We start from the raw sequence: 67621 nt of genomic DNA on the forward strand, positions 1-67621 counted from the left end.
TCAGTGCCCACCCTGCAGCCCACAGAGGAGGAAGTGGGCAGCCCCCTCCCACAGTGCAGCACTGGCAGGAAAAGGCAGGCTCCCAGCGGTCCCGGAGGCCGGCTCCGGAGGGCAGGGGGCTAACACGAGGGATGGAGAGAGAAGGAGGTATTGGTGGCGCAAGACCTCTCTGAGAGTGTGACACGTGCAGATGGGACCGTGGGGTAGTTAGACATTAGCCGCAGGGAGGTGACAGGCGAAAAGACAAGAGGGAGTGGATCAAGCTAAGCCCCAACCATCTGAGGACCACCCCTCGACCTCACCCAGAATGGGCAAAACTATGATCTGGCAGTGGGCAGTTTACCCTGATAGAGAGACAGCACAGAGACACAAGAGAATGACCACGGCTGCCATGGCTGCCTGCGCCCAGACTAGACAGGCATACAACCTCTAGTAAACCCAGCTCATTATACCAACATTAATAAAGTCTACAGGTGGTTTCGTGCTCCACTGGGTGGACTGTTCTTAGCAAATCTAGGGCAAGGGCGTGTGCCATAATGAACTTGTTAGAGAACTCGCGACAGGCAAGCCAAGAGCCATCAGCCTGTCACTCACCCACGATCGCACCGCCTCCTCCCCCATCACTCCCTAACCCTAAGGCCTGCCTCCTCAGCCAACAACTCCGTATCAACACCCTGAAGCCAGTGCAGAAGGGGCTGGTTTCTCCTCACAGAAACAGACAGCTCTTCCTCTGAGAGTGTTTATCAATCCTTTATCTTCCTGTACTTAAGCAGGAAGCAGTAGTTTGCAAATATGTGCTTGCTATCACAAGGACTCAGATGTCTGGTCCGGTCTCCCGTTGACCTCCTGGGTTGAAGCTCTCTGTCTGACACAGGGCATGCCACCCCGGGGCAGGATGGCCTCAGGACGTCAGCAGGGACTGCGTTCCAGGGAGAGGAGGCAGCGGGGCGGAGGCCCTGAGGCGCCCCGGAGGGCAGCGGCAGCCCACGCAGTGCTGCTGGGAGAGGGAGGCCTAGCAGGAGGACCACAGTTGGGTTTTACTCTGAAATGCTCTTAACAAGGCCCCTGGAGATGACGCAGCTGACTCCTGGTTGACGGTGCCGCTCAGCTGTCTGCAGCTGGAGGGTACACGAGGCCAGGCTCCCATGGCTGCAGCCCGGACCTGGTCTCAGGGTCGAGACAAGGGGTGGGCGCTGGCCAGCCTGCACTGCAGGGCTGAGGCTGCAAGGCCAGGGCAGAACCGCTCAGGTGGACAGGACGGCCCACCGGCCGCCACAGTGACTTCCCCTCCCCCGCCACTGGAGCCAGGGAGGGAAATGACGGTCCCTGGCCCGGTGCCTGGCCTGGGGGCCAGCGTGAGGCCCATTGTTTGAGGCTGGAGCTGGGGGGCCCGGGGCCTTGGGAAGCCCCCGGCAAGGCCCTTTGTTCCACTTCCCACAGATTCAGAGCCCCGGTGAGGCCCTGGTGAGCAGACGTGGCAGAGGTGGCAGCCCCGTAGGATGAAGGCACTGGCGGCTGTCCTGCTGGCTCTGCTGTGGTGCCGGCTGCAAGGTGCGTGGGACGAGGGGTGGCCCTGCAGCAAGAGGGACCCCCCGTCCAGGCTGCAGACCCTCAGGGTCACCCAGCCCAGGGGCAAGATGTGGCTTGGGGAGGAGGACGGGTAGCACCTGCAGCCTGAGGCCAGAGGGAGGTGGGTGGGCTGTGCTGGGTCCCCACGGGTCCCCAAACCTCCAGCCCCGGCCCCAGCCAGAAGCCAGGGCGCGGGCGACCCTCCCCACACAACGCCACCCGGTCTCAGCCTCTCAGGCTTCGGGGTGCCCGCCATCTGGGGGCCGGAGTAGGGGGCTGTGAAGGGCCAGCGCCCAACCCCTAGTGTTGTTGGCAAGGATGCCACCAGGCCGCACGCCTGTCAGGAGGTGGGGCTGGGGCTCGGAGACCCAGGCAGCGACCTCACCACCTTGGGAGGGCCAGGGAGGTTAGACGGACTGGGAAGGGGGTGCTGGACCGAGGGGAGGGGGCGCGGCACTGGGCCCCAAGCCTGTGTCCTCTGTGCCTGGGTAGTGGAGGTTTACAGGTGTCCCTGCGCGGCCAGGGAGAGGGCGGGCGCAGGAGGACGAGGATGACGACCCGGACGCTGGGCGCGAAGGCTACGACGATGAGGACGAGGAGGAAGAGGAGGCCGGCGTGCCTGCGGGCAGCAGGGGCTCAGGTACCTGCCCACCCCGCCCCAGCATGGGGGCGCTCAGCTCTGTTTCTCAGCACTCGCATGGGTGCCTCGAGGCTGACAGTGAGGAACCCACAGGCAGAGGCCTCCGCTGCGAGGTCCATGCCCTCAAGGTGGGGGAAGGGGGAGGAGGGGCCCTTGGCACTCAGCACACCCTCATTTCTCACCCTGGCAGTGACCCCCAACTGCTGTCCGGAGGAGGGGGCTAGAGAAGGAGCCAGTCCTGGGAGGGGCAGTGGTGCTGGGGCAGAGAGGTTAAATAGGAGTTCACCAAGCAGACAGGGGCACAGCAGAGCCCCAGGGTGGAGAGACCGGTGACTCAAAGGCCCTGGGTGTGGAGTCCAGTTCAGAAGTACACAACTGTCCCGGTGAGGCAGGGCAGCGGGGGGCGAGGCGGGAGATAAGGGGGCCAGTCCTGATGTGGGGGCACAGAGGGCTCCAGCAGGGCAGGGTTTGAGGGGGTCAGCTGAGAGTGGGAGAGGCGGACCGGAATTGGGAAGAGACCTCCAAGGGGAAGAGGCTGGGAAGCGGCAGGCGTGGGTGAGCTGGGGGCGCTCTGGGGGCTGTGCCCCTTGCATAGCTGAGCCCACCCGGCCCCCCAGGGCCGCAGTGCTACACGTGCCAGTCCCTGCACAAGGGGGAGAGCTGCGAGCAGGTGCAGAGCTGCGTGCTCCCCGGGACATGCAAAGCCATCGTCTCCTCCTGGAACACTGGTGAGGGGCCACCCGGGGGTGGTGGGACGGCGTCACCCACGCCTGTGAGGGGCCCCATCCCTGCCGTGTCCCATCCCACCGGACCCGCTCTCTCCCCCCACAGAGTCAGGTCCCCAGACCACCTACTCGGGATGGTGTGCAGACACATGTCAAGCCATCAGCAGGACGGTGGACGGATCTCTGACGACCATATCCTGCTGCCAGTCCAGCCTGTGCAACACCCCACCCTGGCAAGACCCCCAGGGGAGGGGGGCAGGCGGCCCCCAGGGGAGCCCTGCGACTGTGGCCGCCACCGTCCTGCTCAGCCTCCTGGCCAGCCTTCAGGAGATGGGGCTCTGAGTGGGGCGCTCCCTCCTCGCGCCCAGCATGGCCTGCACCCTGGCTGGCCAGCACTCTGTCCGCTGTCTCCTGTCCCCTCCCCCAGACCATGGAGAATAAACTGGAAGCACCTGTGATGACCCCGCGGCACTGGTTCCTCAGCCACAGCAGCCCTTCCTCGGTTTCCCCTTCCAGCATCCTGGCCTCCTCTCCCTGCCTGTGCATGGAGGATGGCCAGCACGTGGGCCTTAAGTCCAGGCCTCAGAGGCTCACAGGGTGGGTCCACACAACTCCCCGCCCCCAGCAGAGAAAACACTCACTGCATGCCAGCGGGGAGCCCACCCCAATTTGCTCCCCAACTTCTTGCCAAAAAAAAAACCTACATCCATCCATGAGAGGGGAGGCCCTTGTAGGGAGGAGACTTGGGGAGGAAGATTTCCTTGGCCTACAGGAGGAAAGGCCCCCACCCAGGGCGGCTTGGGGTGAATGGAATTAATGAGGGGCTGGAAGACAAAGAGAAAAGAGAGGGAGGCAGGTGGTGTATGGCTCAGATGGGACTTTGCAGCCAAGCATTCAGCTTGGGGCGGGGACGGGGCAGAGGAGGGGGCAGTCAGGGAGAAGCGAGGGGGCAGGGCAGGAGCCCCACGGCTTCCCCAGCCTTTGCTCCAGCTGGACGGGTGTCGCTGGCTACTGGGCGCTCGGCCTCCGTGACTGGTTCCGGGACGGAGCCAAGTCCCGGAGTGGGAAAGAGAGGGCTGGGCTTCAGTTTCCCCGTCAGAGTGGTATGGAACAAGGCACAGAGGGCCCTGGTGCCCACCAGCTGAACTCCCCCTGGGCTGGGAAGCCCAGCCCTCCATCTCGCCTGCCCCGTGTCCCTGCAGGCAGAGCAGCCTCCCACCGTATGTTTCCCCTTTCCTCACCAAGGGAAACCTCTTAGTAAGGAAACGCCACCATCCTGGCACACGACAGTCCACCCGACGGAGACGACACATCTGCCCAGGGTCACGCAGTTGGTGGTGGCAGGTCCGGGACCCAGCCCGGGGCTTCTGGTCAACAGTGGCCACCTTCCCGGGGGGCCATAGGCCGGTGGACAATGGAGCCAGGGCACCTGAGCCAGAGGTTGCAAGCAGCTGGATGGCGGCCAAGACCCAGCTGGATCCCCAGGCCGAGTCCAGTCTGAGGTGCCAGTGGACAGTCACAGCCAGGGCCTTGTCACAGGGCTCGGCGCTCAAGGCCAGTCCCTGGAAGGAGAAGCCAGAGGCCCCGGGAGGCTGTGTGGTCAGCCCCTCCTTCCCATCCGGCCCAGAAGCACCTCTGCGCCTTCCCAGGAGGCTGGCGGGGAACACATCCATCCGGATCAGAGGCCCTGCTCCCCATGGCTGCCAAAGCAAATGACCACAAACCACACACATGAGTTATCTTATGGTCCAGAGGTCAGGAGTGGCAGGGCTGTGTCCGCCTTGGAGGCCAGGACAGTCCATTTTGTGTGTCAGCACGCCTGGACTAAGGGATGCCCGTGCAGCTGGCAAAACGTTATTCCTGATGTTTCTGTGAGGGTGTTTCCAGAACACTTGACATGTGAATGGTGGGCCTGAGAAAGATCACTGCCCCAGGTGAGTGGGCATCACCCAGGCCATCCAAGGCCCAGACGGAACAAAAGGCAGGAAGGACCAGCTCCCTCTTCTGGAGCTGGGATGCCCATCCTCTGCTGCCTGCCAATGTTGGAACCCCTGCTTCTCGGGCCTTTAGGGCTCAGAGGGAACGACACCACCACGCCCCCACTCTCCTCCTTCCAGATAGTGGACTGGGGGCTTCTCGGCCTCCAAGACAGTGTGAACCAATTCCTCTGTGTGTGTCTGTGTCCTGACCTGCTCTGCTAATAAGGACACCAGTCAGCGTGGGTTAGGGCTACTCTCATGACCTCACGTACCTTAGTTCAGTTCAGTCACTCAGTCGTGTCTGACTCTTTGTGACCCCATGGGACCACAGCACACCAGGCCTCCCTGTCCATCACCAACTCCCGGAGTTCACTCAAACTCATGTCCATTGAGTCGGTGATGCCATCCAGCCATCCCATCCTCTGTCAGCCCCTTCTCCTGCTTTCAATCTTTCCCAGCATCAGGGTCTTTTCAAATGAGTCAGTTCTTCACATCAGGTGGCCAAAGTATTGGTGTTTCAGCTTCAGCATCAGTCCTTCCAATGAATATTCAGGACTGATTTCCTTTAGGATGGACTGGTTGGATCTCCTTGCAGTCCAAGGGACTCAAGAGTCTTCTCCAACACCACAGTTCAAAAGAATCAATTCTTCGGCACTCAGCTGTCTTTATAGTCCAACTCTCCCATCCATACATGACTACTGGAAAAACCATAGCTTTGACTAGACAGACCTTTGTTGGCAAAGTAATGTTTCTGCTTTTTTAATATGCTGTCTAGGTTGGTCATAACTTTTCTTCCAAGGAGCAAGTGTCTTTTAATTTCATGGCTGTAGTCACCATCTGCAGTGATTTTGGAGCCCCCCAAAATAAACTCTGTCACTGTTTCCATTGTTTCCCCATCTATTTGCCATGAAGAGATGGGATTGGATGCCATGATCTTAGTTTTCTGAATGTTGAGTACCTAAATCACCTTTAAAAACCCCCATCTCCAAACACAGGCCCATCCTGAGGTCCTGATGTTAGGACTTCAGCTCATGAATCTCGGGGCACAGTTCAGCCCATCATAAGGGGCTAAGACAGGGCTCTGTTGGGGGCACAGAGCGTGGTTAATATCCTGAATTGAATTTAAAGGAAGTGCTTGCCAGGGTGGTGGAGATGGCGAGGAGGGGCAGGGGCCTGGCTTGGCCCAGGGGGACCTGCAGGCAGACAGGAGCTGGGATGGCTGGAGCTTGGTTCAAAAAGCCAAGACTTGACTTCTGAGCATCAGGCCCCATGTGTGGCCTTCACGTGCATGGCTGGTGGCCAGGCAGGGTCGCCCGCTCCTGCTGGCTCCCTCAGTACTCTGCCCATCTGGTCCTAAGGTTGCCTCTGTTCCCCACAAGCCCCGTAGCAACAGCAGCCAAGCTCGAAGCACCAGGTCCTTCCCACACATCTTCTTCATAAATGCAAACAGGCCTCTGCCAGCCTGCAAACCCCATCCCCTGGGCCTTCTCCACCCCCTCTCCAGCTGCTGCACCAACCCCACTGGAAACCACCCCCTGGGTTCCCCTCAGGTCCTGTGTCCCCACCCAGCCCTGGAGTTGGCAGCAAGCTCAGGGAGAATGCTGTATTCCCTTCTTTGCTGGGCTCACCTGAGTTACCAGCTGGACAAGGGGCTCGGGGGTCCTGTCCCAGCAGGCAGATCCCCCCCTGGTCACCCCACCCCACACCGGTTCCATTCATTTGGTGTTTTTCTCCGGACTTCCTCAGCACAGGAAACAGGTGGCCATGGTCACGTTTCCTGTTCTTGTTCTCGACCACGAAAACTGGGTGAGGATGAAGCAGTGACTCCAAAGCAGGACATTCCTGAGGACAGAGATTCCCGGCCATCGGCCTTGGACAGACCGAGCGGCGCCCTCCAGGGACCGCCAGGGTTTGCAGAAGCTGATGGACTCAGGCACTGGTCAGAGGTGGGAGTTGAGCGAGGCTGCCGACTCTGTGGCACCCAGTCCCACCAGGAACTCTCCGGAACAGAGGGGAGTCAGAGCCTGGAAGGCATCTGGCCTGAGAGCAGGGGGGCGGGGACATGGGGATACGGAATGGCATTTCAGTATCAAGAATGCTGACCAGAGCAGAGCAAAACTGCCCTCACCTGTGGGACCAGGGCGGCTCTGGGTTCCCACAGGTGGAGAACTGGGGTGGGGGCTATACTGGAGTAACGTGGGAAAAGAAGCCCCTCGGGGTACCCCCTTACTCAGCTTCATAATCCTCTCAGAAAGAAAGCCAGGATACTTGGTGGAGGTGGAGGCAGGCGGGATCTCAGCCCCACAGAGCGGGTGTCCTGGAGAGGAGCAGTCCTGTGAAGTCCCAACCTCAGGACATCCTGGGCGAGAAACCCTTGAAGAAAGCGGCAGCTGCTGGGACACCCCCAGGGCCAGGCTGTGATCCACCAGCTGCAGACACAGCCCTCCTCCGCCCAGGGTGCACACATACCGAAGGACATGCGGGAATGCCTGGCTTCCCTTGCCAGGCCCTCTCCCCGTCCAGGCTCAGGTAATGCCCAAGGGATTTACCTCCTAGTAGGTCTGTAAGTGCATGAATATCAGGAAAGTTACATAATTGGAAAATGGATATAGTTACCACCCACCGCTTGCCATCAGCCGTAAGCCTGAGGGGGCGGATGTTAGCTTTCCTAAGTAAATTTGTGTGAAGCGTAGTAGAGGAAACACCCACAGTTCAGTAATCTGTGTCTCTAGGAAGAACCATCGTAAAAGTCGCCCAACTCCTCCGGTCCAGTGCATGCCCGCAACACTCTGGATTTACCTCCGAGCCACGATAGCTCCAATTTCCTGAACTGCAATTCCTTGGGCTATTCCCAAAGAAACTTGCTTTTGCTGGTAAAAGACCTGGCTACCACTATATTATTGAACATAATATAGTAGCAACAAAGACTGTAGCAACAAAGAGGGAGCAGAGTTGAATTTGGTCTTGAGTATGTTGAGACTGCAGTACTTGAAGCTCCTGCAAGGATAAAGTCTAAGGGACAGATGCACAACAGGAGCCAGAGCCAGAGACACGTAAGAGAAGGCAGCATCTAGGGGCATCAGGGCCAAGTGCCCATTCACTGAATTGCTATAATGAGAGCCCCACCACCTGCCAGGCTACTGGAAGAACACATCAGGAAACAGAGAAAGCAAAGCAGCCCACCCCCAGAAGACTTCATTTTCTGGTGTGGGAAGGGAAGATGAACATAATAAACACAACAGGAAATTCCATAGCCTGTTGGAAAGCTGAAAGTGCTATGGAAAAAAAAAAAAGTAGGGAAGGGTGGGTACCAAGAAGTGGAGGAAGAGGCAGAATGCTGTGGTATTACAAAATGTGATCACCAACGGTGCCAGTGGTGTCCGGGACGTGCTCCTAACCAGTGAACTACAGCAGAGGTGATGGGAGGTTAGGTACCACGAGACTTCACCCCAGCAGACTGGGGCCAGAGGCTTTCTGCTGGCCCTGAAGGAGCACAGAGAGGGCCACGTGGCAGGGAACTGTGGGTGATCTGCAAGACCAAAGGTCAGCCTCCCGACAGCCCAGAAGAAGCTGGCCCTCAGTCACACAGCCACCAAGAAAGGAAGCCTGCCAACAGCCACACGAGTGTGGAAGCAGATCCTCACCTCACGCTGAGAACCCTGACTGCGGCCTTCGGAGGCTGAGCAGAGGACCAGCTAAGCCTCGCCTGGACTCCTGTCCCACGGTGATATAACAAACGGTGGATAGAAAAAGTGCTATAACCGTGATAGAGGAAACCGTGGCACAACAAAGGAACCCTGATACAACAAACAGGTACTGTTTTGAGCTGCTAAGCTTGTGATAACCAGAAAACTAACACACCCAGGGTGGTCAGAGGTCAGGGGTCCCCTCTAGGAGGTGAGCTCTCCGCAGGCGGTAAGTGGGAATGAGCCAAGCAGACAGCTGGGGACAAGTGTTGCAGGCAGAGGGAGTGGCCAGTGCGGCTGAACGGAGGCCACAGCAGGCCTGCTGCTTCTGTGGAACTCAAACAGGTGGCGGGGGTGGGGGGCACGAGTGAGGGAGGGGGTGCAGAGGGGAGCAAGGAGGGCTGGGGTGAGTGATGGGGGCAGGAGCGGAAGGGAGGGAGTGCGCAGGTCAGAGGGGCGAGACTGGGTGGGCGGCCGAGGTAAGGGGGCGTGTGCTGCGACGCGAGTGAGTGGGAGGAGCTCGGGTCGGGGGCGGAGTCACCCGTGGCGCACCACCGAGAGGCTGGGGCCTCGCCGCCTAGAACGGCACCGGAAACGCCGGCCTGGGAGCAGGTTCTTCCTGCGGGTACCGAGTGTGGGCGAAGGGGGATAAACTGAAATGAGGTGAAACCAACTGCGGGGCCCGAGCCCTGCAGGGCGCACCACCGAGAGGCCCGCGACTTCACTTCCTAGAACGGCGCAGGAAGGGGCGGGGCCACCTAGAACGGCGCAGGAAGGGGCGGGGCCAGCGGCGGGCCTTTCCGGCCGGCGCAGAGGCGCGGCTGCTCGACTGAGAAGATTCCTGGTGCTCGTTGCTGGCACCTGGGGGTGCGGCTCGCCTTGGTGAGGACGCGTCCCTTCCAGCCCAGGGACCCTGCGAGGAGCGCACCCGCCCCCATCTCCATGCGGGAACTCACTGGGTCCCTCTGGCGTCGTGTGGACTCCCCACCCAGGGCATCGGCCACCGCGCTCTCGGCTCCCTGGTTCCGCGGGGACAAGGGCGAGGTGCGCAAGGACCAACTCCGTGCGAATCGAGGTGAAGGAGACCTCGGCCCTGCACCCGCGGCTGGCGAGGCTGTCAGGGCCCCTCTTCTCGGCTTCGACACCGCTGCGGGCCTTCTGACAGGCCCAGGGCCTGCACACTGCTTGGGTGCATGTTTGCCCTTGGATCTCAAAACCCACTAGTAATCCCATCTCTCACTGAGACCCTGGCTTCTGAGGGCGAATGAGGTTACCAGGGAGTCCTGCTGCAGCTAGATACCCAAAGTTTCATGTTACAGGCGGCCTGGCCCAGAGAGTGAAGGAGCTACACTGAAGTGACAGAGCACGTACCTTTAGGTCAGGGCTGTGGTCTGCTCTGGCAAGGTAGATTGCGTTTCCTGCGTGGCTATAGCAGTTACCAGGCCTACAGATCTGTGAAATGAGAAGACCAAAACAATGACCTCAGATCGGTTCCACTTCTAACAATTATTTTATTGCTTGGTGTGCACAGGGCTTAGAGAAGTGAATATGTCCAGTCTCTGCCATTAAGCACCTGTTTGAGTTAGGCCGACATAATGATGATGTAGAATGTTTTGGGAGCAGCAGAAGGTGCAGTCTCCAGCCAAGTAATTAGGGATTCCAGAATGAAAAAGAAGGATCCTTGCCCTCAGCTCATCAGGAGACTGCACGTCAGTGACAAGCCACGGATGGAGTGACAAGAACAGTCCTTGGAGCCCAGCCAGCAGATGTCAGGCTCAGTGGGTCCAAGGACCACTCCTCTCCATCGAGTGGGTCAGCATAGAGCCAAGATGAGTTTACATCTGCCCTGGAGAGCCATGGGCTAGAGGGTTGATGGCACTTTCCTATTGGTCTTGGTTTTCATCTGTTTCCTACTGAAACTAGACCTCAGCTCAAACTGCAGCCTGGCTGACTGGGGCTCTGATCCTCTGCCTTAGTTCTACCTGCCTCCCCAGCAGAGATGCCCCCATATTTGTATGCTTCCCTCAGCCTAGATGACCTGCCATCCTCAGTTCTGGCTCCCACCTAATGCTAAGAACACCCTCCTCCCAGAAGCAACTCCAAGAGAGCCTTCAGAGAGTGACACTGGCCTGAATCTGAGTCAAGTGTATGTAAACATTTTCATTTAGAAGAAACCAGACTCTCAAATTCTTGTCAAGATGGGAGAACTGTCCATTCATTTTATGTGTTGCCTCTGTGCACGGGAGAGTGGATGAAGACTTAGTATCTGCTTTGATTTAAAGGAAATGCAAAGGATTTATCCCTCAAAACATACTTCACTTGAAATGTTACCATCTAGAGCACCACATTTTGGGGTGAGACAGCTTGGCAGAATGTGGACCTCCCAGGAGATCAGGTGACCGCACAGGCCATGGGAGGTCTCTCAAGGGTGACTCAAGGACTCAGAACAGGATCTGCTTTCTTGGGAAAGTGCTTTCTCCTATCTTATGAAGACTTCTTTGGCCTGTGGTTAAAGAGCCTCAAGTTTGTCAAGCTTTATCCTAGAAGTCCATTTGTTAGCACTGAGGGAAGAGACAGGTTAAGGAAGCTCAGAAATAATACAGAAAAGGAATAGGTGAAGCTTCTTAACCAATGAAACATGAGCCATGCTGGTAATGCTTCTACAGGTACCTGGGCCTGATCTGTCACTGGGACTGACTGATTTCTGTTTGAATTTTGTGGTGATATTAGAATGCTTTTAGATGGAATTAGGGACAGAGACTGTCAAATTTTTTAGATAATGCACTCAAGAGCCTAGCAGATGGTTCCCTGGGGCTTTGGCCCTCAGTGGACAGTCAGCTCCAGTTAAGGCCACAAGGAGAATGAAAGCCTGGTAAGGAGACAGGGCATGAGGTCAGGGAGGCTTCTCTGAGAAGAACCCTCAGAGCAGAGCTCTTAGTGAGTGAGGGGCCAGCACCAGTTCTCAGGACCTGTTTGTGGGCAGCCAGGTGCTGAGGCAGGAAGGACTGGGAATGTGTGGTGAACCTAAGGGTGCTTGGGAAGGGGCAGGGCAGAAGTGTGAGGGGAACCACGGGGGATTTGGCAGGGATGTGATGGGATTCACTGGCTGATGGAGGACTCAGGAGGGCCAGGGTGAGGGTGGGACCGAGTTTTATACAGGTGATGGGCAGTTAGAGGAAGCACAAGCTGGAATCAAGATTGCCAGGAGAAATAGCAATAACCTCATATATGCGGGTGATACCACCCTTATGGCAGAAAGTGAAGAACTAAAGAGCCTCTTGATGAAAGTGAAAGAGGAGAGTGAAAAAGTGGGCTTAAAGCTCAACACTCAGAAAACTAAGTTCATGGCATCTGATCCCATCCCTTCATGGCAAATAGATGGGGAAACAATGGCTGACTTTATTTTGGGGGGCTCCAAAATCACTGCAGATGGTGAATGCAGCCATGAAATTAAAAGACGCTTACTCCTTGGAAGGAAAGTTATGACCAACCTAGAGAGCATATTAAAAAGCAGAGACGTTACTTTGTCAACAAAGGTCCATCTAGTCAAGACTATGGTTTTTCCAGTGGTCATGTATAGATGTGAGAGTTGGACTATAAAGAAAGCTGAGCGCCAAAGAATTGATGCTTTTGAACTGTAGTGTTGGAGAAGACTCTTGAGAGTCCCTTGGACTGCAAGGAGATCCAACTAGTCCATCCTAAAGGAGATCAGTCCTGGGTGTTCATTGGAAGGACTGAAACTCCAATACTTCGGCCACCTGATGTGAAGAGCTGACTCATCTGAAAAGACTCTTATGCTGGGAAAGATTGAGGGCAGAAGGAGAAGGGGACAACAGAGGATGAGATGGTTGGATGGCATCACCAACTCAATGGACATGGGTTTGGGTAGACTCCAGCAGTTGGTGATGGACAGGGAGGCCTGGTGTGCTGTGGTTCATGGAGTCGCAAACAGTTAGACACGACTGAGCGACTGAACTGAACTGAACTGATGGGCGATACCTTCTGTGAGAGTCGCACGTGGCTCTCATGGCCTGTAGCTCTAGAAGCACGTAGTCTGGTCCCAAATACAAGAAGTGGAGAAGGAGCAAATAAAGGGCAGGGAAACTCCACAATTGGGGGCCACACAGCAGTTATTGGTCCATGGTGCACATGAATCCTGCTGGATGCAGGTGTGGAGATGCCACCCCTGGCAGAGGAATAAGAATTCTTTGGTTAGGGACTTCCCTGGTGGTCCAGTGGCTACGGTGCCACCTTCCTAATGCAGGGGGCCCGGGTTCAATCCCTGCTTAGGGAGCTAGATCCTGCATGCCACAACTAAGACCTGGCAGAGCCAAAGAAATACATAAAAAAAAAAATTCCTTGGTGACCAACTAAGTAAATGATGACATTTACCCAGATGAGGAAAACTGGGAAGAGTGAGATTGGGGTGGGGGTGTTCTAGGAAATCAATTCTTTGGTCATGTCCAGCCTGAAACTTACGAGATGTCCGGGTGGCATACACCAGCAAGAAAGGAAGAGGGCCATGTCTGCATGCCTCTGCCACCCTTTCCCTGCCCATCTGTCACTTTGTAACTCAGTTCCTCCCAGACATTCACTTAATCTAACAGTTCATGGTCTTGTTTCTCTCCAGCCTCAGAAGAGTTGCTGGCACTCTTCTGTTCCAGAACTTCAGTTCCAAGCTTGGAAAAATAAAGTCCTTTCTGAAGAAGTGAATTTACAAGGGAATTTGTAGGCTGGAGGATTTTGCCCCTGGCCATTCTCCTTGACCCTTGCCAGCTTCCAGGGGGCCTTCCTCTACCCTGGAAACAAGGATAGAGAAGCCCACAGGCAAGAAAAATAAGACCCGCACCCCAGAGGCAGAAGTGCACGTGCAGAAGGACACTGCCAAGGAAGAGAAGGCATCTGGGAAAGAACAGCCAAACCAGAGCCCCACTTTGGCCCAAAAGCACAGGAAGGAAGCCCGCCTCAGTCCTGAGAATGAGGAGCACACGTTTGAGGCCTTTGATGCTTCATTTAAAGATGACTTTGAAGGAGTTCCCATGTTTACTCCCTTCCAGAGGAAGAAGCCCTACGAATGTAGCAAATGTGGGTGCATCTTTAAGCACAAGACGGATCATGTTCGTCACCAGAGTCCACACTGGAGAGAAGCCCTTCCAGTGTGCCCAGTGCGGGAAGATATTCAGGCACAGCTCTGACGTGACAAAGCACTGGAGGATTCACCCCAGAGAAAAGCCCTTTAAATGTAGTGAGTGTGGCAAAGCCTTTAACTGCAGTTCCAATCTCCTGAAACATCAGAAAACCCATACTGGAGAGAAGCCATACAGATGTAAGGAGTGTGGAAAGACCTTTGCCTATAGCTCATGTCTCATTCGCCATCAGAAACATCACCCACGGAAGAAGCATTGAACGTGGGGAAGCCACCCACCAGACTCGGAACTTTGTGCCTGTGAGAACATCCTAGCAGGCCTGCCTGGGGGTCCTCTTCCTCTGGAGTCTGAGCGGGCTGGGGGGGTCCTGCCCTCACCAGAAGACCCACCCAAACCAGGTCAGCAAACACCCAAGCCATACAGAGAATCTCCAGGTTGAGACATCATGATAACAAGCATGCAAACTGCTGTCCAGAGGGCAGGCTTGGACCCGAGCACAGCCCAGCACCTCCCACTGCCTCCTCGCCTGTGGCACCCTTGCTGGCCTCAGCCCTCCCACCGGCTCCTTTGAAGACTGGTCTGCAGACCCTTTGCCCCCTGTGTCCCGAGTCCATCTCCATGAAGCCTGGCAGGAGGCCCGTGTCCCTGGGCTGGACAGCAGTGCTTCTGCAGTGAGCACTGGGAACCCCACTGTGCCCCCCACCTCAGCTGGCTGTGCCAGCAGTGATGTGCTTTGTCCCGTGCCTTCCCTCCTCTGCTGGAGCACCATTCCTTGACCTTGGCCCCCATCCCCAGGAACTGGACTCCCTGTGTGTCCTCCCGGCTTAACCACCATCCCAGCTGGGCAGCCTGGCTTTCCAGGTGGACCACTCGGGACATTAAATGCTGCCACCATGGGCGCTTCCTGCCCTGGCCATGTCGGCCCCAGGATGTTGATGGCAGCTTGGATCCAGCTTTTGCCTGCATTGCAGCTTTTCAGACACAAGACAGAAGGCCAGCTCTCCGTTCAGGTGAGTTCCACTTCTCCCAGCCTGGCTCCCAGTTCTGTCCCACGTCTTGCACATCCATGTGCCTGCCTGCCTTTGGCTTCCCTCCAAGAGTGGTCTGGCTGGGCCTCCGTGCTCTCCTGGCTGCGAGTGTGGCTTGCCCCAGAATTTTGGCACAGTATAAGAGGGAGGAGGGGCCAGAGGGATGAGGGGCCTGTCATCCAGGAAGTAATACGGCTTTTTATCAGTAAAACGTTGACACCTACATTTTCAGCTGTTTGGACCCAGAAAACTAATAATGACCCTGGTCTTGGGGCCTCCTCCATCAGAAGACAGGAGAGAGTGCTCCCAGTGCAAACGTCTCTCCAGGTTAAGACTCTTGTTCTTTCTAAAAGCTACAGCATTACAACAGCTCTACCTGCACAAGGCACGTCCACTGCACAGCTCAGTGGGCCCTCCTCCTGTACCAGCAGCCCGGCCCCAGGTGTGACCAGGCATAACCTGGCACTGTGATCCTGCTCACACAGTCCCAGATGTGATGTGGCAGAATTGTTCAAACAGGTGCCGGGAGGCTGGCTTAGGGAAAACACACCTGGGATCCTGGTGGGAAAGACTGCTGTAAAGGATGCTACTGGGACATTTGGCAAACCTTGGGTCTAGACTGTCCACCAGTCGGGGAGGGGGGACATCACGTCCAAGCTCCCTGATTTGATGGCCTGCAGCCATCTCAGACAATGTCTTTGTCGTGAAAGATGTCTGCTGTGGTCTTCAGGGCCACAGAACAAGGTCACAGTGTCTGCAGTTTGTTCTCAAAAGGTGAGCAAAGAAGCAATAACAATACCCAGACACTGAGTGAGTGACCACACAGGCTGGCAAACCTTCTCTTAAGGGATGGGTAATAACTGTTCTTGGCTTTGTAGCCATAAGATCTCTGTCACAACTCAGCTTAGCCATGACATGCAACAGCAGTCAGAGCATGGAAACAAACAAGCACGACTCTGTGCCAATAAAGCTTTGTTTTACCAAAGCAGGCGGTGGGCCGGATTTGGCTGATTCTAGATGAAAGGATATGTGACGTGTCCTGGGGGTGTCTGCATCCACTTCAGTTTGGTTTGTTTTTTATTTATTATGGTTTATAATCATGATGAGTATATTGTTTATATGTATATATAAAGTATTGTTGTATAACACGTATTAATACCATAGATAGAAATACATTACATGTACTGTAGAAAAATTAGCACTCTCTGTGTTAGTATGTCTCCCATGTTATTACCAATGGGAAGCATTTTTTGTGGCTACCTAATGATCTGTTAAACAAAAAGCCAACTTAACCATTTCCTAACATGTAGGCTGTTTCTAGGTTAGGTCACTATATACAATGTGGTAAATATCTTTTCCACATTTAGGGCCAACGATGGGTTGCCAGAAATGGACTGATGGATGGAGATCATGCTGGCAAATACCTTCCTCCAGGTTGTGCCCCAGAAGTGCTCCAGCAGCTCACAGACAGCAGGTGAGTTTTAATGTCTCCAGTTTGTTAGAAGAGAAGAAACACTCTAATCTGATGTCTTTGATTTCCAGAGAGGAGGCAGATGCAAAGAGCATGGTCTGTCGAGTGAGGGTTGCTGACGCACCCTCGTGCCTTGGAGACGTGGGACCTCGGCTGGTCCTCATCTCCTTGTGCCTCCAGTCCCCAGAGGTGACATCGGGGCACTGACGGTGCTCAGCCTGGTCACTGCCTGTGTGTGACCTCAGTGCCACGCTGACCCCCAGTTTAGCCACTGTCAGCTCTAGTCACATGTTAGTGTTCTTAGTGGGGGGACATTGGCCCACAGGCATGAGAGGTGGCCGTGCAAGCAGACAGCCTTCAGTGCCTCTCCCAGGAAAACGAGAGAGACACGAGAAAACAATCACGCAGCCCATCTACAATCAGCCACCGGCTCTTCTGCTGCCTGGTGTTTGGTGCAAACTGATGGTCTCATTTCTCATTTCTTCTGAGTTAACCATTACGACACTACACCGCCTCCAAGCACTGAACCCCACACCCTTCAGATATCAATCTGTTTTGATGGTTTTGTTGGCTATTGCTCTTCAAATGAAACTCAAATTCCAGAAAAAGAAAACCTTCTAAGTAACCTGAGTCAAAGAAAAAACCATAATGGAAGTTATAAAATACTTAAACCTGAATGATAATGAAAATACAGGTTGCCGTAGAGTAATAAAAATAAAAACAAAAATAAACAGATGGAACCTAATCAAACAAAAGTTCTTGCACAAGGAAAGGAAACCATAAAACAAAAAGACAAGCTACAGAATAGGAGAAAATATTTGCAAATGATTAAACTGACAAGGAATTAATGTCCAAAATATACCGACAGCTCATGTCGCTCAGTATCAAAAAAACAACCCAATCAAAAAATGGCAGATCTAAATAGACATTTCTCCAAAGAAGACATAAAGATGGCCAACAAACATATGAAAAGAAGCTCAACATCACTAATTATTAGAGAAATGCAAATTCAAACTGCAGTGAGGTATCACCTCACACTGGGTCAGAATGGCCATCATCAGAAAGTGCAAATAATAAATGCTGGAGAGGGTGTGAAGCAAAGAGAGCTCTCCTACATTGCTGGTGGAAATGGAAACTGGTGCAGCCACTGTGGAGGACAGTATGCTGCTAAGTCACTTCAGTCGTGTCCGACTCTGTGTGACCCCATAGACGGCAGCCCACCAGGCTCCCCCATCCCTGGGATTCTCCAGGCAAGAACACTGGAGTGGGTTGCCATTTCCTTCTCCAGTGCGGGAAAGTGAAAAGTGAAAGTGAAGTCGCTCAGTCGTGTCCGACTCTTCAAGACCCCATGGATGGCAGCCTACCAGGCTCCTCTGCCCATGGGATTTTCCAGGCAAGAGTACTGGAGTGGGGTGCCATTGCCTTCTCCGGGAGAACAGTATGGAGGTTCCTTAAAAAATTCAAATTAGAGATACCATATGATCCAGGAATCCCACTCCTGGGCATATATCTGGAGAAAACCATAATTCACTGAGCAGAGGAGTGGATAAGAAGCTGTGGCCCATTCACACAACAAAATACCATCCATCCATAGAAGGAGCTGAGCACCGCCCCCCGCTACAACATGGGTGAGATCCAGAAGCATTATGTTTAGTGTAGGGGCCAGGCACGGAAGGACAAACACTGTATGATTCCACTTATATGAGTTCCACTTCACTATGTGTATTCATATAAATGAATTGCCCTGGAGCGGGCACATGCATAGGAAGTGGAGTAGCAGTCACCAGGTTGGAGGAGGGCCCTGAGGGTTTGGCAGGAACAGCTTCTGTGAGGTAGTGGTGACACGTTCACAACACTGGGAATATTTAATGCCACTGAATTACTTACAATTGGTTAAAATAATAAATATTATGTACTTTTTTACCACAACAAAAAAAGGCTGTTGAATTTGATAGGCTAATAACAAGATGCAGCTTTCTAAAGCTGTCATCCATTTTAGCAACAAAAATGGCATTTTCTGGCAAGTGGAAGATGTGCTGACCCACTGACCCGGAAACATCACTTGCTGACACGCCGTAGCGGAACTCTGGGACACGGGCTAGAGAGACACCTACGGCAGTACTTACACTGAAGCGGGTAGACGTGCATCAGCGTCTGCGGGTCTCAGACACAGCACTGCGCAAAGACAGGAGAACACGCAGTGTGATTTCAGTCACTAGCTTGTGCAAAGCCAAGAAAACAGCATGTCGTTTGGACGTGCACATGGGGAGAAACAAGAGTCGTTCCCCAGCCGCAGGGCTCGGTGTTTGGTGGCCTGTGCTTCCTGGGGTGGGTGGAAGCCGGGCAGGGTGTGGTCCACCCCCATAATTTCATCATAGCACATACACCCTAAGAAACAGTCATTTGTTTCCTCGCAATCCTGTTGCCAACCAGGGTGGGGTCCCCCGCGCTCCAGAGCAGCGTGGTCCTGTGACACCTTCCAAAGCTGAAACGGCAGAAAGCAAAGAGGCAGTTACCTCGTTAGAACACATCTCACTCAGAGTGCACGAGACAAATCAAGATGACGCCCCCAGACATGGTTAGCAGCCCTGGCACCTTACTGCTGAGCCTGGGTCCAAAGGAAGGAGCTTGGCGCGCCCGCTCTTAGCTGCCTTGGGAGCAGCTGCTGTAGAACAAAGGCTGAGCAAGCTTTTTTTTCACTGTTTGCCTTTATTTTATCAAAGCTAAAATCCTCTGGGTTTGTTGCAAACCAGGTACCAAAAAGCAAAGTGATGTAAAGCGAACTTTCAAAACGCAGCGGGGACCTCTTTGCCTGGGAACAGAGCTGGGCCATGTCATTGCTTGATGCCTGCCCCACAGACCCTGTGATCGCTCCATCAGGGACCGGTTCTGACGTGCTCATCTGTCCTCCCCTCTGGGTCCTACCCACTTTGCCTTGTTAGAGCGGAGGTCCTCACGAGGGGTGATTTTGCCCTCAGAAGGGGATGCTGGCAATACCTGGGGACACTTTGGTTGTCACAGGCAAGGGGAGGAGTTCTGGCGGTTGGTGGGTGGGAGGCAGGGAAGCTGCTCAGAGCCCAGGATGCTGAGCGTGGGGACCCTCAACTCAGGAAGGGCTGAAGAGTCTCGAGGCCAGAGACAGAAAGTAAGAGCTGTCTGCTGGAGGTGTCAGAAGCTGGAGATCTGGAAGGGAGGCAGCCTTCAGCAGAAGCTTGTGCACTTGAGTGCAGAGAAGCCGATTCAGGCTGAGAGGCTGGCAGGGCCCAGGCGCCCCAGACCGTGGGGCAGAGGTGGGCAGGAAAATGGTGACTGGCTGAGAGTAATTAGATCCCCTCAGGTCTCCCCAGCCTTGTAGGAAACAGAAGCCTGCCTCCATCCCTCTGAAACAACGAGCAGGACAGAATGAAGAAGAGGACGGGTGAAAGTCCAGCCCACGGCCACTTCTGTCCACCATCAGGGAGGACACACTCGAGGGTGGTGTGCACACTCATCACCAGCCCCCCTTCCCCAGCCATCTCCCCATCTCTGGAAGCAGCCACCAGCCACACTCTAGCCAGAACCCCAAGGTGTCCTCACGCCCACATCCCAACCAGCAGCAGGTACGGTCAGTTCTGTCCCCCACACGCCCTCCCCCAGCCTCTCTCCACCTTGCCCATCTCTTCCTTCTCTCCTGCCTCCCCACTGCCCTGAACTGATCTTAAAGGCACTCTTCACTCCCTGCTCAAGACGGTTTGCTGGCTCCTGGTACAAGGAGAATGAAATCCAGGCTCCAAATTGACTTTAAGACCACTGTCCAGCTTGTTTTGGAGGCAGGGACCTGTCCTGTTCCACACTGTACCCCTGAGCCTGTGTCTCAGGACCTGGTACCAGGTCAGGCAGAGGAGGGCAGGGGGTAACCTTCCAGAACCTACAGGGCTGGGACTCACCTCGAGTCTGGGGCAGGAATCAGCTGCTCAGGCACCTTTTCTCCAGCTCCAAGTGTGCTTCAGCCTCTTTCTCAGTTCTCATCCTAGTCTCACCACCCACCAAGAAAGGTCCCTCCCCACACACTTGGTCCTTCACATGTCCCTGGTTATCCGGTTTCCCTGCTGCCATGGCAGCCACCTGGGACCAGATGTCCCCTCCTCCCTGATGAGATCCTCAGGCCTGGGGCTGTGGCTCCTCTCTTGCTGTCTTCTGTCCTGTACCTGCCCAGACTCAGAAGTAGTCATGGGGAAGTAATTCCACTGGACATCCATCCCTGGTGGATAGGTTCGTGGAATCCTCCTCCAGCTGTTGCTTTTCCCAACGAGAGAGAGTGAGTCCACTTCTCTTTCTGGTTGTAAGATCTGGGCTGAGAAAGAGACTTAGTGAACATCAGGAAATTCAGGAAGAATTCCATGAAAAGGTTGTGGGAAAATTTGTAACACTCTTCAGGACCTAAAGTTTGGGAACACACTTCAATGGCAGGGTAGTTTAGGGGGCATTTGAGACACCCCAAAAAGAGAGGAGGACTGTCTTCAGCAAGTTCCCTAGCAAATGATGGCCGTCCATGCTAGGGAAGGAGATTCCCCCGAGGATGCTTTGGGTGGAACTTTTCTTCTTGCGGAGGGGAGCACTCCAGTGGCTGTAAGAACTGTGCTTGTAGAATATGTGTGAGCCATCCCTGCCAGGCGCGCGCTGCTCTGGAAGCGTGTGCAACCGGGGACCGAGAGCTCAGCAGACGAACCTGGGGCGACTGACCTCGACAGGCTGCGGGATCCTGTGATCAAAGGCCACAGATACTTGTGGGGCAGGTCCACCGGCCTCTGGCCGGCGCCGCACGGGTTAAGGAACTCCCCGCCCCCCGCGGCGCCCCGCCCACCGCCCCGCGAGGTCACCGAGGCAGTGGTCCTCCCAGCACCCAGAGCGTCCCGGAAGTGCGCGCGGCCGGGCGGGGCGGGACGCGGGTGCACTTCCGGCCGGCGCCGGGGCGGCCACCTCCCGCTCGGAAGGTGAGTGGGTACCGGGCAGCGGTGGTGCAGGCTGCCGAGGCGCCTAGCCCCACTCGCGCTCGCGCGTCGTCCCCGCGGGCTGGGCCCGGCCCCTGCAGCCGCCACGACCTTGGCCTCGACCGGGGCTGGGGGCGCGGGTGGGGGCCGCAGCGGGCACACTGTCCCCGAACGGTCGCGGGTGCCCGTTTGCGGGGCGCCTCCCCATCCTCCCGGAACCCCAGGGACAGGAGCTGTGGCAACCACATTCTGCAGACGGGAAGGAGGCTCAGAGCCGCCTCTGGCCCGAGGTCGGTGGCAGGACGCAGCCCGGGCTGCCTGCTCTCTGCTGCCAGGCGCGCGGAGTTCGGGCCCTTTCCCGCGGGGCACAGGCTCCAAGCTGGGGAAGAGGGAGTAGACAGGGTTCGTCCCCGGGCCAGTGCCGTTTGTGTCCCCTCCGCCTTCAGCCTGTCACAGCAGCGTGGAGGTGGAGGGTTTGCGTCCATGTGTGACTGCCACCTCCCCTCAGACAGCCAGGGTAGGGGTGGCCGTGCATTTGCCCGGCTAAGTCCCCCGGATATTAACTAAGTGATTTGATGGGTCTTAGCGGGGGTGAGAACCTGCACCCAGGTTCAGGACTGCAGCCCCACGTGTGGCAGTTTACCTAGCTGCCGGTGACCCTTGCCATCATTAGGGGCTGAGGTCTGGTGGGGGCTGACCCCGAGGAGCCCTGTGGCGGCTGCCTCCCCGCCTCCTTGAAGCAGGTACCGTCTGCACCATTCCTGGATGTACGTTAACTTTGGCTTTTCCCCTGCCCCTTTTGCACCCCCAAATAAGACCTTCTACTTCATTAAAGTGTGAAAGAAAAACTCTCCCCTTGGTCGAAGCTGTTGTTGCAAACCAGATTAAAGGAGGGTGTTTTTGCCCGAGAGGAGACTGAGAGCACCGGGGTGTGCTGGGGCCAGGTCTGCAGCCTCTGAGGGCTCTGTGGAGGGTTTTCCTCTCTGAAAGAGTCTCCTGGAGAGTTAACCTGGAATGTTCATGCTCCAGCAGGCAGGGTTCAGTTTTTGTCTTCCCCAGAGCCAACGGCCCCTAGCCATGACAGGTTTTTCTGGAAGAACAGCCTGCTTCTCTCGCTGGGCAAGGCTTTGCGTTGGGAAAACATTCTGTTCTTGTAGGTGTGCTGGTGCTGTGCGCCTGGTGGAACTAACAGTTCCAGCACTCTGGGCCCCACAGTTTGCCTCTTGGAATTCCTTACCCAGGGAGGGAGGCTCCGCCTGTGGCTGATGGCCACCCCCTACTCCCAGCACATCCCTCTGACCCCCTCATCCTGCCATGGTTTTCATTTTCCCAGGTCCCCGGTGTGCACTCCTTCAGCAGGCCTTGGGGGAAGATGGCGGCCCTGGGGGACGGTCAGGAGCCCCCTCATGTCCTGTCCCCGGTCAGTTTCGAGTCACCCGGGACACCTGGAGCCCACCACCATGAAGCCCAACTTCACCTCCACCTCCACGGTCATCAACATGGTACTTGCCTCCCTGCACCATCACTGCGGGCAGGCAGCTTGCTGGGCACTGGGGCTCCTGCACCCTGGTACCTGGGTTGGGACTCGGGCAGTGGTGGTTGAGCTTTGGGCTGAGCTGTGTGAGCAGTAGCTCCCTAGGGGACAGTCCCCTGGACTGTGTTTGTTTAGGGCATCAGGGCTGCAGAAAAAGCAGCCTTGATGGCCAGGCCTGTGTGACAGAAGCAAGTCACTTTGTCTCTCTCTCCCAGCCATTGCTCCCATGCCAGGGAAATAGTGTCTAGAGATCTGGGCAAGCTGGTTTGGGTGGGGACCCCTGTGCGGATGGAGCCACCAACCTTGCTGCAGCCCCCAGCAGGATCTGGGGGTGTCCAGGTGTGGAAATAGCCAACAGCTGGTTGGGGAGGACGCCCCACCCCTGTGGCGTGTGGTGCCCCGGGGCCCTGCTCACACTCAGTCATCAGAGTCCAGGGCTTCCTTCCGTGCCCCACGTTCCACAGGAGGCCTGGCCTCACACCTCTTGCAGTGGAGGACACAGATGCTGGTGGCAGCTGGATGGGAGCCCAGATGTGTCCCATCACTCTCAGGGCAAGTCTGAGCCTGTGCCACTGTCCTGCAGAGCTGGCACTGTGCCCAGGGTTCTCACTCTTGGCAGGTCCTGGCATTATAGCAGGTGATGTTATGGCAGCTGAGAAGGGCTGAGCAGCGGCTGGGCTGGGTGCCGGCTGTGCGCTTAGGGCTCTGTGTGGGGACAGAGGAGGCCGGGGGTGGGCACTGAGCACACGGGGACAGTGAGGCCCACGGAGGTCATGGGGGCAGCCTGACGTCGCACACAGCTGAGATAGCGGGCCAGTCGAGGACGAGCAGGAACTCCCAGCGTGCCCTGTGATGGGCCAGGCTAGGGCGTGTGCAGTGGGTGTGGAGCTTGGCGCTGCCCTCAAGGAGCCCAGACCCCGCCCCCTGGGCACACAGTGGTTTCAGGGCCCCCACGCTGCCCCTGGGGGCCTGCACTTCACCTCCAGCTCCTCATGTCACCCTCACACCAGCCTGGCGAGTAGGACCTCCTGTCGACACATCTCTGATGGGGACCTGGAAGCCCAGACCTGAGCCAGTGGAGACCAGCAGAATCCAGACCCCACAGCCTGGCTGAAGCGCTTGCCCTTGACGCCCCTGTGGGCCCAGCGCGCCACGGCTCCTCCCTGGGGCGGCAGACCAGCAGGACACAGGACTCGGGAGGGGCTGCCCTGAAGATAAGAAGGCTGGTCCCCAAGCCCCTGCAGAGCAGGGCTGCCCCTGACTTGATCTCGCCCAGCCATGGGCAGCACGGGCCCAGAGGCTGGTCTTGGGTGCTCTGAGCCATGTCCAGGTGCCCTGAGGTGCCTGAGGGTTGCCCGATAGGAGGGAGTGGGGCTTCACCCCTCCCCACTGCATCCAGGCTGTTTTCCAGGGCAGAGAGAACCCCTCAGACTTTCGAGCCTTTCCTCTGCTGCTGAGGCTTCACTCTTCAGGGGTCCACAGAGGCCTCTGCAGGAAAGCCCCAGCATCTCAGGAACCTGCCCAGGGCCCTCCAGCCAGCGAGGCTAGGACTTCTGGAGCCCCAGCCTCCTGATTCCCGGGTCCAAGTTGGTGAGATGGGCCAGAAAGAGAGTTCGGGAGATCCACCCTGGCAGGCCTGGGGTCCCTCAGACACAGCCAGGCCTGAGCCCAGTGACCCACCCCCCCCACCTCAAGGACCATTTCTGAACCTGCAGCTGAGCAGAGTGCTGGACACCAGGCAGGACCAGAGGGTGTCCTTAGAAGGGGAGCCCTGGTCAACTCGAGGAGGGCAGGGAGCAGCATGGACCGAGGGGACGGGGCCTGGTCCCTGGCAGGGATGCTGGGTGGGGGGTGCAGGTGTGGGGCAGGGCTCAGCCCCTCTTCACTTGCAGCTCCCAGAGACTAAAGCGGAACCGCGCTGCACTGGGCTGGGCGGCGGGCCTGGCGCAGCCCCTCAGGGACTAGTGCCCTGCAGATGGGGGGCTGGACCCCTGGGGTCCGCAGGCTGGAGGAGGGAGGGGCCCCTGGCCAGGAGGCAGTCTTCCCAGAGGTGCTCCTGGCTGGCGCCTGAGACTGAATTCTAGGTACCCAGTGGCCAACCACCTCCCCCCCCCCGCCCCCCGCCCCCGACTGCTCCTCTCCTGCAAGTGTGTCCAGGCCCAACAACACACTTCTGGGCTGTTTTATGCAGAAAACTTTGAGCCAAAAAATCACCCACTGCCTTCCCCCTGGAGCACCGGCCACATCAGCACACTGTTCACTTGAGCCTCAGGCCTGGGGCCCTGGCCAGGGTCAACCAGGCCTGTCCCTGTTGCTAGTTGAGGGTGGCCTGCCTTCAGGCCAAGCTGTAAGCCTTCCATCACAACCACCCTGGAGGTGCCCAGCATAGGGGGACACAGCACTGAGCTCTGAGAGGCCGTGTCAGGATGTGGCCGTATGAGCAGGCTGTCCACCTAGCAGGCCGGGCCTGGCCAGCCCCGGACTTCACGTCGTTGAGTGACAGCGGATGAAGGTTGAGTGACAGCAGCCCAGAGCAGCCAGCGCTCCAGGCCCAGCCCCTGCCTCCCCACTGCAGGGCAGCCATGTGGTGTCTCGGGGCCCCTCACACACCCGTCTCTTGAACACTCCAACCCTTTGTGGCTCTCAGGAGCCTCCAGAGGAGGGGGAAATGAGCCCCAGCCCCCTGTGACCCCCAGGCTTCCCCAGCAGCAGCCCTGAGGTGCCCTCCCAGCCCCCACAGGAGCCGTCAGACCTGGACTTCCAAGAGGTGACAGAGGTCCAGATCTGCAGAGACACCTGCTGGTCAGGTGAGTGAGCAGGCCGAACCAGGGCCCTGCCCGCAACACAGCTATCTGCAGCTGCTGCCCACCAGGCTCCTGGCTATGCCCACCACACAGCCAGGCCCCCAGGCCCTTCTTGTCCCTGGCTCGGAGCGCGCTTCTGTGCCCCACAGCCCGTCCCCACTGATGCCCATCCTGTTGCCTCCGCTGTCTTGACTGTGAGTGCTGCCCAGGCCCCTGTAGCCCCAGCCTGTCCAGGTAGTGTCTGCCCCAGCACCACTGGCACCCCAGGCCAGCACTTGGGGAGTTGTCCTGGCCCCCCTTTGCCCAGTGTACTTCCCCCCACCTCCTCTAGCCCCCTAAATCAAGCTCTGGCCACATCCCCTTCTCCCCAAGGCCTGGATCTGGCTTCACCCATCCAGGCGCTTAGCCCCTCATTTCTCTGCTGCCCCACCCTACCCCACCTCTCCCCCAGAGAAGCCCTTGTGGTGTCTCCCGGGGGTCCCTGAAGTAGCTCAGGGGCCGCAGGGGCCTGGACAGGCGCCTCCTCGGAGAGGACGTGGCAGGCGCTGGCATCCCGGACCAGCAGCTTCGGGAGCAGGGGCTTTTCTGCTTGGCTCCAAGTTTGAACCTCCTGTCCGCCCCACCCCCGAGCAACCCACGACGTCCCGTCCACTCCCACCCTGGCGCAGGCACCCGGGATGGGACGGGGTCCAGTGAGGGACGGCCTCTGAGAGCCCTCCGCCTCTCGTTTCAGGTTCTGAGTCGGAGCTGGAGCAGGCCCCGTTGTCTCCCAGCCCGCACGGTCCTGAAGACGAGGTGCACCAGGCCGGAGGCGTGCTGAGGACCCTGCTGAGGAGCCTTCCCCGCAGACCTGGGGGTGGGGACCGCTTTGGGCAGGAGCCCAGCCTGGAGCGGTCAGCAGGCCAGACACCGAGGGCTGGGCCCCGTTCCCAGAAGAGAGACACCTGGCTCGGGTCGCAGGGGGCCTCCGGGACGGAGGGCAGCCCGGGACGCACGGCCGAGCTGGCGGGCGGCCTGAGCCGGGGCTCGGGGCTCGGGACCCAGCAGGGCGGCCCACGGGGCGGGAAGCCGCACAGGTGCGAGGCCTGCGGCAAGAGCTTCAAGTACAACTCGCTCCTGCTGAAGCACCAGCGCATCCACACGGGCGAGAAGCCCTACGCCTGCCACGAGTGCGACAAGCGCTTCCGCGGCTGGTCGGGCTTCATCCAACACCACCGCATCCACACGGGTGAGAAGCCCTACGAGTGCGGCCAGTGCGGCCGCGCCTTCAGCCACAGCTCGCACTTCACACAGCACCTGCGCGTCCACAACGGGGAGAAGCCGTACGAGTGCGGCGAGTGCGGCCAGGCCTTCAGCCAGAGCTCCAACCTGGTGCGGCATCAGCGGCTGCACACGGGCGAGAAGCCGTATGCCTGCAGCCAGTGCGGCAAGGCCTTCATCTGGAGCTCGGTGCTCATCGAGCACCAGCGCATCCACACGGGTGAGAAACCCTATGAGTGCCCCGACTGTGGCAAGGCCTTCCGCGGCCGCTCGCACTTCTTCCGGCACCTGCGGACCCACACGGGCGAGAAGCCCTTCGCCTGTGGCGCCTGCGGCAAGGCCTTCGGCCAGAGTTCCCAGCTCATCCAGCACCAGAGGGTCCACTACCGGGAGTAGAGAGCGCTGGGGACAGGCGGCAGCAGCCTGGGGTCGAGGCGGCATTCTCGTGAAGGGCTCCTGCCTGCGCGCCCTCCTGGTTGGCACAGCCAGCATCACATGCCCTGTCCTGAATAAATTCTTTGTACTTGATGGAGATGAGAGGAGGCCCAGGAGCTGACTTCATCACCATCTTGGGCTCTGCGCAGGGTGTGGTGCAGATTGCATGTGCATGTGGGTCAGTAAATAACAAAAATGGACCTAAACCTGGAGACTTCAGTTGGATACAGGGGGTTTTTATTTTTACACGATTAGAAGCAGTGTACCATGATGGCTATGAAAATCGACTGGAATTTAAAGCCCAACTCTACATTTAACTGTAAGGTTAGACAAGTTAATCTCCAAATTTTTCTAATTAGGAAAAAAAGATATTAGTTAGGGCTCTCCAGAGAAGCAGAGGCAGTTGGAGAGACGGGTAGGTTAGGAATCCACTCGTGAGGTTACGGAGGCTGAGACACCCCAAGACCTGCAGGGGGCTGCTGGAGACCCAGGAGCGTCGATGGGGTAGCTCCAGTCTGCAAGCCAGCAGGCCCGGGACCCAGGAAAATTCAGTGTTTCAGTCCAAAGGCAGAATGAGACTGACACCCCAGTTCAACAGTCAGGCAGGAGTTCACTGTTCCTTGGCCTTTTTGTCCTATGCAGTCTCAGCTGACCGGCTGCGACCCATGCATGTGACGGTGAGGAACCCAAGCACTTTACTCAGTCTACTGACTCAGATGGCCATCTTGCCCAGAATAATGTTTGACCATATATCTGGACACCCTGTGGCTCAGTCCAGTTGACACATAAAATCAAACATCATTAGCAAGGATAAGATCATACTTGATGTTGTAGAGTTGGCCTCATTCCTCCTGGGATGAGAGAATGAGGCCTCATTCTCTCTGGGATGCAGACCAGAGCTCAAAGGAGCCCCAGACCTATTTGCTTCTATTTTACCCACTAGAGGGTAAGGGAAACATCCCAGAGAAGGGTTCTGCTGGGGTCTTAGGCCACTTGCTGTCCATCCCTGGGCTAGGGGCTCTAACCAGGGAGATGGGCTCAGAGATTGCCATTCAGCCTGATTCAAAGTCATACCCATGGCTGGTGGCAGGATGCTGGGATGAGCAGACAGAACCACAAGTTCCTCTGCCCACATTTTCAATACCGTTATTGTCCACGGGCTTGTCTTTGTCAGTTGCAATGCATCATTCCATATGGGACTACCTCAGTATCTTCATAAGTCTGAACTGGACGAGGGGTTAGGCCGGACCCAGACTCCTGAAAAAGGAGCATCTCCAAGGCTGGGGTCAGAGCTTGCTGAAAAACAGATTCCCAGACCCCACATCAGGGAAGACAGATTCAGTAGATCCGGGGTGGGGCCAGGGAATCTGGATTTAGCTCCAACACCCCCAGTGATGTTGATAGTGTGCCAGGCTTGGGGGCCTATGGGCTCACCCAGCCCCTCAAAGCAGGTGTTTCTGCATGGACGATGGTCCCAGCCCTACTCAGACACCATCTGGAAGGGGGCCCGGCACTTCTGGACTGCCTGGCTGAGACCGCGGTCTGCCCTCCAGCACCAGCCGTCCCAGTCCTGCCCTCTGGGCCTGTCATAGCCTGGCTGTACTCAGTGGAGGAAGAGCCCTCAGGATTTGAAGGTGGTGGTCACGCTAGGGGCCGTCTCCTCGCCCCTGCAGTTTTTTCCTAAGTGCTGGGTTCCTTCAACTGGTCGCAGGGATCGTGGACATGCCTCAGCAGCGGACAGTAACGTTCTCACCTCAGACCAAGCCAGCATGCGCCATTCCTCCCCTGGGCCACCCCAACAACCCAGAATTCGCCTCCGCCTCCCACCCCCTCCACCAGAGTCTTCTGAGTCATGAGTCGGGTGGTGTCCCTTGCTTGCTTTCCAGAGTCTCTCCTACCGCGCTCAGGGCCTTACGCGCCGGGCCTCCTTGCCCTTTCCCTCCCTGGCTGTCTCTGCCTCACCGCCCGCTTCTCCGAGGTCCCACGGCCAGTTGCTATCCAGCACCTCGGACAGCTCCAGGGAAGCGCGCCGGTCCGAGCGTAGGTGCACCGCCCCGAGGCTCTCAGGCTCAGCCCAGTGGCTCCTGGGGTCTCCTCTCCACGGACTCCTGCCCCGGACAGGCCCCCTGCGGGCCCCCCATCTCGAGCTTCCGAGAGCTCCGGGAAGTGCTCGCGGCGCCGGGCGGGACTTGCTGTGGGCGCGGCGTTCGCTCGCTTCCGGCTCCCGCAGCCGCGGGGAGGAGGCGGGGTGGCTCCGCGCTGCGGGTCCCTCGGCCCTGCGGCCCGGCTGGCGGTGGACGCGGTGTCACGGCCGGCCCCCTCGGGCCTTCCTCCCACAGTCCGCACGACCCCTGACCGCAGAGCTACGTCCGTGCGCCAAGAGGGCGTCCCCCGCCCGCTGGGCCCAGGGACCCGACGGCCGCAGGCCAGGTTCCCAAATCATGCTTCTTCCACCTCATTTTCGGGAGTCCGCTGGAAGAGTTGACAATTCCGGGAAAGGCCGGGTTTCGCTTTGGAAGAAGTTCGTCTGGGTGTGTGCGGGCGGAGCTCGTGAAGTCCGGACCGCTGTGCCCCTGAGGGGAGCCCCCGGCCCCGGGCACGGCCCCATCCGCGCCCCTGGGGTGTGTTTCCCTGAGACCTCTCCAGGGATCAGCACGACGTCCTCGTCTCGCCGACGCCAGCGCTGTCACCCGCTGTGACCTCACCTGCCACTCCGTCTGCCAAGGGCACCAGGCCAGGCTCTCCTCTTCCGGAGGAGGGGACCCAGGGACACGGTACTCCCCTCTCGAGCCCCGGGCTGTGTCCCTTTGGCCACGGTCCTGACCTGGGCATCTGTTATTCAGTGTGCGGCCCAATTCCCTCCCCGCTGCCCTGCTGCCTCGCCCCAAGGATCAGCCAGATTCTGGGTCTCAGGGGAAACTGAAGGCTAGTCCTCAAAGAGGACAGGTTTTAACAGATTTTTTAAATTTTTGTTTTAATTTTAAAGGTTTATTTGAGCAAAAATCATTTGGAATCAAGCAGCTCCAGACCGGAAGTGGTTAGGAGGGCTCCCAGATTTCTTTTTTTTAACGACACTGCCGGTTGGGGGCGGGGGGGTGGGGGGGAGAGGGGGTGGAGACAGGTAGTGAGTTGGAGATCGACTTGTACACACTGTTATATTTGAAATGGATAAACAGCAAAGACCTACTGAATAGCACAGGGAATTCTGCTCAATGTTATGTGGCAGCCCAGATGGGAGGGGAGTTTGGGGGAAAGCTAATACATGTATATGTATGGCTAAGTCGCTTTGCTGTCCACCTGAAACTATCACATTGTTAATAGGCTATACCCCAATACAAAATAAAATGTTGAAAAACATTTTTTAAAAAGAAAGATGAAAAAATAATAACATTTTGGGAGTTTGTTCCCTTCTCACACACTTCCTTTCCCTGACCTTGATCCCTGCGTAACCTCATCCAAGACACGGGGTTTAATTCCCTTGTTCCCTGAATTAAAGAGATGAAGCGCCTTCCCCAGGTCTCTGCATGCTCCGGTTCAGAGGCTGCTGTCATCTGCTGCCTCCCCTTCTGGCTTCAGCTCAGAGTGAGGAGGAGATTCCAGGGCAGGAAATCCCGGAAGAGGCAGAACCCCAGTGTGTCCAGGGGACAAATGCCTCAAGTCTCCGATGGCGGGGCCAAGGACCTGCCGGACTGTGCAGAAGCCATCAGGGTTCCCAGCTGGCAGGGCTGCCACAAGAGACCTGCCCGCACCAGGCGATTCCTGGGGAGGAGAGGAACCAAGACCTTGAGATGGGAAGCAAAGCCAGCCTCACCGCCAGCCTGTGACCCCCCAGGGAGACCACACAAGAGAGAGGTTGGGCGCGGTGAGCCCGGCTGTTTGAGCCACTCCAAATCTAGCAGGCGTGGGGAGCCCCAGCCTGGGAACCAGCTCTCCACCAGCCTGTGGGACTCAAGGCCTCCCCGCACTGGCCAAGGCCTGGAGCGGCAGAAGCTTCCCGTTAGGGGAGAAGCCTCACCAGTGCGTGCAGGAGAGTTTTCGGATAGACATCGGACTAGAGGATCCACACTGGCAGGAAGCCATCTCGTGTAGCCAGCGCGGGAAAGCCTTTGTGCACAGCTCCCAGGTCACGCAGCCCCCGCGGTTCCACAGCAGAGAGAAGCCAGTTACGTGTCCGCGGTGCAGCCCTTCCTTCAGCCAGAGCTCCAGCCTCACTCAGCACCAGCGGGGCCACCCCGGGGAGGAGCCGTATGCCTGCCAGGAGTGCGCGGCGCCTTCAGCATTAGCGCCTTCCTCAGCGAGCATCCTCACCGGGGAAAAGCCCTCTGAGTGCAGCCGCACCTTCAGGGCCCTGTCGGACTTCTTCCGGCACCAGAGGGTCCACACTGCGGAGAAGTTTTTCGCTGTGCTAAGTGAGCAGGGCCTTCCTCTGAGCTCGCACCTGAGCCAGGGCAGGTAGGTTCATGACGCAGAGTGAACCAAGACAGCCAGTGGGGGGTGGGGGGGGGGTGGCGTTGCACTGGGGCCTCTGCTGCACCGAGCTGACCCTGCACGGGAGGGCTCTGGGGACACTGCGGACGCCTGCGGTGCTTTGGTGCAGGCGTGCAGAGAGCAGCGCTCAGGCGCGCCCTGAAGCTGGCTCCGGCACCTGCACCCCAGTTAAGACGCCTGTGCTGGCTCCCTCGCCCGCAGCCCTGCCGGGCCTTCACTGCCCCCTGGGCCGCCCGGTAACAGTGCGAACAGAGTTCCACTGGCTCCCCCTGGCAAGCGGGACGGGACGTTGCGGCAAGGCGGCAGCGCCCTTTCACTCGCCGGGAGATCTGACAAATATGCTGTTGAAACGAGCTCCGTGGTCCCCCTGATGGCAGCCCTGAGAAAGGCCTAGACCAGAGGTCGGGCAATGGGGAAGAGCACTGCAGTACACACCCTTCAAGCGCCCAGTGGGCTTTGCATATGTGCGGACGACGAACTCTTTTCTTTACCCAAAATTTGCCGGCGCCGACGGTGCGGGGGGTGCGGAGGGGTGAGCCGCGAGGGGCGGGGACGCCGAATCGAACTGTAGCTGGAGCAACTCTTCACTGTATTTTGAGGTTTGTACTGTGTTTTCAGCCTCGTGGGTCCTTTTTGGTCATGGGGCTGGTCGAATAATGCAGGGCGTAGTCCCTGGCTTGGAGAACATAGTTGAGAAGTGGCGGCCGTGTCGGGAAGGTCATGTTTTCAGATAAGGCCCCTTGTCTGTCTCTTGGTGTCTGGTGGGAACGAAGGTTCTGGTGTGGGAGATAGGATTTGCGTGGTTGGAGTATTTCTTTTGGGAACAGTGGTCCTCCAAAATATTGCAGGTTTTCCCTTAGGATGTGTCTTGAATGCTATTTCTAGTTTTTAGGTCATCCTATTGAGATGTTTTCGTTTTTACGTGTGCTTTATGATTTGTAAAATGTTACACATAAATAGTGCAGTGCAGGATTGGGCATGTATTCAGTGTTTACTGATGCAGGAAATGCCTCAGACACAGGCTCCTGAGGATGGGCTGGTGGGAGACAGATGCAGGGAGCCCCGTTTGTTGGAGATTCTGGGAGAGTGTCCAGAGGGGCCCCCGGGGACAACAGGGAGTCCAGGGCTGGAAGAGTCTCGGGCTGCAGGTACTTTGGATCCCGGCGATGGTCCAGCTTCTGCCCTTTGGGCCACGTGGCTTATGTCTGTATTCTGCCCTCTGCCCTTGCATTCTGAAGCTGTTTCTGAGCCCAAAAAGACAACGTCTAGGCAGTTGGTGGGGCTTCAAACTACCTGTTCCCTCCCCTCCTGGCCTTTTTGCTGCCCAGCTGCCCGTCAGAAAGCCTGTCCACTGTACTTGGCTCCTTCATCCCTCCCCCCGCACCATGGCAGGTCTGCAGGCTCCAGCACTCTGGGCAGTAAGAGGGAGCTGGAAAAGCCAGCGGGCTTCATTAACCTCTGTGTCCTGCACCTGCAGTGACCAGCAGCAGCGTTCCAGTAGTGCCTGTTCCACTGACTGGGCCCTGGAAGGCGGAAGGCGCAGAGCAAAGGTGCTGACCAGGTTTCTGTCTCTCTCGGTTGTTAATGTCAGAAGAGGTGATGGACCCAGGGCAGGGCTCTCCAAGGAGAGTGTGGCTGAGGGCAGGCAGGAGAGGGATTTGCACTGTTCCCCAGGGGATGTGAGTGGAGGAATAGACCCATGTGTGGTTGGGGCCACAGGCCAGGCTGAGTTCAACTCTCCCTGCCTTGGGCTGGCCCAGCCCTGGCAGCACTGAAGCCCCCCCACTCCTCTGGGCACTGGCCAGCTCTCTGGGGCCCAGAGCCTAGACATGGAAACCAGGTGGACCCCCTACCCACTCACAGAGCAAGTGACACTGGCTTGGGTAGCATGTGGGGTCAGGGGGTTGCTACTGGAACCCCAGGACTCTGGGTTTTCTGGTGGTCAGGTTTTCTGTCCCCTGCCCACCTCTCATCTCTGCAGGCCCTTGTGGCATCGGGCTCCGACTGCTCAGGTCTGACATCATCTCAGCCCGGGCTGCAGAGGACACAGCCCTATATCCCCACAGCTGCTGCACAAACCCTAGAGAGTCAGGTCACAGGCCCATCCTGGGGAAGCTGGTGGTATTGGTTCCAGAATGATCTAAGAAAGAAAGGGCAGGGGCACGCCCCAGAAAGAAGGGGTCCCAAGCAGAAGCAAACAACAGGCCCCCTAGATGCACCCCTGATCCTGCTGGAGAAGAAAAGCCAGTGCACATCCCACGAGGAAGCCATCGCTAGAGCCCGAATGAGAAAGCTCGTTCTGGCACCTGGTTGTGGAAGCGACAGATACATGATGGGACCCCGTGGGGACGTCTGGAGGAGGATACCCTCTACCATCTGCGTCCTGGGACGTCAGCGTTGGCCTCTTTGGCGCCATCAGAAGGCAGACTCAGCGTGCAGTTTATGGTCTTCTTTGGGGCTTGCAGGGGAGACAGGCTTAATCCATTTCTACAAGCTCATCAACAAGCTCTGTTTGTCAGGACTTCACTTTTTTGATAAAACTTGACAAAGCACATTTTCCCTATTATATAAACAGAATATATTGTAGAGAATATGGGAAATGCAGAAAAGTAGAAAGAAATCACACTAGTTCACATCACATGGCAGAACCATACCTTTTAACTTTTTATATCTATAAAATTCTTTTTTCCCAACATCTTTTTAGGATGGATTGCATCCATTATGCCTCTTAGCTCCATAACCCTTTAGTGTGTGTTCCCTACACTCAGGGATGTTCTCTTACAGACCCACAGTGCAGGCACCAAGTCCGGGTAACTGGACACCAACACAACGCCCAGCCAAGTGGGGCCTCTCATCCTGTCCATGGTATATTCCCTTCAACCCAGCATCCAGCGGGGTCACATCTAGTCTCTGGTTGCCATGTGTCCTTAGGAATCTTCAGTGTGGAGCAGTTCCTCAGCCTTTCTTTTCTCCCCAGAGATGGTTTATTAGTTGCAGGGGAAACATGGTGTCCACAGTCAGAAAACCAGACAGGAGGGACCATGTGATCAAAATGATCTCTAGCCAGTGATGAGCTGGTGGACACCATGTCGCTACATGTGACACCCAGAGGACACATTGTTGCAGGATTCCAGCAGGAGAGGCATGACCTGTGTCCAGTGATGAGGGAGGGGAAGGGAATGGGCCAAAGCTCAGAGCGAGGCAGCAGCAAGCCAGGCAAGGTCAAGGACTGGTGACTGGTTTCACAGCTAGGGGAGCTGGAGGAAGAAGCACAACTGGAGAGGGGGTGAAGGCTGGGGGCCAGCGTTGGGCTGAGGGAGGGAAGGCCTGCTGTCAGCCGCCCACTGGGCCTGTGTGCTGAGTGGGCTGAGAGCGTGGGTGGCTGCCAGAACAGAGCAGAGGGGCAGTGCCAGGGGCCTGGGTAATTTCAAAGGCTCTGTGTGCTGTGGGGGTCCCAGAAGGTGTTAGGATGGGGTTGCTGAGGAGCAATACAGGAGCATCTAAAGGAAAGTGCCTGGAGCATGGAGAGACAGCCCAGTGCCGCGCTGGGCACAGGACATTCGCCACCCAGGCCCAAACCCGTGTCTGAGGCTGACGCTGGAAAGGTTTCTTGGCCGGGGTTCAACACAAGACCCTGTGTTGATCCATTCTGCACACAGGCCCACCGCATAGCCTATGGGGTTCAGAGAACAACCGCCCTCCAGACCTGAATCCTGCCCACAGGCTCTTGAGCCCGCAGGGGAGACCCCAGTCCTGGCCAGCACCTCCCCTCAGCGTAGGAGAGACGCCAGGAACGGACCGGCCAGGCTGTGACCCGGCTCGTGCAACCAGAGGAAACCGTGAGATAGCAAAGCCCTCAAGTGTGTGGTCGCTGCGGACCAGCGGGGAGGGACCAGCCTGGGACACAGGGCAGGAGGGAGGAGGGGGTCCACCTGCCAGGACCAGCCGCCCTGAGACTCCGGCGTCCTGCCCTCCGGCGTCCTGCCCTCGGCGGATCTCCGTGGGGAGGGCGGCCCAGGGGTCTCTCCGCCTCTGCCTGCCTCTTCCCCCGGGCGCTCCCCGCTTTCTCCACGAGCGCCGGTCTCCTCCGTCGGTGCCTTCGCCCACTGCGCAGTCAGCAAGGTCGCCATCCCGAGTGCCGACCCCGGCCTCGGGCCCGGACCCGGTGGAGGCCACGGGGCCGGCGGGGAGGGCTCGCGCGGGAAGGGGAGGGCCCGGGAGGCCTCCCGGAGGTCTGCGGAGGGAAGCCCAGCAGGGGCGGGAGCGGTGAATGTGAAAGTGTACAGACAACCGCCGAGGGTCGTGCACGCGAGGCTAGGGAGCCCGGCCCGGACTCGCGCAGGCAGGTCAACGCCCCCCGCGGCTCCAGCTGCTGCCCGCGTCCCCCAGGGCAGCCGAGTGCCGGTCCTCCGGCGCCTAGAGCGTCACCGGAACTGCCTCTGCCACCTGGGAGGGCGCTTCTTCCCGCGAGCGGAGGGGCTCCGGGTGAGTGCGGGCGAGCCTGGGGCTCGGCGGGGAGAGCGCGGGGTGCGGACGCCCGGCCGCGCAGGGGCAGGAGACCGAGACAGGCCCGGGGGGCCGGGCCCCGGGATCCTTGTCTGTCCCCGGCTGTGCTTGTGAGAGGGCTCACGTCCCGGAGGAGACCGGAGGCGGCGGGCGGCTGTAACCTCGTCGGGGCCAGAGAGAGCCTCCCCCTCCCAGGGTGACGCCCCGGGACAGCCTCGTCCGTCCCCTGAAGTGGACAGTCTGCCTGTAACGCCTTTGTAAATTGTTGAATTACCAGCAGTGCAGTGCGCCTTGTCCTTTCCCAATGCTGCATGAAGGTGCTTGTTTCCCTAATTGTCTCAGTGCTCCTAAGGAGCCACTGCTTTTAAGCCTTTGCTACTTTTAGACTGAAACATATTTTAAATTTCATTTTTAATTGCCTACCACGTGGAACAATGTGGGACCTGTGTTTAAAATATATATATATTGGCTGCTTGTTTATTTTCTTCTCTGGTTACCTGCTCGTAACTTTTACTAGTTTTTCATGCTTTCTTATGTATATATAATGAGATATCTTGAGGCTGTGAATCCTTATCTGTGTTGCAGGTATCTCTCCCGTTTGTTTGTTTGTTAATCTGTTTTTTATTCCAAATGTCCTGTGTTGTTAAGTCTGTTAGACTTCATCTTTGGTGTCACGCTTAGCAAAAGCATTCCTCAATTCAAAATTACACCATGCAGATCACTTTTTATTTTTTTGGTTTCATGTTTTTATATTCAGATCTTTTATCAAGAAAAAATTTAAATACAAAGAAATGTCTCCAGACATTTATGCAGGTGTGCGTGCTAGGTCTCTTTGCAACCCCATGGACCATAGCCTGCCAGGTTCCTCTGTCCATGGGATTCTCCAGGCAAGAATACTGGAGTGGGTTGCCATGCCCTCCTCCAGAGGAACTTCTCCAAGGATGGAACATGCGTCTTTTATGTCTCCTACCCTGGCAGATGGGTTCTTTACTGCTAGCACCACCTGGAAAGCCCAAGGACTGCTTAAAGGCGCTGGTTCGTCCCTCGTGGATCTGAGACCACAGCAGGCAGCTGACAGGTGCTGCCTCATCGGTCTGGGCTCCTCATCTGCTGGGAGGCTGGGGTGAGGGGAGCTAGTGTGGCCTAGACAGAGTTCCCACTAGTTTCTGGGGTGTCTGCTTATTCAGGACCTTGGTTTATAGTGAAGTGGTTCCTCCAGGGCAGGCTCTGAACCTCCCTTCACTGAAGGAGCTTTGACTTCCCCCCTGTCATTTTCTCCCCTTTTTCCTCTTTCTCCCTGGCAGGGGTCCCACTGTGGGCATTTCTGCAGGAAGCAGCAAACAGAGCCCGGCCTGGATCTCCAGACCACCACGGAGAGGGCTGCCCTGATGGACACATGCACAGGTGAGGGGGGTGGGGCGGCCCGGCCCAGAGGGCTGTCCTGGACTAAGGGATGTGGGGACAGCTTAGGAGTTGGAGCTTCCCCATCGATCTGCCTGGCGGCTGTGGAGATGTCACTGGACTCTGGCAGCTTCTGACACTCACAGTGCCCCACGTTCATGCCTTTGGGCTCCCTGCACCCCACCTCCTTTGCCTTCCAGGCCACTTTTTTTTCCATAATATTCGCTCGTTCAGCTGCACCGGGTCTTAGTTGTAGCGCACGCGATCTTTTAGTTGCTGTGTGTGAACTCTCAGTTGCGGCAGGCGGAGTCTAGTTCCCTGACCAGGAGTCGAACCCGAGCCTCCTGCATTGGGTGTGTGGAGTCTTTTCTCCTAGCCACACTCTGCAGCACGCTCTCTCTCTGGAACCCCAACCTGGATACCTCTGAGAACAAGAATTTTGTTTTTCAAATTGTAGTTGACTTACAATGTTGTTAGTTTCAGGTGTACAGCAGAGTGATTCACTTATATGTATATTCTTTCTCATGTTTTTTTCCATTATATGTTATTGTAAGATATTGAATATAATTCCATGTGTTATACAGGAGGACCTTGTTTATCCATTGGGTTGCCCAAATAATTTGGGTTTTTGGTAAGATGTTACAGAAAAACTTGAATAAACTACTTGGCCAATCCCAGGTTTTTTTGTTTATATTGACTTCCTCTATTTTTTTTTTTTTACCAATATTTTATATATAATAGTTTGTATCTGCTAATTCCAAACTCCTAATTTATGCCTACCCCCTTTGCTCCTTCTCCCTTTCCCCTTTGGTAATCATAAATTTGGTTTTGGTCTGTGAGTCTGTTTTGTAAATAAGTTCATTTGTATCAGTTTTTTGGATTCCACGTATAAGTGATATCATGTATCTGTCTCTGACTCACTTCCCCAGCAAGATAGCATCTAGGTCCATCCCGGTGCGGCAGATGGCATCATCTCCTGCTTTGTGGTTGAGTACTATTGCGCGGCAGACGGCGTCATCTCCTGCTTTGTGGTTGAGTACTATCGCATTGTCCGTGTGCACCACACCTGTCATCTGTCGATGGACACTTAGGTTGTTTGCATGTCTTGATTGTGAACCCAGTGCTGCTGTGAACACTGGGTTGCGTGTATCCTTTTGAGTTTTCCCCAGATATATGTCAGAAGTGGGATTTCTGGATCATATGGTAATTCTGTTTTTGGTTTTTAAAGGAACCTCCATACTGTTTTCCATAATGTCTGCACCGGTTTACATTCCCACCAACAGTGTATGAGCCCCTTTCTCTACCCCGTCTCCAGCATGTTATTTGTAAACTTTTTAGTGATGGTCATTTTGACCAGTGTAAGGTCTTTCCTGTTGTTTTGGTTTGTATTTCTCTAATAATTACCAGTGTTGAGCATCTTTTCATGTGCCTGTTGGGCATCTGTGTGTCTTCTTTGGAGAAATGTCTATTTAGGTCTTCGGCCCATTTTTTGATTGAGCTGGTTTTTTGTAAATGAGTTGGATGAGCTGTTTGTATATTTTGTAAGTCCTTGTCAGTCACAACACTTGCAAATATTTTCTCCCATTTCTGTAGCTTGTTTTGATTATGGTTTCCTTTGCTGTGCAGAAGTTTGCAAGTTTGATTAGGTCCCATTTGTTTTTGCTTTCATTTCTTCTGCTTTGGGAGACTGACGTAACGAAACATTGCTATGGTTTATGTCAGAATGTTTTGCCTGTGGTCTCCTCTAGGAGTTTTACGGTATCACATCTTATATCTAAGCCTTTAGGCCATTTTGAGTTTATTTTCGTGTATGGTGTTAGAGAATGTTCTAAACTTCGCTGATTTACATGCAGCTGTCCAGCTTTCTCAGCACCACCCTACGGGTGCTCTGGGATGGAGGCTTCTCTGCTGGAGGTGGCCTGTGGCTCTGGGGCATTGAGCAGCCTCCCTGGCTTTCCCCACTTGGTACCAGTGTGACCAAAAGTGGGGTCGAGCTGCTCACCACCTCAAAAGCCAATAGAGGCAAGGGTGACAGAAAGGAAAATTTGCTTTATTTTGGATGCCAGCAACCTTGAGTTGGGAGGTGGGGGCAGTCAAGGCCACAGTGTTGTCTCAGGGAGTCCAGGATCTGAGAAAGAGGCTGGATCCCAGCATGTGCCATCCGCACTGCTTACCCCTGCATCCCCGGACCTCTGCTTTGTTTCCTCCTGCTCTGCTGCCAACTGCTCTCTGGGCTTCAGTCCATATGGCCAAACCAGGGAGTTACCAGAGCCTGACTGAGGGTCTGTCCCCAGGCCTGAGACCGGGCAGACTGAGATTAGAGGCTTGGGCTTTTCTGGAGTCTCAGGAAAGGACACTGACCACCCTCCCCCGGTCCCTCATCCATCCTGAGACAACAGGGGTTAGAGGTGGAGAACTGGGCAAGATGAGGACAGGCAGGATAACAGGCTTGCTGTCAGCTCTGTCAGCACACAGCTCTCCAGCACCACCTCTGTGTCCTTAGCTGAGTTCTCTTCTGAGTTGTGTATCTCTGCCCTCTTTTCCAGCTTTCCAGGCATCGAAAGGAAGCCACCAGGCTTCCTGCTGTGCAGCTTCAACAGCTGAGCACAGGGCTCAGAGTGCAGAGCTGATGCCTCGGCAGGTGGCCCTGAAAGAAGGGGGCCATGGAGAGGCCACGCCAGGACTGTTACAGGGTCCTTCCCAGACACTGGGGCTTCCAGACCCTTGTGGGAATGAGGAAGCTGCAGAGAGACCCAGAGGTTCCCCTCGGAGACATGAGGTTCATGGCGACAGAGTGTCCAGGTCAGAGGTCACTCTGAACACAGCGTCTGCAGTTGATGGGAGAGGCCCCTGGAAAGGGCGGCCTTACCGATGCAGCACCTGTGACAGGAGCTTCAAATGCTATTCAGACGTGGTGAAGCACCAGAGCATTCACTCTGGGGAGAAGCCCTACGAGTGCAGTGACTGCGGGAAAGCCTTCATCCACAGCTCCCATGTCGTCAGGCACCAGCGCATTCACAATGGGGAGAAGCCTTACCTCTGTAAGGAGTGTGGGAAAGCCTTCAGCCAGAGCTTCAACCTCATCAGACACCAGAGGATCCACACAGGAGAGAGGCCGTATGAATGTGCTGAGTGCGGCAAGTGCTTCAGTCAGAGGTCAGACGCTGTGAAGCACCAGAGGATCCACACAGGGGAGCGGCTCTACGGGTGCAGCGAGTGCGGGAAAACCTTCATCCATAGCTCAAACGTCGTCCGGCACCGAAGGATCCACCACAGAGAGAACCCCTACGAATGCAGAGAGTGTGGGAAAGCCTTCAGCCAGAGCTCCAACCTCATTCAGCACCAGCGAGTCCACACGGGGGAGAAGCCCTATGCCTGCCAGGAGTGCGGGCGCGCCTTCAGCCGCAGCTCCTTCCTCAGTGAGCACCGGCGCATCCACACTGGGGAGAAGCCCTATGAGTGCGGCGAGTGCGGCCGCTCCTTCAGGGCCCTGTCGGGCTTCTTCCGGCACCAGAGGATCCACACTGGGGAGAAGCCCTTCCGCTGTGCGCAGTGTGGCAGGGCCTTCCGCCTGAGCTTTCACCTTATCCAGCACCAGCGAGTTCATGGCACAGATTGAACCTGCTGTGGTGTGAACGTAGAGTAAAAGTTGAGTAAACAAGGCTGGAGGGTGGGTAGCACGCCCTTCAGTCTTTGCCAGCACCCCGAGGCTCGTGCGCTGTGCTCCGCGGGCCACAGGAAGATAACACTGTTTTGTGGTCTGTGAGCTGCCCGTGGACACCCGAAGTCTACCACTGCCTCCGGGAGCAGCGGAAAGGAAAGAGGCTAGGGAAGGAGACTTGATGCTGACATGTGCCTCTGAAGTTGCTGTACTTCATTTTCACAGCACTGGGGTTTCCTGGAGTATACTTTACATGTGGTGCAATGCCCAGCTCTTAAGTGTTTGGTTATATAACAAATACAACCTGTTCTAACCTTTATGACTACCACACTATCAAGATGCTGACTATTTCCATCAACCCAGAAAGACTCCTCGGGCCCCTCATCCTTAAAAGCAACCAACAATGTTGTTTTTTCACTATAGTTTTGCTTGTTCTGAAATGTTACGTAAATAGTGATATAATTTATACTCTTTATGTATTTTTCCCTGTGCTTAAGTTTTGAGGTTTATCCGTACATCAGAAGTTTGTTTTTGTTTTTTTTGCGTTCATAGCACTTTTGAAAAGTGGTCACTGTTGATGATCTAATACCTCAGATGTCACGATACGGCAGCTTTACAGACACCTGTAAATGTTACTCGCCAGATAGGAAGGGAGAGGTGTCTTTGTTGGGGATGCTACTCTGAGTATCATAAAACTCTGCCATAACAAACTGAGTGAGGTCATGTTACTAAAAGCTGACTGTAATGTAACCTGGCCACAAGTCCTGGGGGTCCAGCTGCAGGACCCAAATCTGTAGTGGCCAGGCTGTGGTTTGTTGCCCCTTCAACAAACCCATGAAGTTCCCTTCATGGGAACTGTCTGCTCTAGATTAACTCCTGACTGAATTATGTGGGTCCTGTAGCTGGCTGGGATTTCCAAAACAGTGGTTCAACTCGAGGGCTTCTGTTGGTACCTGTTTGTTTTATGGTGTCCGCTCAGGTGACAGGGCTGTGGAGCCTGTAGGGGCAGAGGTGCTCTCAGAGTGGATTCAGTGGCTCCACAGCACTGGGTTGCCGGCTCCTGGGCCAAAGTGAGGTGGAAAGCCGAGCCTGGGACTCCCATGCAGAGCCAAGACCCGGGTTTGTGCTACCTCCCAGTTATAACAGCGCTCTAGAGGAAAGCTTGCCCTGCTTAGACTCTGGTGGCCCTGGATCATGAAGTCAAAGCAATGAATTTAAAGAAGTCACCAAGCACACAGGACAGCATCTCACTGACTGAGGGTTAGCAAAACCAGCAAAGAACAGATACAGACCACAAAGAACTGCAGATTATTGAAACTACCAGATAATGCAGGCGAGAGAACAGTTATGTGTGAATGTTTAAAGAAAATAAGACCTCTTCCTGCTAAAACCTGGAACAAGACAAGGATGCCCACTGTCACCATTTCTATTGTACATAGTACTGGAAGTCCTAGCCACAGCAGTCAGACAAGAAAAAGAAAACATATTGCAACTGGAAGATAAGAAGGAAAATTACCATTATATGCAGATGACATGATACTGTATATGCAAAGCCCTGAAGAGTCCACACAGAAACACTAGAACTGATAAAGTGAACAGAGTGACAGGATACAAAGTTAACATACAGAAACCTGTTGCATTTCTTTACACTAACAATGAAATACTGGAAAGGTGTTCATGTATTGTTGAAGCCTGGCTTGGAGAATTTTCAGCTTTACTTTGCTATTGTGTGAGATGAGGGCAATTGTGCGGTAGTTTGAGCCCCAGCAAGACGCTGGCAGACGCTAGAGCAGTGGCTGCGCAGCTGGAGCGACTGTGAGGAGATATTCCACATCCAAGGGCACAGGAGAAGCCCCAGCAAGATGGTAGGAGAGGCGAAATCGTGTCTAGAATCAAACCCCATACCCGCCAGAGATGCTCAGAAGGCTCAAACAAACCTTGTACACACCAGGACCCAGCGACCCCACAGAGACTGAGCCAGAACTGTTTGAGTGTCTCCTGAGGAGTTCTGGGTCAGCAGTGGGCTGCCACGGGGGCAGGGGCTCTGGGTGCAGCATACCTGGGTGTGGCATAAGCCCTCTTGAAAGAGGTCCCCATTAACCCCACCATAGAGCCGCTGGAATTTACACAGGACTGGGGAAACAGACTCTTAGAGGGCACCGTCAGAACCTTCTGCACCAGGACCCAGGAGAAAGGAGCAGTGACCCCAAAGAGACTGACTCAGACTTGCCCATGAGTGTCCAGGAGTCTCCGGCGGAGGCGGGGGTCAGTAGTGGCCTGCTTCAGGGTTGGGGGCACTGAGTATAACTGTGTGCATGGGACCTTTTGAACGAGGTCGCCATTATCTTTCTTACCCCCACCATAGTTTGGCCTCAGGTCATATAACAGGGAGGAAGCACAGGGCCAACCCATCAACAGAAAATCAGATTAAAGATTTACTGAGCATGGCCCCGCCCACCAAAACAAGACCCAGTTTCCCCCCTCAGTCAGTCTCTCCCATCAGGAAGCTTCCATTAAAGGAGAGAATGTTTAAATTGTTATCTAAATCCTGGAAGTTCCAGCCATTCTCAAGACATTCTCAATGTTTAAGCCCAAGTAGACAACAGCCAGGGGCTTGCCAGGTGGCGTGATGGTGAAGAGTGCACCTGCCAGCAGGAGATGTGGGTTCAGTCCCTGGGTGGGAAGATCCCCTGGAGAAGGAAATGGCAACCCACTCCAGTATTCTTGCCTGAAGAATTCCATGGACAGAGGAGCCAGGCGAGGTACTGTCTGCCATGGGGTCGCAAAGAGTCAGACACGACTGAGTAGCTGAGCACGAAGACAATGGCCAGCATGTCGTGCCAGCCTGCAGCTGACACTGGAGGGCCCAACCACTTGGATGGGCTTCCACGACTTCCGGTGGCCCCATGCAACCATCACAGTAACGCGACTCTGCACTTTAAACAAGTTCACAGACTCAGGGAATGTAACAACATGAAGCAGAGTGAACAGAGAGAGACCCACACCTGGACACAAACACAATGAAAGCACAGACCAACAAGATGAAGACCTCGAGGAGCCAGAGAAAGACTCAGTCACACCATCAGCCCACTGCTCAGGACAACAAGAAGAGGCAGGAGACAGCGGGCCATGTCCTCAGAGCACTGAGAGAACACCTGTCCTAGAACTGGCTCCCAGCAGAACTACTTCTTTTAGATAAGGTGAAAACATGTATAAGGTGAGTAAAAACTCTGAGTTCATTATTAAGAAGTTTTCACTGGAAGGACTTCTAACTAAAGTTCCTACTAGAGAAAGAAGAACAATGATTTCCAAATGATGGCCTTCAATACCGATGAATGGCTGATGTGACTGAAGAGCCACACTGTGTGAGGACGCACGCTGGGCCCTTCACAAGAGCACAGGGGCCAAAGGGACCCTCAGGCCCTAAAAGCCTCCTCTGTTGGGAAGAGCTGTAACACACTCCTCGAACACGACTGCAGTGACTTAGCAGCAGCAGCAGCAGCAGAGTAGTTTAATGTAATTACTAAATATAAACAGTGTATATGTTTCCAATTAAAGAAAAAATGCAACTTAAAATCAATAAAAACTTACTATATCAACTGAAAAATAGAAGAAAGATCTGAAGATAAAACTGATTGATCAGAGCAAGATGGCAGAAACCACCCAAAAAGGTTCATAATCACAGTAAACCTGACAAGACCAACGTCCAGTTGAAACAGGAAGGTTGGTGGGAGGAGCCTGTAACCCAGAACAGCAGCACCTGTGAAGACAACATAGGCAGAGGCAGGGGTCCACCGAGGGGCCTCTGGAGGTGAGATGCCCACCCATTTGCTGTGTGAAATGCCGGAGGGGCTCTGGGGCTGGAGACAGCAGGTCTGCAGGGTTCTCATTGGAGAACAGGAACCATCTCGGACAAAAGACAAAGTCCTGCCGTCAGCACCAACCTCACGGGCAACCGCACTCAGCTGCTCCAGAGGCCGCAAGGCCCCTGTGCTCAGAACACCTGCCTCGTCTCCACGGGTGGACGACCAGCACCAGTGACCGAGGAGGTTCTCAATGTGCATACAAATTCAAAGCAAAGAGAAGGGACCTTTTGCAAACACAAAGGAAACAGAGAGTGCAAGACGTGTAGAAAAGGTGAGCAAAGCGGGAGTCAGTACTCCTAAGGAGATAAGCAAGGAACTGTGTCCACTGAAAGAGAACAGCATGGGGCTGCCCTGGAGGTCCAGTGGTGAGGACTCCACTGCAGGGGGCACAGGTTTGATTCCTGGCCAGGGAACTAAGATCTTACATCTCATGCAGTATAGTCCCCACCAAAAGAGAACAGAATAGTATTTTTAAAGGAACAGTTTAAAAGAAAACAAATCTTAGAAACTACATATGGTAACCAAAATTAAAAACAAAGAAGATTGAGAGGTTGAGAGATAAAGTTGAGAAAATCTTTTTAAAGGAATAAAAAGACAAGGAGCTGGACAAGATAGAAAGATTATAACTAACAGGAGTCCTGGAGGCCGGGCTTCCCAGGTGGCCAGTGGTAAAGAATCTGCCATACGCAGAAGACGTGGGTTCAATCCCTGGGTCAGGAAGATCCCATGGAGAAGGAAATGGCAGCCCATTCCAGTGTTCTTGCCTGGAAAATTCCAGGGACAGAAGAGCCTGGCAAGCTACAGTCTGCCATGGGTTGCAAACGGTCAGACACGACTGAGTGACTGAGCATGGAGGAATGGGGACGGTAGGAGAAACCAAAACAGTGGGAATGAAGTTATCAGGGAAACAATCTTAACTTTTTCCTCAGAACCGAGAGACACGAAACACCAAGGCGATAGCAGCTCCCAGTGCTCGCCACAAGCAGCAAAGGAAGACACACGGAGGTTCCGCGTGGAGAGAAGACAGCATCGGCGAGCAGACTGCACGGAGCCTCTGCAGTGCCTGGAGGCCAGGGACAGCCGTGCAGTGCTCCGACAGCCGCAACCGGAGGCGCTTCCCCACCTGCAGGCTCACACACGTAGTCGGGAGTCCAGGACGCGGCCACAGTATCTCCCAACAGGCAGACTCATGCCCTTTTTCTCACTGCTGTTGATGAAGTTATTTGCAGGAGGCTACAAAAACAAGATCCCAGACATGGGGGCGGGGAGGGGAGATGGGAAGCGGGGGGAGTAGGGGTCCGGGGTTGGGGGTCCAGGAGATGGAACTTATTAGGGCTTCCCTGAGAGCTTAGTTGGTAAAGAATCTGCCTGCAATGCAGGAGGCCCTGGTTCAATTCCTGGGCCGGGAAGATCACTAGAAAAGGGATAGGCTACCCACTCCAGGATTCTTGGGCTTCCCTGGTGGCTCACCTGGTAAAGAATCCGCCTGCAAAGTGGGAGACCTGGGTTCGATCCCTAGGTTGGGAAGATCCTCTGGAGAAGGGAAAGGCTGTCCACTCCAGTATTCTAGCCTGAAGAATTCCACGGACTGTATAGTCCACAGGGTTGCAAAGTCAGACACTACAGAGCGACTTTCACTTTTCAGGAGACGGGAAGGGGGTGGGGGTAGCCCAGGAAATGGAAACCACTGCAGACAGAGGCCAGGGCAGGGAAAGCACCAGGGACAAGGAGGAGCTCCAGACCTGGAACTGAGTTCTCCCTCCAGCCTGCAGCCAGGATCCCTGCTTTCCTCCCACACAGGATGCCCCCGACAGCACCGGAAGCCCCAGCCACAGGCTCCTCTGAGCTTCAGTGGGCCTGGGTGCAGAGGAGGGGGCCTCTTGAGACAGAGACCTATGAGCTACAAAGAAAAGCACCTGCCCCACCTGGAATTTTAAGACGACCTGCCTGCAGCTCCCAGAGCCTCAGGCAGACAGCGGACCAGCCTTGGCAGGATGCCCCACAGGTCACGCACCCCTGGGCCCCACGGACCCAGATCTCCCCCAACTCTGCCGAGACCAGGCCCTGAGGGCACAGACTCCGTGCCTCCAGCTGTGGGGACCTCGGCTGCTCATTCAGGGGCACGTGGACCCACCCACCCACCAGGAAGAGACAGGCAGGGCCGGCACTCGGCCACCCTCCTGTCCATTCAGGTGAAGAGGTGCAGGGGATGGGGGGTGTCCCTACCCAGTGCTGGGACAGAGTGTGGGAGTGGGGGGGGACAGGCCACACGTGGGACAGCCAGGCCAGGGGCACCTGCCAGGACAGGGGACGCTTCAGAGCAGAGGGCTGGGCATCCGCCACCTCCTGTGTGATGACGCAGAAAACACTTCATTGTACAGAACTCCCCAGTAGGCTTTAATGGTGAAAAAAACCCACAAAGTCAGTCCCAGCAAGGCAGGGGAGGTACTCCTTTAGAACTCAAAGTCTTCACCCACCATGTCAAGTGCCCAGGTGAGCTTCTCCCTCTGGGTCTTGTAGACCTTCTCCACAGGCACCTCAGACTTCTTACACCTGCCCAGAGGAGAGGGGTTCTCGGGGGCCGGGCACAGAGGCCAGGGCGCCAGGCTACCTGACCTGCTTCTGGCACGGCCATCGGGGGCTGAGGGACAGGGGCCAGTGTCCCTGGGGCAGCCCAGGTGGCCTCCGAGCACGGCACCTGGGAAACGCCCATGGGGCACACGGGCGACCCCGCCACCACACCCCTGTGGGTGGGGCAGCTCAGGGTCCTTCCACAGCCCCAGAGCCCTCAGGCAGAGAGGACCAATGGCCAGGTTTGGCATCAGACACACGAGCCAGCCAGGTCCAGTCACAGGAAAGACCTGTGCTGACCCCAGGGCCCTGGGGACTGAACTGGGGCCACTCAGGGGTCCAGTCCCTCCTCCAGGTCACGCACCAGGTGACACCAATCCGGGGGTCTAGGCAGATGAGCTCGGAGGTGCCCAGGGCCACCTGCTTACTCTCCTTCTTGTCTGTGGCCTGCGTGCTCACTCTCAGCAGCTGCTCCTCCAGCTTCTCCAGCAGCCGCCCCCTCTTCTCCAGGGAGCTAGTAGAAGCAGGAGGGGCCGGCCCCCGCGCTGGCATCGCCCCGCTCTGCTCAGGGCCCGGCAAGCCCAGTGTTGGGGGAGGGCTCGCTGTCCCCCACAGCCCTCCACCGTCTCCAGGGTGAGCTCCACGGGACCGGGACTCAGGGACGTCCACCCCGGGACGGAGTGGGGACCCTCCATCCAGGCCTGACGGCACAGGAAGTGAAGTACGAAGCACACGGAAAAGGGGGCAGAGGACAGGATCAAGTGTCTGTGAGGCTCAGCGCTTACTCCCAGCACCTTAGAGAAAGGCTGACGCATCGAAGCAGGATGCAGCTCTCCACCCCACAGGCCCGTCCTGAGCCGTCCATGCGGTGCCCCGCAGACGGTGCGGGGCAGACACCCAACACCCACACGCACTTCAGCCCCGGGCCTTGTCCCAGGGACCCAGGCCCAATCCACCCGGACCCGTGCGGAAGGACCGTGTGTGGGGAACACCCCCACCAAGGCCCGGGCGGCCCCATCAGATGCTGCCGTGGGACCCAAGACGGCGCCTGTCCCAGGCTGTGGACGGGGTGGGCTGCAGGCCCAGACACGCTATGTGGCAGCTGCCAGAGGCCAAGAGGCAGCTGCTGATGCCACCGAGAGGGCTGGCAGGCGGGGGTAGGGGCGCCGGGTACACGAGTGTCATGGAAGACACGCAGTCCGCCAGCAGCTGCCCGAAGAGCCTCGCTTTCCACTGAACAGAACACCCTCGGACCCAACGGCTGGCGTTCTCACTTGCACCCTGTGACTGCAAGCGCCCGTGCGCACCTGAGGACACCTTCGTGCTATAAAGCAGCCACGGTGGCAGGGAAAAGGGGCACCACCAGAAACGGGTGCAGATGGGAACCACGGGCGGCAGGGCCCGGCAGAGTGGGTCGGCTCCTGGGGGATACCACCAGGCTCCGACCCAACAGGGACACGGGCAAAGCCACCACCCAGTGATTTAAAACTGCCCACAAAGAACGGCCTGAGCCCAGAGGCCTTCACTGGTGAACTCTACCGAGTAGCTAAAGAAGAATTAACTCCAGCAACTCTTCACAAATGGTCACAGACGAACGGACAGCAGAGAAGGGACAACTTCCCAAGCCCCTCCAAGACTGGTGCCTCCCCAACACTGGGCCAGGGGCTGGGGGCCGTCTGAGGTGGCTGCACCTCAGAACCCTGTGAACGAGCCTCTGAAGGACAGGACCACGCGGCCTGGCGCTTCTCCCCCGCACTTCTGGGCTGCTCTACCTCTGGGCACAAGTGTAGTGTGTGCTAGATCACCAAGTATGACCGGAAAAGACAACCAGAGAACTGGGAAGGGAAGAGAAGGTTCAGCCCGACTCAGGTGGGCTGGGCCCTCCAGACACTCGCCTCTGGGACCTGCCGTCCCCTCGGGATGTGTGGTCAGTCCGCGCCTCCTGCAGCTCTGTCTTGGCCTCAGCCACCTGCTGCTCCTTCACCTCTATCTGCAGGGGAACAGGGGCCCGGTCAGGGCCACTCTTGCCCCACCTGGTCCACCCCAGAGACCAGCGTCCATAGCCTGTCGGCCCCACGCCCTGAAAGGGTGCCCATCTGCCCAGTTAGGGTGCCAGAGCACTGGCCCTGATCAGTTACTCTGTGGCCAGGGGACAGGGTGAGGCCAAGGTGCCCCAGACACACAGCCTTCTCCCCCAGACCCGGCCCCTGCTCCACTGACCTCCTTCCTGGACCAGAGGCCCTTCCACACCACTAGGCCGCACAGGCAGCATCTGGCCCCCTCACCCCGAGCCAGCTCTCCCCTACTGGCAGCCCTGAGTGTCCTGAGCACCTCCGAGGGCCACACAGCCCCAGGGAAGATGGGTGAATGCACGGCCACCCTCAGAGGCCCTCCGTGGTGCCCCCCGCACACCGGGGACTGAAGCATCTGCGTTGACTTCTCAAAGGTCTTGTGCGTTGTACACTGATGGTTGCAGAGAAAGTCTACAGCCCGGTTTGCTCAGTTTTAAGACAGAAGTTTCGCAGCTACGCTGTCTTCAGCTGGAAAACAGGGGTCAGGAAGTAGCAGCCAGGACCACCCAAGTAAGCGTGTGCCCAGGAAGCCCACCCCCCGTGAGGGCCTTGCAGGTGGGACTCAGGAGAAGGACCTGGGCCCAAGGCCTCACGGCAGGGGCCTCGCCAGACCCCACCTCCACGAGAGTTGGGATGAGGGGCCCAGAGAGGCCACAGCACTTGGATGGTGGGGCAGCAGGGGCGGAGGCAGCAGGAAGAGGGTTCCCACACCCCAGGGGGCCGTGCAGAGCCGGGGGTTGCCTCAAGCCTGACTCAGCAGGGGAGCGGATGGGAGACCGGGCAGGGGCCGTGGGGGGCTCGGTCTGGGGCCCCTGACCCATTCCCTCAGGCTAAGCGAGCTACACTCCACCCCGGTCACTGACCACATGGCTCTCCTACCAGCCCAGCAGCCAGGCACCAGCACACGAGCAGGCGCCCTGTCCCCACACAGACAGCCGCTCTCCTCGGGGCAGCGCTTGCAGCTGCCCCTGCAGCATGACGCTGGTGTTGTAGGTCCGGAACACCCTGGCCGTCAGGCCATCCGTCGGGTCCTGCAGGTGCCTATTCAGGCTGGCAGTCTGAAGGTGGCGGGGAGGGTGGGGCTCAGCACGTGGCTTCCTTGGGGACAGTCTCACAGCGCTCCTCCCAGGCCCTGCCCCCGGCTCCTGGGTGGGACAGAACCGCCAGTGAGATGGAGGGCCCTCGGCCTTTGTGTGCAAGAGAAGGTGCCAGCCAGTGCTCACGCTCGCCCCCCTCGTCAGACCAGCCATTGGGTCACCCCGTCGGCACCGCTTACGGTCAGCCTGTCAAAGAGCTAGTCCCGGGGCCTTTGTTGTCCATGAACAGCTGCAGGTTCCTGTACACTTGCAGCGAAGGAAAGACGCTGTTACCGAGGTGCCCTCGTCCCCAGGCAGGAAGGAGCCTCCTGAGGATGAGCAGAGTCAAATGAGGGCCCCAGATGGACGTCTGCACGACGGGTCCCGGCTTCTCCTGGAGCAGGCAGAGCCATGTGGGGTCACATGCCGTGTGTCACGGCTGCCCTAGCCAGGCCGGCGCCACCCCCGTCCCCGCACGTCCACAGGCGGCCCCACATCCACAGTCACACTCGTCTGACGACGCAGGGCACCCAGGGACATCCACAGCCCCTTGGCCCCATCCCCTGCACCCTTGCTTCCCTCCCTGTCCTTCTGAGCGAGCGTGAACACCCTCCTCCTGTGTCTCCAGCCAGCCCCGCACTGCGTGTGTCCCACGGGGCTGGACACCCGGCAGCAAGCTCCCGAGTGACCAGGACGGCCCACGTCCCCCAACCCGGTCAGTGCCTGAGCAGAGGGCCCAGCCCTCGCCCTCTGCCCCGTGTATATGCATGAAGGCACGGCCACCGGGAAGGGCCTCACCGCTCACAGCCTGACTCCAGCCTCCAGACCCATTTACAAGGAGGTTTCACCAGAGCAGCTCCGTGGAGACACGACAGCAGCGACGGCTTCTGTCACCGAGGCCCCAGTCCCCGGACAGCACTCCCTGTCCTCCCACTGATGCACGCCCGAGCTGACTTCAGATGCCCGGCACCCACTCCTGAGGGGGCGTTCCTCTGTGGCCTCAAGAGTCTCCCCAGATTCCCTGCTCTGTGCTCAGGCAGCCCGTCTGCACGTGAGGCGCGTGCAAGGTACAAGTGAGGCACGCGTGAGGTGCGCGGTCAGTGTCAGGTCTGCTCTTGCTGAGACGTGGGCCCACCCAGACAGAGGCTGATGCCGTACGGCTTGCCACTTCAGAAGGGGTGGGAATTCTGACTTCCCTTCAGACGTGTGTGTACACCAGCAACTTACCACTCCCAGCTGGACCCATCGCTCCATCAGCAGGGGCATGGCGCTGAGCTCACAGGCTCAACCCCTGAACCCTGTCATTCACAGAGGGGACCCCGGAGACACTGCCAGTGACCACACCCAGCCACGTGCCCAACAACCACAAGACGTTTCCCAGATGTGCTGGGAAAAGTGTGTGTGCTGGACTGAGCAGTGTCCCCTCAAAATTCACGTGCTTCTCAGAACCCCAGAACGTGAGGTTTTGGGAAACAGGGTCTCTGCAGGTGCACTTAGTTAAGACAAAGTCACAGTGGGGTGGGGTGGGGTGGGCCCTAAACCCCCAGGGCCCCGTCCTCACGTAAGGAGACAGACGTGGTGATGACGGAGCAGACGCTGCAGTGACGCAGCCTTGAGTCCAGGTGGACGGGCACCTCCAGACACCAGGGGAGCCGGGAAGGACCCTGCGCAGAGCTGCAGAGGGCACATGGCCCCGCCAGCAGCCTACTCTTGACCCGGCCTCTCACACACCGCCCTCGCCCCCAGGACAGCAGCAGTGGCGGGTCCAATCCAGGCCGCAGGCCTTCCTGTGACTCTAGAGGCTCCGCTGGCTCAGCCGGGGCTGGCCTGCAAGGCAGACCCTGCCGCCAAGCCTGACCGGCCAGGCTAGCGGCCACTGGAGGAGAGCACCCAGACGGAGCAGCGAACTCACCCCGGCACACCACCCACCACCCTCACCAGGCACTCACCAGCTTTTCCACCAGCACTCTGTTGTAGGAGCGGATCGAATCCTTCCCCAGGAAGTCAAACTCCACGACATCCGGGGAGCCGCTGGCCTCTGGGTACAGCTGGAAGTGCTCCACGCGGAGGGAGCAGCAGCCACCAAGTCCGCCGCCCTCCTCCCCATTCCCGGTCTGCAGCGCCAGCCGGGCGGACCCCCATCAGGGCATGGCGCATATGCCCTTGGGGACACACGCACAGACAGGCACACGCCCGCCCCTCCCCCGGCCCAGGGCACCGACTCAGAACACAGAAGGCCCACTGTCCACCCCCGTCCATCTAACCCAGCCTTTGCCACCAACCAGAGCACCGTAAGGAGCCCGGGGGAGGCTCAGGACCCCCCACACCTTGTCGATGAAGTAAAGGGCCACAGCGCGCTGTCTGGTCCTCATCTCTGGAGATGTCCCGGCGGTCCAGTACTGGGAACAGATCTTGCCCACAGCGCCTTTCAAGCGCCAAGCTGCCTCGTACTTCCCCCAGTCTCTCCCCCCAAAAAGGAGCAAGGAGCCCCCTTCAAACAGGGAACTGCTGGCTCTCCTCCTGGGCCCCCTCTTAACCTGCTCCACTCAGGGCAGGCAAGCAGACTCCAAACTCAGTTAAAGACGGCATAAACTTAAATTCCTTATTTTTTAAGACCAATGGCCACTGGACACACTGTGATTCCAAAACTGGCCAGTTAACGCCTACGATCTCAGGGACTCCCTGCCTAAGTGGCCCAGCTAGGCCAGGGAAAGCAAGGTCACACCCGGCGCACCTTCAGCTTGGAGCCGGGGTTCAGCGTGACGTACTTGATGAAGTTCTGCACGTTCTCCATCCATGCTGCCAGCCACATGACTGTGCAGTTGCACCCGACGTCCTTCCACTGGGGGCCAGCTGGGGGCTCAGGTACTGTGGAGTCCCTGCAGAAGGAGAGCGACCCAAATCCAACGATCAGGACCCCGACACACCAGCCAGACGCCCTCTTCTCCAACGGCCGTGGGTACCGCCAGTGCTAAGTCCGTCTCAGAGCCATCTCGTTGCCCAAGCCGCTCCCTTGTGCCACCACCCCTGGCCCTCAGCTCCTGCCCATGACAGGCTCCTTCAGAGCTGCCCCGGGGGTGAATCCCGTGTGTTGCGAGCCATGGCAGCTGCAAAGGTCACAGGTGGCCCTGCACGCCCGACAGGCCTGGGCTCCCAGGGTGCACCTGCCGGCCCAGCTCGGCTGTGACCCCTGCAGTGGAAGGACAGGAGCTCCTGCGTGCCTGTCACCACTTGAACCACGGAAAACCGTTCAAAGTACATAGATGTGTGCTCCCAGTGGGGTAAAATCTCAAGCGTGGGGTAGGGTGACGAGGGCTGGTTCAGCAAACAGCACCCAGGCTGCTGTGGACACGTTCCTCTGCAGGGAAGGCGCCCTCCAGTCCACCCCACAGAGCCTGGAGTGACGGTGGGACACCCTGTGTCGGGCCCCTTCCCAGGTGAGAAAGTGAGAGTTGCTCAGTCCTGTCTGACTCTTTGTGACCCCACGGACTATTCAGTCCCTGGAATTCTCCAGGCTAGAATACTGGAGTGGGTAGCCTTTCTGTTCTCCAGGGGATCTTCCCAACCCAGGAATCAAACCAGGGGCTCCTGCATTACAGGATTCTTTACCAGCTGAGCCACCAGGGAAGCCCCCTCCCAGGTGAGGGGCGGGGCCACGGGCACCTGCTGCAGTTGATGACTACGTCCTCCGGCAGGACCCTCCTCTTCAGCCTCTCCATCTTGGGGTAGTCGCCCCGGCCTCGGACTGACCAGGGGCTCCGTCTTGAAACTGCCAGTCTTCTCGCGGTGCCCATCTAAGATAGAGCAGCCAAACTCTTGCTGAAGTTTTTCCTCCTCTTCTTTGAGCTTCTGCATTAATAAAACACCATGTCGGCCTTAGTGGTGAAGAGACAGGACGCTTGCCACGTGAGCCCCTTCACCGCTGCAGCAGCCTGCGCAGCCCAGCGAGGAAGCAGGCCCAGCACAGGGCGCGGCCATGACGGTCCGCTGTCACCACGAGTGGGAAGTACGGGCCCGCTGGTCCTTACGGCAGGGTCGCTGCTCCACGTGCTCCAGGTGGACACAGCACTTCTTAAATACGTCCAGGTTAGGGGCACATAACTCAAAATCAGCTGAGAATAACAGAGCGGAATCAAAGTCCCCTTCACCACTCTCTCTTGGGGCTCATCTAGAAAAATCCCTCAGGAGCGGTTTTTGTGAGAGATGGGGTCGTTTTCTGCACCACCAGCTGCCTCCCACACGAGACCCCAGAAGCCCAAGCCAGACTGAGCCCTGGGGCAGTCTGACCTGCTTCTCCTCCCTGGACAGGGCCTTCTGGGAAGCAGTCTTGTCCACAGAGTCTGTGGATCTCCGTGAAGTCACACCTGTCCAGGTGCTTGATGACCCTCCTCTCTTCTGCTGTCATTTCCTACACGAAACCATATACTCCCATCATCTAACGCAGGCAAGGGTCACACAGGCAGCGGGGACCCTCCCCCTCTGCGGCGGGGGTCCCACTCCACAGGGAATGGTGATGTCCCAGAAGCAGGAGGAACAGACACCAAGGCCACCCTGACCGGCAGCCTCTGCAACTGTCCCCCAAGAGAGCCCCTTCAGGTAGCTGCCCAGGCGTGTAGGCAGTGAGCTGAGGTGCCAGAGCTTCCTCCCAGTGGCCCTGAGTTGGGCCATGTGTCTGCATCCGAAGAACGGTCCCCACCAGCTACCGTGTGGACTGCACGGCACTAACGGGCCCTTCACTCACTGTGAGTGTAGGCGGCCTGCCACCCCACAAGTGGTGGGAACACGCACGTGCTTGGCAGCCCCTAATTCAGCCACACACACACACACTCACAGCCCGTGGCCCAGCCATCCGCTAGGCACCTGTGGAGAAGGGGGTGCATGGCCCCAGAGCGCCCTGTGAAGCACCCAGGTGCCCAGCAGCCAGAAAAGGCACACAAGTGGCCCCAGGGCCTGGCCTGGAGCAGCCGGAAGGGCCCAGGTGCAGAGTCCACAGGCAAAGCCAAGGCGGGTGCAGGTGTGCACAGACCCACCCAGCACCTTGTCTTCAAAGAGCTTCCCAGCGGGCAGAAAATGCCCCTCCGGGCCCCCCACAACCTCCCTTTCCCAAGCCTGGCTCTGCCTGCCCCTGCAGGGGCAGCAGAGAGGGGAAGGCGGGCCAGCGTCTGGTAGCCCAAGACCAGGGCCACGCAGGGCGTACCTTCCGCCAGTCACTGAAGAAGTTGTTTTGGAAGACTTCTTTTGTATACTCATGATCCAACTTTTTCCCATAAAACGTAGCAACCTCCTCTGCTGCTAAGCTCACATTAAGGGCTTCCCTGCAGATGTGGGAAGATACGCGGATGCAGGGGGCTGGCCCTCACCCTGCTGCGCACAGCGTCCTGCCCTTTAAATCACTCTTTGTTACACACATTGTGCTGTATCAGGTTATACACTCGCCAAGACCAAGGAGCTCTGATTTTTTAAATTCCGAAGCACACGCTCAATTTAAGAGGACGATCACACCTGAGCATCCTGGAGCACGTGCCAGGCCCCTGCAGAAGGCAGCCACAGGTGCTACATTTGTCCTGCTTTAATGATTTACTGAGAAGCGAAAAGCAGAGGAGAAAAGGAAAGATATAAGCATCTGAATGCAGAGTTCCAAAGAATAGCAAGGAGAGAAAAGAAAGCCTTCCTCAGTGATCAATGCAAAGAAATAGAGGGAAACAACAGAATGGGAAAGACTAGAGATCTCTTCAAGAAAATCAGAGATACCAAGGGAACATTTCATGCAAAGATGGGCTCTATAAAGGACAGAAATGGTATGGACCTAACAGAAGCAGAAGATATTAAGAAGAGGTGGCAAGGATACACAGGAGAACTACAAAAAAGAGCTTCACAACCCAGATAATCACAATGGTGTGATGACTCACCTAGAACCAGACATCCTGGAATGTGAAGTCAAGTGGGCCTTAGAAAGCATCACTACGAACAAAGCTAGTGGAGGTGATGGAATTCCAGTTAAGCTATTTCAAATCCTGAAAGATGATGCTGTGAAAGTGCTGCACTCAATATGCCAGCAAATTTGGAAAACTCAGCAGTGGCCACAGGACTGGAAAAGGTCAGTTTTCATTCCAATCCCAAAGAAAGGCAGTGCCAAAGAATGCTCAAACTACCGCACAATTGCACTCATCTCACACGCTAGTAAAGTAATGCTCAAAATTCTCCGAGCCAGGCTTCAGCAATACGTGAACTGTGAATTTCCAGATGTTCAAGCTGGTTTTAGAAAAGGCAGAGGAACAAGAGGTCAAATTGCCAACATCTGCTGGATCCTCAAAAAAGCAAGAGAGTTCCAGAAAAATATCTATTTCTGCTTTATTGACTATGCCAAAGCCTTTGACTGTGTGGATCACAATAAACTGTGGAAAATTCTGAAAGAGATGGGAATGCCAGACCACCTGACCTGCCTCTTGAGAAACCTATATGCAGGTCAGGAAGCAACAGTTAGAACTGGACATGGAACAACAGACTGGTTCCAAATAGGAAAAGGAGTACATCAAGGCTGTATATTGTCACCCTGCTTATTTAATTTATATGCAGAGTACATCATGAGAAATGCTGGGCTGGAAGAAGCACAAGCTGGAATCAAGATTGCTTGGAGAAATATCAATAACCTCAGATATGCAGATGACACCACCCTTATGGCAGAAAGTGAAGAGGAACTAAAAAGCCTCTTGATGAAGGAGAGAGAAAAAGCTAGCTTAAAGCTCAACATTCAGAAAACGAAGATCATGGCATCCGGTGCCATCTCTTCATGGCAATAGATGGGGAAACAATGGAAACAGTGACAGACTTTATTTTTGGGGGCTCCAAAATCACTACAGATGGTGACTGCAGCCATGAAATTAAAAGACGCTTACTCCTTGGAAGGAAAGTTATGACCAACCTAGATAGCATATTGAAAAGCAGGGACATTACTTTGCCAACAAAGGTCCATCTAGTCAAGGCTGTGGTTTTTCCAGTGGTCATCTATGGACTGTGAAGAAAGCTGAGCGCCAAAGAATTGATGCTTTTGAATTGTGGTGTTGGAGAAGACTCTTGAGAGTCCCTTGGACTGCAAGGAGATCCAACCAGTCCATCCTAAAGGAGATCAGTCCTGGGTGTTCATTGGAAGGACTGATGCTAAAGCTGAAACTCCAGTACTTTGGCCACCTCATGCAAAGAATTGACTCATTGGGAAAGACCCTGATGCTGGGAGGGATTGGGGCAGGAGGAGAAGGGGACGACAGAGGATGAGATGGCTGGATGGCATCACCGACTCAATGGATGTGAGTCTGAGTGAACTCTGGCAGTTGGTGATGGACAGGGAGGCCTGGTGTGCTGTGATTCATGGGGTCACAAAGAGTCGGACACGACTGAGCGACCGAACCGAATTGAATGATTTACTTTGCTGCTACGCTCACGTCGAAGTTTCCAGATCAACAACACCTGAAGTGTGAGGATGCACATCACCACTTAACAGAAGCAAAACTAAAGGCTCCAGAGCAGACGTGTGATTAACTGTAGCAGCTGCAACCTTTAAACACCGTCCCGTTTGCCCAGTGACTTCCAACATTTTACTCTGAGCGCCAGCACTAGGGACAGCTCAGTGGAGAAGGGGGTCCAGCTCAGGAGCATGACGGCCGGAGCAGGGAGGGCCTTCACCACGGAGTTCTCTCCGCCGTTGTGCGTTTGAGAACTTTTATCACAGAACGTTGGAAAAATAAATTCAAATACACTTTAGTTTGATGGTAAGAAGGAGGCAGTCATGATAAAAGAACACAGTTCTTCCCCAAACTAGCTTCTGAAGAAAAGGTGAAGAAGACAGAACCAGGCCCAAGGGGCTCAGTTACTGCCCTGCTAGCATCCCCCTCCCCACAGCTGGGCCGCCCAGGTGCCTTTAAGGGGCAGAGCTGGTTCTGACAGCCATGGAACCTAGTCTAGCTCTGGAAAACAGATTCTAAACCGTAACCTACATCAACGGCGGTGTTGCAGGGGTCAAGGAAAAGAGGTGGCTGCGTGTGTATACTGGCTGAGCGCCCCCCAGGGACAGGTTCCTGCAACCCAGCAGGAACCCGGGGGTCACCACGGGTCACCAGGCCCCCAAGCAGGCAAGTGATGCAAAAGCCCCAGCGAAAGAGCAGAGGGCACCAGAGGCCTCCCTGGGGCGGTGCCTTGCAGGAGCCGGGAAAGCCTGCCAGCAACCAGGTGTGAACCACAGACTTGGAAGTGGCCTAGCCTGGCTCCAGGTACACGGGTCAGCCTGGACCCAGGTGGGAGAGCCACCGACAGAGCAGGCCTAGGTGGCCAGTTACCGGATGCTGAAGGCGGCCCTACCCACGGCCACTTGAGCCGCTGGGGCGGTCCTCACCGAACTCCCTCAGGAAGGGGCTCTTAGGGGGCCGCGAACCACGGCCCTCTGTGCTCCAGCTGCGTCCACTTCACGCCGCCCGGGCTCTTCTCCTCTTCCCTCCTGGAGGACACGCTAGAACATTCCCACACTCACACTGCGCACAGGCCCTCCTCGCAGCCCCGTAGACTCCACCCCCGGCTGAATCAGGCCAGGGGCCAGGTCTCCCTGCTGGGGGCGGGGCGCCGGGATGGACCCTGCCCGGCCTCAGGCCACGCCCCTCTTTAAACAACCCACCGCATCTCCCAGGCCCAAAGGGAGGAGTCCCGGGGGACTCCTCCTACTTGCGCAACTTCTTGTCCAACCTTCTTGTCCAACCTGCTTGCGCAAAGTTGACAACCGCAACTCGAAGCTTTTTCTTGGAATGCATCTATTGAGGGTGCTCCAGCGAAAGGACCACTACAACCCTGCTAGGCTTCACACTCGGGCCTCATCCCTCTGTTCCCCGGACGCTCCCTCCCCGCCCCCAGCAGGGCCCGAGCCCCCAGAGGCAGACTCTTTACTGGCTGCGGTGGGAATGTGCTGACAGCACTTGAGTCACAGCAGGGGCCACGTGGATTACACTCAGTGAGACTACCCTGGAAGCACTAGGTTAACAGAGCTCCAATAGGAGCTCCTGAGCGCAGCGCCATGCAGGCGTGAACCCACCCTGCTCTCTGGAAAGGTGGCATTTCATGCAGAGGAGAAGCCCACCGCCCTCGCTGTACTCCACACCCCCTCACAACTCAGCCCCCGTGTGTCCACAGGGCCTCTGCCCACATCCCCCAGGAAAGAGCCCGGGAGCACCGCGGGCAGAAGGAAGCCTCAGCTCGGAGCACAACGGCCACTAGGGGGACTGATCGCACGTTCTGTGCCCACGATCAGAATGAATGGACTGAAGCTCCTGGAAACCAAGAAACTGGGAGTCCAGTGCGACGAGAGGCCCGTGTCGGAGCACACCCAGCAGGTTCAAAACCACACTACGGTGCTGAGGCCACGCACAGCTACATGAGCAACAGATCTTACCAAAGCTGAACGGAGGAAGAAACCGCCAAATGGGGGCCCCCCGGGGAGCAGGGGTGAGAAGGGGGGGCTGCACCCCCCAGGCACGTCCGGAAACATCACGCGCTGCACCTGAGGCCTAAGGTCACCTTCGGGGGAACCCAGGACCACGCGCGCCCTCCGCTGCGCTCCCGCCCCGCCCAGCAGCAGAGGTCAGGGGTCTGGGAGGAACCGGGACGCGCCCTCCCTGCGCCTTCGCCCGTGGTCTTCGCTCACCTCACAGGCTCGGCGGCCGACCCTCTCTGCCAGGGCTGAAGGCCTTGGGGGACGTCGGGACGCACCCTGCTCTTCAGGGGCCGTGTGCAAAAGCCCCGGCCCGCCCCCGCGGCGGAGCCGCGCCTGCCGAGCACAGGGCAGCCTGGCCCTGGGAGGCGTTCTTCCTCCGCAGGGCGTCTTCCCGGCCCCACGGCGGGCCCAGACAGGGAAATGCGGCCCCCACGCGGTCCCTTGTCCCCGCCTTGCTCCTCCGCCCTGAGCTCTCGGGACAGCCTCCCGACGCCGCGGACAGGCCCCGGATTCAAGTCGTCCCGCCGACCCCTCCGTCCCCAGACCGTGGCCGACAGCCGCAGGATGCGCACGCGGCCCCGCGACCCGCGCGCAGTTCCTCCCCACAGTGGCCTGGGAACAGCAAGGGGCCGCACTCATTAGGGGCTGCAGGAACACCCAGGGGCAGGGCTTCAGCGCGTGCCCAGCAGCTCCCGAGGGCTCCTGGTAGGTCCTCGGTAATCACACGCTCGCCTGCACACCGGGCCAGACATGGAGGAGGGGCACCTCCATGCTGTCGGAGGGCCCTACAGGTGAAGCTGGGTCAGGGCACCCTGCAAACACCAGCGCCACCTCCCAGGCGTTCCCGCGCGGCCCCACACTGCGGACCAGCCCCTCGCTGTCACCCCGTGCTCCTGAGCCCGCCCTCCTGTACCACTGTCCCTGGATTTGACCCCGGCTCCCGCCCTGGGCAGGACGGTCCAGCGACAAGCCCTCTGGGGCCGCCCGGTCCGGGGAGCTGCCAGCACAGGGCAGAGGTCCACCACTTGTCAACCGCGTCAACCTCCTGCATCTGTAAGATGGGGCTTAGGGACTGCGGGAGGTGGACACGCGCAGTTGTCAGCGTGCACCCAGAACACACGCAGCAGGCCCAGGCACGCCTGCCAGTGCCCCCGCCCAAGGGGCAGCCGGGCTTCCACAGAGACAAGCCTACCCCCACATCCCTAGTAACCCCACCCGTGCCACCAGCCCCTCAGTCCCCACGGACATCCAGTGGCTGAAGCACTGGTGCAGAGCTGCACAGCTGCAAGGGCTGGTTCTCAGCACCCAGGCGGCCATGGTGGGGGTCACCCCAGTTTTGGAATGAGCCACGCACCGCTGACTGAACACGCACTAGGACAGCAGCAGCTGGTGCTCCTTAAGGCCACCTTCTGCCAGATGTGCTTAGAGGCCTTGCATATTTCTCTTACAATCTTTCTCAGATCAAGTACATGTTGCACCTTCAGAATACTGAAGCCACTGTGTTTTCAAATCCAGACTGCAATTCTGTAAATGGAAATGTGGCAAGACAAGAATTGTAAGAAATCTAAAAGGAAGCAGTAAAAAACATCTGACAAAAAGTCCAACACCTTTTCATGATAAAAGTAAAAAAAAAAAAAAATTCAAGAAACTAGGTTGGAGGGAACCTCCACCTGAGAGCAGCCAGACACCCCACGGCTATGTGACACTCCAAGGTGCCTCGGCCCCAAGATCAGAACCAGACCTGCTATTCAACACAGTCCTGGAGGCTCTAGCCAGAGCACACACGCAGGAAAGTGACTAAAATATATCAAAGTTTGAGAGGAAGAAGTAAACTGTCTTTATTTGCAGGTGGCAGGATCTTGTGTATAGAAAACCAATAAGATTCTACGAAAAAAAAGTTATTAGAGCTAGTAAGTTAATTCAACAAAGTTATGAGGTACAAGATCAATACACGAAAATCAATTTTCTTTCTTTATACCTGTAGTGAATAACTTAAGAAGAAAAGTACAAAACAACTCTATTTACAGTAGCACAAAAAAAGGAAAATGCCCAGAAGTAAATTTAACCAAATATGTAAACGATTTGTACATTTTAAACTATAAAACATACTGAAAGAAATTAAAGAAGATGTAAGTAAACCAAAAGTCATCATATTTGTGGACCGGAAGACTTCATTTTGCTAAGATGTTAATATTCCCCAAAGTGATCCACAGATAAAACCTAATCCCCCATCAAAAGATTGGCTTCTTTGCAGAAATTGGCAACGAATCGTGCAATTCATGTAGAAATACAAGCTAACCAGAATAGCCAAAACAATCTCGAAAGAGAAGAACAAAGTTAGAGGACTTACATTCCAACTTAAAAACTTACAATAAAGCATCAGTAATTAAGGCAGCATGGTGTTGGCATAAAAATAAACATACAGATCGATGCAGTAGAACTGAGAATCAAAAATAAACCCATACACCTGTGGCCAGTTGATCTTCCACAGAGTGCCACGACCGTCCAATAGGAAAAGAAGTCTTTTCAACAAGTGCTACTGAGCATGCAAAAAACAAAGGGGGACACAATCCTTGCAAGTTAAAATGGATTAAAGACCTAGAGCTAGAACGATAAAACCCTAAGGGGGGAAAAAACAACAGGTTGTGAACCTTCATAACCCTGGATTAGTTAATGGTTTTTAAATGTATCAAAAGTACAAACAAACAGAGATAAGACAACTAAAGTGAACTCAAAATTTAAAAACTTCTGTGCCTCAAAGGACACCATCAATAATATAAGAAGAGAATCCACAGAAAGGGAGAAAAAGTTTGCAAATCATGTCACTGATGAGTCTAGTGTTCGGAATACGTAAAAAACTCTTACATCTAAACCGGAAAAAGATAAACAGCCCAGCTAAAATCAGAGGCAGAAACAACCAGATACTTCTCCAAAGAGACACCAATGGTCAGTAAGCATGAGAGATGCTCAACATCCTTACCCAGCAGGGAAATGCAAAGCAAACACCCACCCACGTCATAAGCCTTCACCTGTCCCTTCACAGTAGCAATTCCACAAACAGTAACCCTGTTTCCAATACAAGGGAAACAAGACTCAGAGAATCTTAACTTTCCCAGAATCACTCCGTTGGATGCAGCAGATACTCACCCCAAGACCAGCAGCCCCACTTCACAAGGCATGAAACTGCCCAGCAAAAATGTGACACAAGCCACACACGGATTTTAAATCGTTTAAAACTGATTTGATTTTTTGTAATATAGTTAATTTCAACCAAAATATCTTAAATATTGTCATTATAACATACAATGACTTCCCTGGTGGCTCAGACGGTAAAACATTTGCCTACAATGCGGGAGACCTGGGTTCGATCCCTGGGTGGGGAAGATCCTCTGGAGAAGGAAATGGCAACCCACTTCAGTACTCTTGCCTGGAAAATCCCATGGACGGAGGAGCCTGGTAGGCTACAGCCCATGGGGTCGCAAAGAGTCGGACACGACTGAACGACTTCACACACACATAACGTCTAATAAACATAAAAAAATAGTGAGTTCACATTCTTTTTCCTACTATTGAAATCACCACGTCTCCACTGGGGCCAGCTACATCCCGGATGCTCACAGCCATGTGCGGCGGGCGGCCACGGGAGGGACAGCTCAGGTAATGGCTGACAGTCCCACGTCTGCTCCTCTGCTCAGTGGCTGCGTGACCGTGAGCAAGTTACTCTACCTCTCTGTACCTTGGGGTCCTCATCTGAAAAGTGGAAATAGTACCTACCTCATCAGGACTGGATAAAAGCAATGCAGACCCAGAACAAGCGCTTCATGGGGGCCGGTTCTCACCAGCATCACGTGAGACCTGCACATCAAAGCTCTCCGGTCCCCACTGCAGCATTCTGGGGTACCCACCACAGGCGCACAGCTGGCAGAAAAGGCGAGCGCTGACAGCGTGACCTCTTCCTCCGGCTCCCAAGAGCCTGAAAGAGGCCTGGAGGCGCTGGGGGAACTGGGGCTCCTGGGTCGTGACAGGTTGGGGGCGGTGACCGACGGCGGGGCGCGGCGGCGAGCGGCGGGGCGCGGGGCAGGAGTACCATCTCCACCTGCCTGCTCCTCCTGCCCCCGCCCTGCGGTGGCTTCCCCAGGCCTGTTCTTGCTGCTGCCTCCGCACGTCGCCCGGACTGGTTCCTCCTCGCGGCCTCTGCACTGCTCCAGACCGCGCCGTCGCTTCTGTCGCTTCTGCTGCTGCACTTCCTCCCCCAGGGGGCGGTGTCCGCGCTCAGAGGCCCCCCCCAGCTCTGCACTCCCGCGTCTCCCTTCCTCTCCTTCCGTGGCCCCTGCCCCACCTGTGTTCTCTTTCCTTCTTCTGTCTTTTCTGGAAACTACACTCTCTGATGCAGCCTTGCTGCCAGCACCCCATCGTTTCATCCTCTTCTTTAACCTCTTCAGCCCCCATCTTTCCCCCGCTTGATCTCACCTGGCAGCCCCTTGCTCCCCACCAACTCTACCCCACTGTCGGTATCGGCCAGCGTCCCCGCAGGGACAGTCCTCTGGCCCCCGTCCGCGCGTCTGCCCGGCAGCACGTGGCGCCCGTGTCCCTGTCGCCCGCCCGAGCCCACGCCCCACTGCTGCAGCCACCCCCACCCCCACCCCCCCAGCCCCCCTGCTCCTCGTTCCTCAAGCCCTTTCCACCTTTTCTGTTCTGATTTTCTTCTTTTATTTTCCTTCCATTTACTTTCTACCTTCGCCCCATCCTTTCCCCGCTTGTGTCCACTCGCTCCGCATCTCCCTCTTCCAGGGTGCGGGGCTGCAGGACCTTCTCATCCTGGCCGCTGGCCGTGCTCTGCAGAGCCCCATCTTCAGAGGACACCCGGAGAGCACCAAGGGTCAACTTCCTCTCGCGCCCGGGGCTTTGTGGTCGCCTCAGAACCTTGTGCAAGAGAGAGCACACAGAGTGGGCTGCGCTGCCGGCCAGCGCCCTGCCCTTCCCCACAGGGCTGCCAGCAGAGGGCACCCCACCCAGGCCATGTCCCCGCTGCCCTTGAAGCAAGCTCAGCAGATGACGTGTGTCTCAGCCCTGGTGACCCTCGTCAGGAGTGGGCCCAGGGCAGCGCACGGCCCCATCTGCCAACCACGAGACCAGAGAGCACCCAGGCTCCACAGACTCATCTCATACACATTCCTATTAGCAAGGCGGACAAGTCAGACAGTGAGGTCATTCACTGTCTTCTACTTTCTGGCCACACTGCAGGAGACCACACACCACAGACGGAAGCTGTACCCCCTGAAGTGGAACCGCAGAGTCCTAACCACTGGACCTTCAGTGAAGTCCCCACTGTCTTCCTACACTTGCAAGACTGAACACCCAAGCACGATTACTTAGAAAGTTGATCATGATGTAACACCTGAAGATGTCACCTGGCCTTTTTTCCTGGACAGCTTTTCACGATATTTGTCTTCACTGGCTTGCTGATCTCTGCAGATCTAGAATACAAAACTAGACATAAATACATAGATCCGCTGCTCACTTAGAAAGCCCACCACTTTGAAAACAGTGGAAAGATTCAAAATAACAGGGAGTACAGAGTCTCCAGTCTTTTCAGTGGACTTTTCTCTGTTTTTCACAATGGGCTTGGAACTACAAGCATATTCACACCTGCAGGCGGGGGGCTGAATGAGCACGACGGCAGTCTGACATGGACAAGCCGCTGGAAGCCGTGACCACCCCTGGCACACCTCTGGCCAACAGGAGACCTGCTGGAGCTGCAGAGGGAGCAGCTGGCGGGCCGCCTTGCCCCTCACCGGGCCCACCTCTGCCCCAGTCAATACTGACTGCCAGGGAACCATCAGCTTAGAAGAGCGATCCTTCAAGAGTAACCTTTAGGCAGCACCTTCAGGAACAAAACCCAAACTAAACGGAGCGACTAGATATAATGGGCAGAGGCAGGGCGCCCCCTCGGCTGCCATGCAAACACCCCCACAGAGCATGCCCTGTGGGGAACAGGGACAAGGCTGGGAGGTACGGCCGTCCCACTACCAGCTGACCGACCACCCAACTCAGCCCACACCCACAAGGATGGCTACTCCAGGAGACGGTGAAGGACAGGGGAGCCTAGCTTGTGGCAGTCCATGGGGCTGCACAGAGTCGGACACGATTTAGTGACTGAAGAACAACAAAAAGAATGGCTACTACAAAAAAGATGGAAAATGACGATCACTGGCAGGGACGCGGAGAACTCAAGCTCCTCGTATGTTGCTGGTGGGATGTTAAACTGTGCGGTCACCTGGGAAACAGCGTGGCAGCTCCTGAGCCAGGCAAGCAACTCCCACGAGACCAGCAACTGTCCTCGAGGTGTTCAAAGCACTGCGTGTGAGGTCGCAGCAGCAGTATTCACAACAGCTCAGAGGTGGAAACAACCCAAAACACCCACCAGCGGATGACTGGATACTCAAGAGGCAGTATGTTCAAACGGAAAAATATTTTCAGCCATAAGAATGGAGTACTGATACACAGGCTACACTGTGGATGAATCTCGAAAATACATTAAATGAAAAAAGCCAGACACAAAAGGACCACTACAGTACGGCCCACTTGTACAAAATACTCGGAACAAGGAAGTCCGTAGAAACAAAAGGCCGATTAGACGTGGTCCGGGGCTGGGCGAAGAGGGCAAAGAGTGGTGTGGGGTTTCCCTTGGAAGTGATGCAGAAATTCTGGAGTTAGTGCTGATGGTTGCCCAAGACTGTGAGTGTGCCAAGTGCCGCTGGGTTGTACACTCTGAAATGGTTAAAATGAATTCTACCTTAAATGAGTGTTATCACGATAAAAACAAACACAATAGGGAAGTTTCTGAAATTTTCTGACGTTTTCCAGGAGAGAAAAAGGAAAGCTGGAAGAGAACACCAGGCACGGAAGAAGCCCTGCCTCTGCCCACAGCACGGGGCTGCGCCTTTATGTCTGCCCAGACAAGCAGGTCCCTAAAACTTCAGCAGCAGGTGGCCACTGGTAATGCCATACCGCAACGTGGACGTGCGTGGGCTGCAGAGCCTGCTCAGAGTGCGCCCAGGGCTCCCAGTGAGCCGGAGAGCCAGGGACACAGGCAGGGAAAGAGGGCAGGGGGCGCGAGGCAGCAACAGCAGCCAGAGAGGGAGCGGCCCACCGCCACCCCAGCCCAGCACACCTGACAGGACCCAAGCCAACCACTTCTGTACTTGGAGGCCAGGCGCTTCATTCCAAACTGGAAATACTATTAGAACAACAGAGCTC

General features: G+C 56.4%; 5 protein-coding genes and 1 long non-coding RNA gene across 22 annotated transcripts in view; 4 read left to right on the plus strand and 2 right to left on the minus strand.

The window, feature by feature from the left end:
* The first annotated feature begins 970 nt into the window (after positions 1-970).
* On the plus strand, positions 971-3395 carry GPIHBP1 (glycosylphosphatidylinositol anchored high density lipoprotein binding protein 1). Its single transcript, XM_086337748.1, has 5 exons — positions 971-1029; positions 1441-1551; positions 2093-2209; positions 2827-2937; positions 3041-3395. Exons 2-5 carry the CDS (start codon positions 1500-1502, stop codon positions 3274-3276), a joined length of 516 nt encoding a protein of 171 aa, XP_086193874.1. The 5' UTR covers positions 971-1029; positions 1441-1499; the 3' UTR covers positions 3277-3395.
* A 9970-nt stretch (positions 3396-13365) lies between these two features.
* On the plus strand, positions 13366-14005 carry ZFP41 (ZFP41 zinc finger protein; the record flags this gene model as incomplete). The annotated part of the gene is given in 2 exon segments (XM_086335664.1): positions 13366-13724; positions 13726-14005. Coding segments are annotated over 2 exon segments (639 nt in total), but the record flags the coding sequence as incomplete, so codon positions are not given.
* Positions 14006-14369: 364 nt separating this feature from the next.
* Positions 14370-27454, plus strand: GLI4 (GLI family zinc finger 4). Of its 6 annotated transcripts, XM_086337705.1 has the most exons (6): positions 14370-14756; positions 15764-15842; positions 16142-16248; positions 22549-22717; positions 25446-25556; positions 26287-27454. In XM_086337705.1, the coding sequence occupies exons 1-6, from the start codon at positions 14640-14642 to the stop codon at positions 27207-27209; spliced, it is 1506 nt and encodes a 501-aa protein (XP_086193831.1). In that variant the 5' UTR covers positions 14370-14639; the 3' UTR covers positions 27210-27454. The 6 variants fall into 6 exon arrangements, with proteins under 6 accessions (XP_086193831.1, XP_086193832.1, XP_086193833.1 ...); XM_086337706.1 differs by lacking the exon at positions 25446-25556; XM_086337707.1 differs by lacking the exon at positions 15764-15842.
* Positions 16895-21126, minus strand: LOC147359801 (uncharacterized). The gene is made up of 2 exons (XR_015141259.1): positions 20172-21126; positions 16895-18730 (listed from the first exon to the last, which is right to left on the minus strand). It is a non-coding gene; the product is annotated as an uncharacterized LOC147359801 (long non-coding RNA).
* A 3289-nt stretch (positions 27455-30743) lies between the features above and the next one.
* ZNF696 (zinc finger protein 696) lies at positions 30744-41819 on the plus strand. 12 transcript variants are annotated; one of them, XM_086337721.1, is made up of 5 exons: positions 36203-36559; positions 37221-37320; positions 37547-37646; positions 38573-38674; positions 40190-41819. In XM_086337721.1, the coding sequence occupies exon 5, from the start codon at positions 40273-40275 to the stop codon at positions 41260-41262; it is 990 nt and encodes a 329-aa protein (XP_086193847.1). In that variant the 5' UTR covers positions 36203-36559; positions 37221-37320; positions 37547-37646; positions 38573-38674; positions 40190-40272; the 3' UTR covers positions 41263-41819. The 12 variants fall into 12 exon arrangements, with proteins under 12 accessions (XP_086193845.1, XP_086193842.1, XP_086193844.1 ...); XM_086337724.1 differs by having other exon boundaries at positions 36203-36488; XM_086337723.1 differs by having other exon boundaries at positions 36203-36221.
* Positions 41820-48029: 6210 nt separating this feature from the next.
* TOP1MT (DNA topoisomerase I mitochondrial) overlaps positions 48030-67621 on the minus strand; it is a 21060-nt gene continuing 1468 nt past the window's right edge. The window contains 23 exon segments of the mRNA XM_086335665.1: positions 48030-48832; positions 48916-48974; positions 49049-49162; positions 49454-49719; positions 50693-50871; positions 51090-51109; positions 51112-51156; positions 52605-52609; positions 52843-53016; positions 53218-53352; positions 53613-53768; positions 54553-54645; positions 54647-54738; positions 55177-55228; positions 55230-55297; positions 56087-56186; positions 59252-59377; positions 60572-60973; positions 61173-61358; positions 61554-61732; positions 64201-64826; positions 64868-64923; positions 65097-65351. Coding sequence (XP_086191791.1) covers positions 48098-48832; positions 48916-48974; positions 49049-49162; positions 49454-49719; positions 50693-50871; positions 51090-51109; positions 51112-51156; positions 52605-52609; positions 52843-53016; positions 53218-53352; positions 53613-53768; positions 54553-54645; positions 54647-54738; positions 55177-55228; positions 55230-55297; positions 56087-56186; positions 59252-59377; positions 60572-60973; positions 61173-61358; positions 61554-61732; positions 64201-64826; positions 64868-64923; positions 65097-65351 — 4123 coding nt within the window. The 3' untranslated portion in view covers positions 48030-48097.

Source organism: Bos grunniens, chromosome 14 (genome assembly GCF_055505025.1).
Source record: "Bos grunniens cultivar Pamir isolate PY7600 chromosome 14, Bosgru_T2T1.0, whole genome shotgun sequence".
Lineage (NCBI taxonomy): Eukaryota > Metazoa > Chordata > Mammalia > Artiodactyla > Bovidae > Bos > Bos grunniens.

Excerpts from the sequence above, each read along its gene's own strand:
- GPIHBP1 (XM_086337748.1), top strand. The coding sequence starts at position 1,500 with ATGAAGGCACTGGCGGCTGTCCTGCTGGCTCTGCTGTGGTGCCGGCTG. Across the intron at positions 1,552-2,092 it reads GCTGTGGTGCCGGCTGCAAG|GGAGAGGGCGGGCGCAGGAG; the intron begins GTGCGTGGGACG and ends CTGCGCGGCCAG. Across the intron at positions 2,938-3,040 it reads CGTCTCCTCCTGGAACACTG|AGTCAGGTCCCCAGACCACC; the intron begins GTGAGGGGCCAC and ends CTCCCCCCACAG.
- GLI4 (XM_086337705.1), top strand. The coding sequence starts at position 14,640 with ATGGGCGCTTCCTGCCCTGGCCATGTCGGCCCCAGGATGTTGATGGCA. Across the intron at positions 14,757-15,763 it reads AAGGCCAGCTCTCCGTTCAG|GCGGTGGGCCGGATTTGGCT; the intron begins GTGAGTTCCACT and ends TTACCAAAGCAG. Across the intron at positions 15,843-16,141 it reads TCTGCATCCACTTCAGTTTG|GGCCAACGATGGGTTGCCAG; the intron begins GTTTGTTTTTTA and ends TTCCACATTTAG.
- ZNF696 (XM_086337713.1), top strand. Across the intron at positions 37,647-40,189 it reads CCTGATGGACACATGCACAG|CTTTCCAGGCATCGAAAGGA; the intron begins GTGAGGGGGGTG and ends CCTCTTTTCCAG.